This window comes from Triturus cristatus, chromosome 2_2 (assembly GCF_964204655.1).
Source record: "Triturus cristatus chromosome 2_2, aTriCri1.1, whole genome shotgun sequence".
NCBI classification, from domain to species: Eukaryota; Metazoa; Chordata; class Amphibia; order Caudata; family Salamandridae; genus Triturus; species Triturus cristatus.
This window is the reverse complement of record NC_140582.1, coordinates 1,119,806,446-1,119,878,534: the sequence shown is the minus strand read 5'-3', so window position 1 is coordinate 1,119,878,534 and position 72,089 is coordinate 1,119,806,446.

Here is a 72,089-nt window from a genome sequence, read left to right as displayed (position 1 = left end):
ATTTGCCTGTCCCTATCAACAAGGTAACGTGAGATTATCGCTGAGCTTCCAGCGATAATCTCACGTTAGCCTGTTAGCGTGAGGATTTTTATCGCTATTGAGATAAGCGTTGCTAATAGCACGCTATCTCAGCGATAAAAATTCACGCTAGCCGGCGATAATTATCCTAGCGCTAAGTGCGCTTAGAGATAATTATCGCCGGTTGTTGTTGATATGCCCCTTAATTCTCCTCCAAAGCACAAAGGGCAAACTGAGCTGTCACTGATTCTGCACCCAATTACAGCACAGCATTTCTTCAACCATGTAATAAGAATGGTAACTGTTGGATGATACTTGGCCATTTTTTTAAACTCTCCATACGATCACATAAGACTCTCACAGGATCGTAAACAACCTCTCACCGAAAGCTCTGTAATTTTCCATGCAGGTCTCTCGGTGTTTTGCCGGATCGAACGGGCCTTTTGCAGGTAAGCCTCATCCCCTGAAGCTTGCGATCTACTCTCGTTAGACTCTGATGGAATCAGAACACAATTGTAGGGAAAAAATAGTATTGGGAAGCACTAGCCTCTTCCCTAAAAACCCTGTGTTGGATAATGGGTGTGTATACTGGAGTATGAAGAGAGACTACCCTCTGCTTTTAAACCTCCAGCTCACATAAACACTATGAATGGCATGTGCAGGGACTGGCCTCTCCGCAGAGACCCTTATCTTGCATAACAGGTGTTCATAGTTGGGTGGCTGGCCTCTCCTTTTAGGTAACAGGTGTGAAAAATAACCAGTGGGGAGGGACTAGCCTCCGCTTTCATATCTTTCCCTCAGATGATGGGTGTGCATAGTAGGTTTGTGGATGGAGTAAACTCTCCTTTAAGACCTCTCTCTCAGATGATAGGTATGTGTAGCAGTGAGGGGGGAGGGACTGGCCTCTCCTTTGAAACCTCTCTCTCAAATTTTGGGTTTTTCATAGTGTGGTGAGGCTAGAGACTGGCCATTCCATTAAAACTTCTCTCTCAGAGATGACCGGTGTTCATAGTAGTGAATGGTGTGAGACTGGCCTCTCATTTCATCCCTCACTCTTTGATGATGTGTGTGCATAGGGTGTGTGGATGGGCTGGCCTCTGCTTTGGGACTTCTATTCCAGATTATGGGTATGCATTGTGGGATTTAGGGAGAGATTGGCCTATACCTTGAGACCTCTCTCTCAGATGATGGATAAGCGTAATAGTGCAAGGGTACAGTCTGGCCTCTCTTGCCAGACCTCTCTTTCAGATGATGGATGTGTATAGTAGGTTGTGGGGAAGGACTGGCCTCTCCTTTTAGACGTCTCTCTCAGATGACAGTTGTGCATGGTAAGGGGTGGGGAGGGAATGCCCTCTAATTTCTGACCACTCCCTCAGATGCTGGCTGTGTGTGGTAGTGGGTCTGGAGAGAGACTGGCCTCTCTACTGAAACCTCTCTCTCAGATGACGAGTGTGCATAGTCAAGTGTGTGGATGGACTGGCCTTAACTTTCAGCGCTCTGTCTCAGATGACAGGTGTGCGCAGTAGTATGTAGAGAATAAAAGGCCTGTCCTTTCACACCTTTCTTTCAGATGACTGTGTGCTTGGTAGGCTGCGTGTAGAAACACTGACCATTCTGCTGAGACCTTTCTCTCACATGACAAGTATGTGTAGTGGGGTGTGTACATGGGCTGACCTCACCCTTGAGACCTCTCTTTCAGGTGACAGATGTGTGTAGTAAGATGTATGCATAGAATGGCCTCTCCACTGAGACCTCTGTCTCAGATGAAGGGTGTGCATAGTAGGGTGTGTAAAGAGAGATCGGCCTCTCTGCTGAGACATCACTCATAGATAACAGGTGTGTGTAGTAGTGAGTGGAGAGAGACTGTCCTCCCTGCTAACTCCCCTCTCTCTGATAATAGAGGTGCATAGTATGGTGTGAGAAGAGGCTCTACTCTTCTTACAACTCCTGCCAAGACGATGGGCGTAAAAAGTACAACCCAATAAACACCCTTTTCCAGCAATACAGTGTATTCAAAGAGCAGCTACGCCTTTCTAAAATGCACGATCCCGTAGGAGTCTCACGGGTTTGTAACATTTTTTTATAATAAGAATTAACTATTTACTCATCACAGTACTTATCTTGTATGCACTTCCTCTCAAAACCAAGAACCACAATATGTATTCCTACTAACAGAGTGCATTGAGAACGCATCTACTCCTTTGTACTAGTCACGATCCCAAGAGAGACCTGTGAGACCATACAAATTAGTTGAAACGAATATACATTTTTCTTCATTGTAGTTATCCCTTAGACACCTCTTCTCTATCTAGGGGGACAGCATACTTTTCTGTTGCCATTTTTATAGTGTTCATACTCAATTTCCACAACATTTCCAATTTTTCACAGTAAATATGAATGGATACCATTTAATTTTTAACTTTCCAGCAGCAACCAATAAGAGCGCTCCCTGATTCACAAGAGTCTCTTGCTCCTGGGAGAGCGTGAAGGCTCACAGGTAAAACAGGCCTCTTGACCAATAACAGGGCTCCATTTTCAGTTTCATGCTTATGCGTGGCGCCCGCGGGACTCTCACGAGCCCACGTGTCAAAATATACAATTATATTTGAACCCTTGATATCGCAAAAATGACTAAATACCAAATCACAAAAAGCACAATCTCCGGACCAAGATTTAGCTTCCTTCCGAATTAGGTGTAATTCCGTTCAGCAATGTTTTTATAACTTGTCTTAGCCCTTTTGTTGCTGTAGTCTGGCCTGAGGCACATGACTGAGTGGAACTGACAGTTAAACCTTGCAAATTCCTCTCAGACAGTCATACAATAGATGGATTAGATTTGTCTGAATGGGCCATCTGCTGACAGAATGGGAGGCAGAGCTGAGCACAGCCTCACTTGCAACTGAATTGTCTGTGCTCTGCCTTCACTGAAAGGGCCTAATGACGCCACTCTGGCACTGCTGCCAGCTTGGAGCCAGGACTGGGGAGGCAGGGAAATCCATGCACTTCAAAGCCACTCTCTAGAAGATTCTCCTCCCTTCCAAAACAGGGCACCAGAGTTTGGATATTCAACTGTCTATAGACTTTCAGAGTGACTCCAAAGGACTAGCTTCATGTTCAGAGTCACAGGGACACAAAAGGCTTCTTCCATCTTGAACCTTCATCTGGGTTGGCCTTGCAAGTGGTGTCCCTCCAGTTCTAGAAATTTGTAAGTGTAGCTAATGCTGCCCAGTTAGCCAAAATATTGCGCTAAAATCTGTTCTGAGAACCAGGTGGATACCAGGACCAACCTGATTGCCTATCCGTCCAAGGTACATTGCCGGTCAGGTTGACTTCATGCTTTCTCCTGCAACATTCTTATCCACAGCAGCAAATTCTTTTCAGTGGTCTTTCACCAAAGGGGTATCCAGCATCATGGAACTAACTGTCTTTGACTACATCCCAAAACCTCCTACCTCTGGAGATTTTTGACTTAATTTTCAGAGGCATATACATCTTCACTGCGGCTTTGCCCCACAGCTGTTCGACAAGGATGCTCCCTCCATGGACACCTCCTGTAGCCTTGCTGCCTCAAAATGTACATTCCCAGAACATTTTTTGCAATATTTTTTTTAAAGTCCAAAGGTGGGTGATGTAAGGATCTTACCCGGTCAAAGTTCTGCAGGGACGTCAAGGAATACCAGCTGTAGATGTAGAGAAGTCCCAACCTTCTACCCCAACCTAGTGCCTCTATCAATCCCTAGAGCGCATAGGTAGTGGCGGAAAGAGGGGAAACAAAACAAGGATAGAGGGGAAAGAAACTCAGGAGCTGCTGTCCTCTTCCTTCTACTGCGTCTGTGGAACTGTGTCTGTGTCCGTGAAACAGTGTTTCTGCAAAAGGGTAAAAAAGAACACTATAAGTAGCCCTAGCACACCTACGATAACCCTAGTAGACCACCCCTGTGTAGCTTCTCTCCATTGGTTACCTAACTGCTAGAAGCCTGCAAATATCTATAGGGTTGCACAGGATAACTGAAGATGTCGGAAAGCGGAAGCTAGTAATCCCCCTTCCTTGCTGTAGTGTTCACGTATCGTCCCTATAACAGAAAAAGAAACAATAGCCTGAGTCTACCAAAGGAAACTCTTAAGAACCCCAATACCCCTTTATCACTTATCTTACAAGGGGAATCCGGAGGCCATCACAGTTAGAGGAATCTCACAAGATTGTGCAGAGGTGTCTTCAGCCAATTTCCAGACGAAGCAGCAGGGAAAGACGAAGAGTAGTTCAGGATGAAGGACGGGGAGAAAACTGGAGTGAGCTAGACAGGTCCTCACCTCCGGGATAACTGGTAGGTCAGCAGCTGAAATCCGGGTGGGAAGGAGACAGGGCAGAGACACCCGGCCGGCCCACGGGACAAAATCCGGCAAGGCGGGCGGAGTGCTCTGACCCTCGCGAACCAGGAAATCCTAAACCGGAAGAACCAAGTCCAGCCGTGCCTTACCGAGGGAACCAACAAAAAGCGGACTGAAGTACGGAAAAAGAAAACAGAGCTCTGTCAATGAGAGAAGCCTCTCATGGGTACGCCTAATAAAAGCACGTACTAACGACCACACACGACGTGATCTGGGAAGCGGGCAGTCCACAACTACGAAATGCGCAATCCAAGGAACACCGAAACGCGCACTCCAAGGGAAACAGGAAACAGGAAACAGGAAGTCCAACGAACAGCCTGCGGGGCAACACTAGAACATGAAGCCCGAGCCTACCGGACGTTAGGCTTTTCTACTGGCCGGACGCGGTGGGGGATTCGCTATCGGCGTCGTGCCTCTGTTCCCGGCAATCATGACAGTACACCCCCCCCAACACTCCCCCCACAGGTTTGGGCTTGTGAGGATGTCTTCTGTGGAACAAACGTATCAATCTGGGAGCATGTACCTGACTGGCTGGTTCCCATGTGCGTTCTTCTATTCCATACCCTTTCCACTGTATCAAATATTGTAACCGGCGTCTACTCCGTCGAGAGTCAATAATGGATTCCACTTCGTATTCTTCCTCTCCGTCTACCAACACCGGAGCAGGGTGAGTAGGAAGACGAGTGCCGGGTTCCACAGGTTTTATCAGTTATACATGAAAAACTGGGTGTACTTTGATAGTCTCAGGGAGTCTTAGTTCCATCGCCACCGGATTTATGACTCTAGAGATCGGGTAGGGTCCAAGGAACTTGGGTTTGAATTTACAAGACCCCCTCAATGGAATGTATTTGGCGGATAACCATACCCCCTCCTTATACTTTGGTTCTGTCTGTCTATGTCGATCTGCTCCCTTCTTGTAAGCTGCCTTTGCTTGGTCTAAATTGATCTGTGTCAGCTGATGTATGTGTTGGATATCGTGAATGAACTCACTAACTGCAGGTGCGTTGCAAGATGGTAGAATCGGAGAGAGAAAAGCCTTGGGATGGAAACCATACGAACAAAAGAAGGGTGTGTATTTCGTGGATGCATGTTGGCTGTTATTGTATGCGAATTCAGCTACCCACACCATCTTATCCCAATCGCTGTGTGAGTGTAAGGACTGACTTCGCACGTAGTGTTCAAAGCACTGATTTACCCTCTCGGTCTGCCCGTCTGTCTGTGGATGGTGACTAGATGACAGTCTCACATCAATTTGTAGTAAGGAGCATAGCTGTCGCCAAAATCGGGAAACAAACTGGCGCCTCTGTCCGAAATTACCACCGAGGGGAATCCGTGTAACCTAACCACATGCTGTAAGAAAACAGTGGCAAGTTCCGCTGCAGTGGGTAATCCCTTTAGGGGGATGAAGTGAGCAGTCTTCGTAAACAAGTCCACTACTACCAACAGCCTGTTATGGCCCCTGGAAGTAGGTGGGAGTTCTACAATGAAATCTAAAGACACAGTGTGCCAGGGAAGAGGAGGAGTGGGTAATGGTTGGAGCAACCCCGCGGGGTTTTGATGAGATACTTTGCTTTGGGCACATACATGACACGTCTTGACATATTGCTCAGCATCCTTTCCTAATGTTGACCACCAAAACCGGCGTCGTACATTATCTATGGTTTTCTTAATTCCGGGATGACCTGCCAAAGGATGAGTATGGCACCACTCTAAAGCTTGTTTCTGCAGGTCTAGGGTAGTAAGGACTATTCCTCCTTGCACATACGCAACACCATCCCTACTCTCATGTTCTGCTGCCTTAATCAGTTCCTGCCCCTTTTCACTTTGTTGTTCCTTCAATACTTCCAGGAGGAACTCTTCTTCAGATAACACTCCTATGATCTTGTCTGGCGGGATGATTAGGGGAGGGTCCACCCGCTCTTCTTGTACCTCGAACCCTAATCGAGACATGGCATCGGCCTTGCCGTTCTTTCGGCCCGCACGGTATTGTATAGTGAAGTCGTACTCACTAAAGAACTGGGCCCAACGGAGCTGTCTCATGAATTAGGCCTTAGCTGATTTTAAGAATTGCAGATTACGGTGATCCGTATACACAGTCACCGTATATTTGGTTCCCAGCAGGTATTGTCGCCATTCTTCAAAAGCCTTTTTAATGGCCAATAACTCCTTGTCTCCCACAGCATAATTCACTTCCGCTGGGTTTAATTTGTGTGAAAAAAAGGCTACTGGATGCAATTCTCCGGTGGTCTTATCTGCTTGTGATAGTACCCCACCTACTGTGACTTGAGAAGCGTCCGCTTCCAACACAAAGGGATAACTCGGGTCTGGGTGTTGGAGTAATGGGGCTTGGGTGAATGCCTCCTTTAAGGTTTGAAATGCTTTATCGGCTTCAGCTGACCACACGAACGGAATACCCTTCCTGAGCAACCGTGTGATAGGTGCCACTAATCCTGAAAAGCCATCGATAAAGCGCCGATAAAAATTGGCAAAACCTATGAAGCTTTGAATCTCTTTAACCTTTTGGGGAGCAGGCCACCGAGAAATGGCCTCCACCTTCTGTGGATCCATACGTAACCCCTGTGGAGAGATAATAAACCCCAAAAAGGGAACCGACTGTACATGAAACGTACACTTTTCCAATTTACAGTACAGCTGATTGTCCTGCAGGCGCTGCAAAACCTGTCTTACATGTGGTATGTGTTCTTGTAGTGACTGCGAGTATATCAACAAATCGTCGATATAGGCAATCACAAAGATGTCCAACATGTCCTTTAGCACTTCATTTATAAAGAACTGAAAAGCAGAGGGCGCATTGCAAAGCCCAAAGGGCATTACCAAATATTCAAAAAGTCCATACTTGGTACAAAAGCCGTCTTCCACTCATCTCCCTCAACTACCCGTACCAGATGATACGCCCCCCGTAAGTCCAATTTTGTGAACACACGGGCGTCCTTTACTCTATCTAGGAGAGAGGAGATGAGTGGAAGAGGGTACCTGTTCTTTATGGTTATTTTGTTTAAGGCCCTGTAATCTATGCAACAGCGTAGACCCCCTTCCCGCTTAGGGATAAAGAACAGAGATGAAGAAGCAGGGGATTTGGAGGGACGAATAAACCCTAACAATAGCATGTTGTCTAGATATTCACGTAGATAAAGGTTCTCTTTTTCTGTCAGGGAGTAGACTCGACTGAATGGTGTCTTGGCTCCTGCTTGGAGATCAATACGACAGTCGAAGGGTCTGTGAGGCGGTAAGGAAGTGGCCTCCTTAGGGTCAAAAATTGTGCTTAAGTCTTGATACACCTCAGGCAACACTTCTTCTTTCTCTGTAATCATAACATCTTTGTTTTGACTGACAGCTAGGGTATGTGCTTTGCAGCACTCTGGTCGAAACTGTAAAGTGGACTTATGCCAATCTATGAGGGGATTGTGCTTCCGTAACCAAGGTAGGCCTAGAAGAACAGGAAACTGTGGAGACTGGATTAGATCGAATTCAACCTGCTCAACATGATTAGGTTCTAGGAGTACCTTGACGGATTCGGTCTTCTGTGTGATGGGTCCTGATTTTAATACACTCCCGTCTATGTTGGTGACTGTCTCTCCGTACCCTTTGTCTTGAGTTTGAATGTGATGTTCCTGAGCCCATGTCTTATCCATAAAGTTCCCCGAAGCCCCTGAATCCAGCATAATTTGAGTTTTAGCCTTTCCCTGTTCCCAGAACAAGTCAGACAGGACAAAGAAATGACCAGAAGAAGTCGCTATGGGGTCGGAAGAAGAGACACTCAATCCAGAATAACCCGAAGTCCTTGTCTCACAGGTCTCCGGGCTTCCTAGTTTTCCGACTTCTTGGGTGGCACAGGCTTGGTAGGACAGGATCTCAAAAAATGTCCCGCCTTACCACAATATAGACACAACCTGTTTTCTCTCCGTCGGTGTCTCTCTTTTGGGGTCAGAGGTCCTCTCACAATACCAATCTGCATCGGCTCTGCTTCCTCTACTGTAGAGGGGAAGTCAGGTTTTTTTCTCCCTTATCGTCACCACCCGAACCTCTGTCTTTCCTCTCTCTTTCTTACGTTCCTGTAAACGATGGTCGATTTGAACTACGAGATCAATGAGGTCTTTACAGGAACGGGGAAGGTCCACTATGTGTGACAAGGCGTCCTTGATCTCATCTCTAAGACCTCTATAAAACAGAGTACCACGTTTTTCCTCGGGCCAACCTGCCTCAACTACTAACCGCTGAAAGGAAGTGATGTAGGTGGCAATCTCATTGGTCCCTTGCTTCAAGGAGAGCAAATCCGTATCTGCAGAGAGCGTATACGTATGCTTATCAAATAACTTCTTAAATTCGTCCTTGAAAGCCCCATAGTTCTGTAAAAGAGGGTCATCTCTTTCTATTAACGGAATTGCCCAATTGGCAGCAGACCCCCCTAAGTACGATATCAAGAAGGCTACCTTAGCCTGATCAGTGGGAAAACAGGGTGCTTTGCAAGTGAAATGCAATTGACACTGACTGATGAACGTGGCAAACTTGGAGGAATCGCCAGTAAACCTCTCAGGCGGGGCAAGAGGGATTGATGGAGGAGTAGTGACCTGTATTACTGGAGCGGAGTCCCTAGAACTGCCTTCCCCATATCTCTCCCTTTGTATAGAATTCACCCTTGATGCCAATGCCTGGGTTTCTGCCTGGAGATTCCCAATCATGTTGGCGAGATCCGCCAACGTCACCTGTTGTAGTTCCATGACGCCCGGGCAGAACACACCACGTAGGCTTCGCGTTCTGTAAGGATCTTACCCGGTCAAAGTTCTGCAGGGACGCCAAGGAATACCAGCTGTAGATATAGAGAAGTCCCAACCTTCTACCCCAACCTAGTGCCTCTATCAATCCCTAGAGCGCATAGGTAGTGGCGGAAAGAGGGGAAACAAAACAAGGATAGAGGGGAAAGAAACTCAGGAGCTGCTGTCCTCTTCCTTCTACTGCGTCTGTGGAACTGTGTCTGTGTCCGTGAAACAGTGTTTCTGCAAAAGGGTAAAAAAGAACACTATAAGTAGCCCTAGCACACCTACGATAACCCTAGTAGACCACCCCTGTGTAGCTTCTCTCCATTGGTTACCTAACTGCTAGAAGCCTGCAAATATCTATAGGGTTGCACAGGATAACTGAAGATGTCGGAAAGCGGAAGCTAGTAATTCCCCTTCCTTTCTGTAGTGTTCACGTATCGTCCCCATAACAGAAAAAGAAACAATAGCCTGAGTCTACCAAAGGAAACTCTTAAGAACCCCAATACCCCTTTACCACTTATCTTACAAGGGGAATCCGGAGGCCATCACAGTTAGAGGAATCTCACAAGATTGTGCAGAGGTGTCTTCAGCCAATTTCCAGACGAAGCAGCAGGGGAAGACGAAGAGTAGTTCAGGATGAAGGACGGGGAGAAAACTGGAGTGAGCTAGACAGGTCCCCACCTCCGGGATAACTGGTAGGTCAGCAGCTGAAATCCGAGTGGGAAGGAGACAGGGCAGAGACACCCGGCCGGCCCACGGGACAAAATCCGGCAAGGCGGGTGGAGCGCTCTGACCCTCGCGAACCAGGAAATCCTAAACCGGAAGAACCAAGTCCAGCCGTGCCTTACCGAGGGAACCAACAAAAAGCGGACTGAAGTACGGAAAAAGAAAACAGAGCTCTGTCAATGAGAGAAGCCTCTCATGGGTACGCCTAATAAAAGCACGTACTAACGACCACACACGACGTGATCTGGGCAGCGGGCAGTCCAACAACTACGAAATGCGCAATCCAAGGAACACCGAAACGCGCACTCCAAGGGAAACAGGAAACAGGAAGTCCAACGAACAGCCTGCGGGGCAACACTGGAACGCGAAGCCCCGAGCCTACCGGACGTTAGGCTTTTCTACTGGCCGGACGCTATCGCGCATGCACGATAGCTAGACGCGGTGGGGGATTCGCTATCGGCGTCGTGCCTCTGTTCCCGGCAATCATGACAGGTGATGACCATCACCAATCCACTTCTTGTTTCTGAACCACACTCCATTCCAATCTGCTATATTTTTTTTACTTTGACCTGGTCTTGTGCGACTAAATGTCCATGTTTGGCACTTTGATTTTTAGGCACCAGTTTTTACTAAAACCTTTAAAAAATCATACCTCCTATACTACTGATGAGATTTGTGTCACTTTGGAGGCAAATAATTTAGTACAATTTACTCTATTTTGCTAAATTGGTTTGGGATTTTTCTTGTGCTATGTTTTCACTTTGTTGCTGTTTGTGTGCTGCAGAAATACTCAATGGGCTTGTTTTTACTTTCACTGAATCAGTGCTCGGGGGATATCTCACCCCGAGGCATTGAATCTAATGGGACAGGTATCATTGGAAAGGGGATCAAAGTCACCCAGGCATGTCTATTAACCTTGGTTTGATCTGTTCCTGTCACGGGCACTGGGCCCAGCCACATAAGTGGGACAGTGTTTTTATCACACAGGTGGGGTAATGCAGTGTGAAAGAAAGAAGACATTTCGAAAAATACCCTCTAAATCATATGCTTCTACATGTACCTCCAAATTAAGAGATGTACAAATAACCATGACGCCTAAATTCCATATCTTGTGCCCATTTCAGAAATATATAGGTTACTTTGATACATATTTTGCACTCTACATAAATGTGAATTGGTCTATACGCAATGTAAAACCATTTTACGGTGCAGTTAGTTGGTGGCTCTGGGTACTTGTGAAACTGGAAGAACTTGAAGAACCTACAAACCCTATATATCCCCATAATCAAAACAGTCTTGCAAATGAAATAGTACATTGTTTTTGTAAATCGACCATCATGACAAAAACGTACAGATGACAACATTGTCTCATGTTTAGGTGTTTTCCTTCTCGTTTTAAAAATGTTATTATTTCAACGCTTGGCTTCTTTGGGAAAACCTTGAGGCATCTACACATATGACCCCTTTTTGAATTCAGAAATGTGTCTGCTTTTTAGAAATATATAGCTTTCCTAAGTCACCCATGGGCTTCACATTGGTTGAAAGCACAAACATAGGAAAAATGTGCTCCCTCTTTAAAAAATGCCAAACCAGTGCTAAAAAATTAGGTTTTTTGATTTTACACTGCATGTTCCTGAAAGCTGGGAAGATGGTGACTTTAGCACAGCAAACTATTTGTTGATGCAATGTATATGAGAAAAAAAATTATATACACTTTAATCCAGAGCATGTTTTGCCCCTTTTTCCCCAGAAAGCTCAAAATGTAGCTATATTTTAGCTACATTCTCCATCACCTCCTAGGGGAATCCACACACCCTAGATGCCTTGAAAATTCACAGGTTGTTGGAAAAAAGGACACAAATTTGTCGAGAATACGTTAGGTGAACAAAAGGTTCTGGAGGCCTACGCACAAACTACCCCAAATAGCCAAAAAAGGCTAAACACTGGAGGGGGGGGGGTTATTTTTTTATTTAATGCAATTTAATATAGCACAAACTTTACCCAAAGGTGCCAGAGCGCTTTACAAAAGACCAGTTACATTACATAAGACTTCGGCGTACATGAGTTACATAAAAGATATAAACAGAAAAACTCTAAATTTACAAAAGAATGGTAGTAAGTACATACATCTACTACAGATACTAGTGGTTAGAGTTTCATATATACAAGTTGAAAATTCACTCAAGGAAAAGATACAAACAGAAAAACTCTAAATTCACAAAAGAATGGTAGTAAGTACCTACGTGTACTACAGACACTTGTGGTTAGAGTTGCATATATACAAGTTGAAAATTCACTCAAGGAAAAGATACAAACAGAAAAACTCTAAATTCACATAAGAATGGTAGTAAGTACATAGTCTACTACAGATACTAGTGGTTAGAGTTACATATATACAAGTTGCAAATCACTCAAGATTACATTTTAAAAAGTGATTAGGTTTGGACAATTATATATTACATATTTACAGAGCATGACATTCTTGCCGTTGTTCAGCCAGGAGTTCAGGTGGTGTTGCACTTAGGGGCGGTGTTCTTGGTTCCGTAGGGATCCCCAAGGTGGAGGTGGAGATGGCCGTAGGGATAGAAGGCCGGGTGGTAGTAGACGGAAGAAGCATGTTGGATCCCCGGGCTGATGTTGGTGTCGATTGGTGCGTGGCTGAGGCCCCGCTCCTCTGCCGGACCCTGCACCGTGTACCTTCTGTCCCGGAGAAGATCCTCGACCCCAGAATCCTTCAAAGACACCGCACTTCTAGCTGGGGGCCTAGGCGTGCAAAAACAGAAACCCCATCGCACAGCTCTAGTTCAGTCGTGGGGTAGACAGTCCTCTTCGCAGGCCTTTCCAACTAGCCCAGCCCTCTGCATGGTGTCCTCGTTGGACCAGGGGTTCTTGTCACTTGTCAACCGCCGTACTCCGCTTCACAGGGCAGGGGGATCGGATGCTGCCTGTCCATCACTTCTTACACCTCCTTTGCTTGGGCACCGCTATATCGCCGATCGGGAGACTCTCTGAGCGGCCAGGACCTCACTCAAGCACCAGGGTTCTTCTTTACGTCCGGGCCTCAGTGTAGACGTCAGTCCGCCAGGATTTTAGTCTGTCTAAGATCGGGGTCTCGTCATAATTCCGGGCCTCACAGTTCAGGATACCAGTTCAGACACCCTCCGAGCACCGTAGGATATTCGAAAGGATATTTCAACCAAGTCGGGAGCTCTGGGCGGCACATCTAGCCATCCATCTTGCTTGGCCGGGAGTCAGATTACTACCCAGTGGCATAGCTTCCATGGAGCATGGAACACCCCATAATATATTTACGAGTCATATCACGGACCAGCTGGTCGGGTCAAAACATAGCCTCATTGGGTGTTCAGAGTGACAGATGGTGCTCACACCAGCAGGAGCGTTATGATGACAAGCAGAGTCACGAGGAGGAGAAGGAGTCTATGGAAAATGCATGGGGATTTTACGTTTTGGGGCAGCCCTTATTTGTTAACCTCCTGCTTGTCAGATCACCCCATAACATTTTAGGAAGGAGCTGGGGTAGATTAACTTTTTTTCTGAAAGCTTTCTGGTGATTTATCAAATGAGGTCAAAGTTAATAGCAAACCAAAAAATACTCCATCTATGGAAAAGAAGATCTAACTATAACTACCTGGTGGCAACCACTGACCAAGCTGCTTGAAACAGAACAAATATTATTATAATTTTTAGAAAACAGCAATATTACTCCTTGATGCCTAGCAGTTCAAGCAGGTCCTGTTCCCTATCAAAGATGTGCCCTCAACTGTGCATCAGCTGCTGCTGGGTACGTGCGTTTCAAGTGATACATCGCATACATCGCTGCCCTCAACCCCAGTGCATCAGACACTCCCGCAGGGCGCAATCCTTACCAGGCCTGCAGCCTGCTGACAACATGTTGGGGAGGTGGCTCTGCACCCAGAAGATGTTTGCGACTACCTCCGGTGTAGGAGGCCCTGCCTGCTTCTGGGGTTGCCATGGTTTGGGAATTGGAACGGGAGGACAGGTTAGTAAAGGAAAACAAAAATCAAAGCACAAATAAGTCACTAAGAACACACACAGAAATGTTAATACACAGGGACAGTCAGACAGTAATATAAATAAACAAATGAAAAGTAGGATTGGAAAGCTGTTAATCATATAGCAGTGGATTAGGTAAGAGCAGGCAGGAGACAAGTAGGTAGAAGCAGGTAAAACAAAATGGGCGCACGCTTGTGAAGCGAATGGTGTGGCTTGCACGGATTTTTCAGTGCAGAACGTGTGCCTGGCACTAAATCTCAGCATGAGCAGTACAGCGTGCGTTTTCCGCCTGTTCACAGAAGTCGCAGAACCTCACTGAGTTTGAGGTAACTCTGCAGACTTCTGCATAGTGACATTTTCCAAGTTCCATCCAGCGAGTTTGTAGCTGAGAAATGGGTCAACCATTTGATGGATCTGTATCATCGAGAGAATTCTTTACCAAACAGTGAACTCTTTTTCATTTCTGAGGAACCTATTAATAATCCTCTCTAATTGAGAGTCAATGACATATCTTACCAAAATTTTATTTGAGTGTGTCAGCGACACAACAGGAAGAATGTCAGTTTACAACCAATTAATAGCTTCGCATAATCTTTAATAGTGAGAGACTTGAACTCAGAAAGGATAATTGTTCCATTGAGCTTGTTAGAGCTGGGTTTGGTGAATCTCAATCTTTTAGTAAAATAATCAAACAGATGATTGTCAAACTGAAGAAAGGAAGTAATATCCGGAATAAATTTCAAGTACAGTGAAACTCGGGAAGAATGACAGAAAGGATATTGTCCAAAACATAAAGGTTTATAATAACAATTTAAAGCAAATTACAGATGAAATCCATCAGCAAAATTGAAGGAAATATATGGTAAAAACTTACATATTTTAATGATCATGCAGTCTGAAGTTACATATGACCAGCAAAAAGATACAAAATAGAATCACCTATCAACTAAGCGAGTTACATAAAAAACACTTCCCTATTCTAAATAAAGTATCGAAAGTGACAAGGGGAAAATCTATGAGGAAGGTGTCCATATCAGATGAACCCAGCTTGAGGTTGAGATAAGAATAAGTGCTTAGGCATGAAGCTCAATACCATGGACAGGGGCAATCAGCATATTTGTGAAGGTTTCTTTCAGTGAGGGCAGGAAAGAGTCTGCCCAACTGTCCCAAATATTACATAATTAAAGCATTAAAGAAGATTTTAGAAAACTTCTTCCTATCAGTTTCCACCAAATTAAAAAATCCGAAGGCAGAGTCCTCTGTGAGCAGGTAGACTGCCTAATTTCCCAGCAATCAATCAAAGGAGTAACCATCTAGGTGACCTTGAATGTAAAATCAGTCTGGTCTGCCTAGCATACAAGGTCTCTCCGATCATCTCATTCACCATAACCCAGGCCTTCTAAGATAAAGCTCAATAGTCAACTAGTCTAATACAATAAACAAGACACCTTATCTAATCTAACGAGGGCACATGATAAGACACATGCAAAGGAGATAAAAACAAGATACTTGCAAGACCTTTTATGAAAATGTAACGTGAAACTCGGCAATAGTTAGGCCAACATTAGATTTGGACTAGATTCTAAGCAAGAATATTTAGCATAGGTGAATATATTGAGTACATTTGAGAAGAGTATATATTACCTTTTATGATAAATCATCATCATCATCAAATCTTTATTTCGGCCACCAGGGCCATAAAAGATAACAAAGTAGAACATTACAATACAATACAATAGAAAACAATAACATTCCATGAACAGCAAATTTTTAAGAACATCAGGCAATTAGCTCGTTTACAAAGACTTGATGTAGCGCATGCGAGTAAACCACATGGAAGTTAAAAATGTTGCCACCGCAAATACTATTGGGGGGGAAAGGTCTGTTTTTAATATTCTGAAAGCGGGGGCATAATGTCTAAAACCCATGTTGCTGAGGAGGGGCCGGAGCCAGTAATTCCTTGCTCTGCGGTAGGTCGGACAGAAAAATATAATATGGAGATCCGTTTCCTCAGGGAGTAAACATATGGGGCAATGAGCAGTGTGGTTTGAATGTGCCCACCGGATTGTGTAGGCCCTTAATGGCAGTGTGTTATAGCGCCATTGCATAAAGAGTTTCCTCGTTAAGGGCGGGCCCATATTGTCATAAATAAGCTCTAGTTGGAAAAAGTCTTTAAAACCTAGGAAATATGCTATTTGAGAGCCCACTCGGGCACTTGTAGTGGCAACACTCAGATGGTACTCATAGTAATCCTTGGAGATAGACCTGCGGGAAACTTTGAGACAGGCCGTTGCCGGATCAGACCATAGCTCCGGTCTGCCGAGTGCCTCACAAATTCGTTTGATATAGCTGAGCCATGGAATTTGAGTATTTTTGCACAACCGTAAGATCTCCATCAGCTCAGCTCTGTATTTCAAGAGATCCTGAGACGACCAAAGTTTGCACCAGAAGGTCAAGGGTTTAAGACCGAGGACCTCTGAAATTGGTCTTAGACCCAAATCCAATCTAAGCAGCATGAGTGGGGTGCTAATCGGTAAAGCAGTCAGACGTCTGAGAAAGTCATTCTCCGTGGTTTGGAGTTTCTGGCCCATGGTATGACCCCATAACTCAGCTCCATATTTCACTGATGCTCTTGCTTGGGTTTTGTAAATTTGCACGCGAGGCGCAAACGGCCTGTACGTTAGTCCCTTCGCCATTCTTGGAATGCCCCCACAAGCTGGGAAAGTTTCATGTTCATCTTGGTTAAATGGGGGTCCCATGACATGGACTGATTTAATACCACCCCCAGGTATTCGAACGTATATACCCGTTCTAGCCTAACTGTCCCTATAAAGGGCGGTGCTCGGGTCCTGGGGGCTGGATTGAAGATCATGTATTTCGTTTTTGCGGCATTGATCTCCAATCCACGGTCCGCACAGAAACACAAAAAGCCATCTAGAACTCTCTGCAGACCCATGGGAGATTTAGAAAGCAGCAGGGTATCATCCGCAAACATAATTGCGGGAACCCTGCTGCCATCTAGCTTAGGGGCATCGGTGTTACTCAGCTCATTTAGGAAGCTTATAACCCCGTTGACAAAGAGGCAAAAGAGGGTAGGTGCGAGAACGCACCCCTGGCGTACCCCCGTCAACGGGGAAAGCCTCAGACAGGGAGCCATCCCTGCCACACCTTACCCTGGCAAAATTCCCCTGGTGCAGTCTCTTCAAAGTTGTTAATATGTCAGGCGGGACCCCTAGGTCCGCTAGGACTGCCCACAGTTTGTCTCTTGGGACCAAATCGAAGGCGGCCCGCAGATCCACGAAAATCGTGTATAGACTGCCACCTTCGAAAAGAACCGTTTTCCAGTAAATGAGGTGCAGGCGAAAAATTTGGTCAGTAGTCGAAATCCCCCTTTGGAACCCTGCCTGGTACGGGCTCATAATCTCGTTGTCTTCGATCCAATCCTGGAGGCGGTTTAACATGAGTCTACCAAAGATCTTTTGGGGGACATCAATAAGGCTAATGGGTCTGTAGTTGGCCGGGAGCAGAGGAGAGCCCTTCTTAAAGATTGGGACAATCTCTGCTCCCAGCCAACTACCAGGAACAGCCATGCCTTCAAGGATAGCGTTAAAAAGGATCGTGAGATAGGGCGATAAATACATTTAATATGATTCTGCAAAAATATGAAGGACTCATATCTAAATGAATACAAAGCCACTCACTACAATTGATTAATAAAATGCACACAGATGAATGCTGTTAAACACACATTTAATGTATAAGTTGTATATAAACGGAGGGGGCACTAGATAATGCTGCTCCTAGCTCAAGATATTCTCCTGCAACATTTCTGTTGTAATGTTTTGAAAATGTTAGAAAGACAGTCTGTGTGGTCATATATAGCACTAACATATTTAGGGGGAGATTTACAAAAACGTTGTGCAATGCAGCGCAGCCCCCCGTGAGTTTGCGCTGCGTTGCGCGACAGAAAGGGAGCAGGAGAACGCTATATCTTCAAAGATATGGCTATCTCCTCCCCTTTCCCTTGTGCCGGCGCTGATTACAGCTGCCATGCGGCATGCACACACCTTAGCACCTAAGCACTAGGGTTTGTGCATGAGTCCAGCATAGGTTTTGTTCACGAAGGGTACCCTTCCTGTACAAAATACCATGCTCGACAAAAGGGAAAGCTTTTCGAACTTTGTATGCATGCTGCACAGTGCAACATGCATGCAAAGTCGGAAAAGGAAGGAGAAATGAAAGCATTTCTCCTTCCTTGCCCCTAGTTGAAAAGGGCACAATTTTCTCATGCTAAACCCTATCTACTGTTTTTAGTAAATTGGGTTTAGCATGAGAAAGCTTGGGTGATTACATGGGAACGCCCATGCACCACCCTTGGTACACCCCCATGGCGCAAAGTAACGCGAAGCAGCGTAATACATTTCTTGGCATTACTTTTACGTTATTTCAAGGGCTAAACAAGTTTAGCGCTGGAAAGTAAATTACAGAAAAAAGATTTTGTGTCGTTTTGCGTCACTTTTGTGATGCAAACACTGCTCTAAAGCTTAGTAAATCTCCCCCTTAGTGGCCTCATTGGGATGGTGGACAGACTTATGTCCGACCGCCATCCATTTGGAAATGGGAGCACCCAACTACAAGTTGGCCGTCCCGCCAGCCCAATTAGTATGCGACCACCACCATGGCGGTTGCAATGTCTATCTTTTGTATTGTGGCGGGTGCTGCAGGCTGCAGCGCACACAGCAACATAAACCATGGACATCCTACATATCCCTGCACTACGTGGCAAGCACTATGTGGTGCCTGCCACATGGTGCAGGGATATGTAGGGGGCACCTAAGCTGAGCCCCCAGGGGTGAAGGGGGGCTCCCAAAGTCCCTTTCCACCAGCCATTTCATGGCGGGTTCACCGCCATGAATGGGCCAGTGGAAAGGAGCATTGTAATAGCTATGGCGGTGCCTGACAGGCACTGACACCATTGTAGGTATTACTGCTCCTCCAACAGGCTCATTGAGCCCGTTGGATCCATGGCAGTAGGTCGTTCGATCTCTCCGACCGCCATATTTATTTATTTAATGAAATTTTATTTAGCGCAGACTATACCCAAAGGTGTCAGAGCGCTTCACAATAGAACCACGCAAATACATGATGCCAATTTACATACTTACAAGTTACAGATACAAACGAGATACATGGAAAAGTAAAATAAAACAGTAGATGCCAGTCTCACAAAAATCAAAAACACCATAGGATTAGGACCGTACAGGCATAGATTACATATTTACAACATTGTAAGAACTTCCTTGATGGACATGAAGAGGGATGTATTAATTCTGGAAGTGTCTTTGGAAGAGAAGAGATTTGAGTTCAGGGTAGAGGTGGTGGTATGGAGTAGTGGAGGAAGCGAGTTCCAGATTCTGACCACATTGCCTGAGAAGGATTGAGCCATCGATCTTTCCCTTTTTCAAGGTGGGGGGCTCAAGCAGTAATTTTTCTGCATTACGTGAAGGTCAGGAGCCTCCAGAGGTTTTAAGTTTATTTGCCAGGTATCAAGGGGAGGAAGTGTGCAAGGCTTTGTAAGGGATACAGGAAGTCTTGTAGATTGATATTACTTCTATGGGAAGCCATTGAAGAGAAAACAGTATGGGTGTGATGTGGTCTCTTCTTTTGTCCCCAAAGACAAAACGAGCCGCTAAATAGAGTACGGACTTGGGAGATCTCAGAATCTTATGGAGCCCTATAAACTGCATCGCACTACATCCAAGTAAGTGCTGTGCCGTCCATGTCAATTTCTACAACCAGCATCGACTAGCTATTTATTAGTCTATCTCTAGTAGCTTTTATTGTCACCACATTTTCCCAAATATATTCATTCATCAACCTTCAAATAATTAGGACATACCTGTGTGCCTTTATTCCTCGGCTCTGGAAATTAAAGAAGTGACATTCAGTCATTATTTGGCATCTCTGCACTATCCTGTTTTCATCAAGTGTCACCCTACCCTTATTTTCACTTCTCATTTGACATACAGATATAAAAGCAATACGTTTATTCGGTTTCTCAATTATAGTTAAAAATCCGCAAAGTGTCCGCTTATTTATACATGTTTTATTATCCTTAGCAAATCTTTATGAAATATCAGAGGACTTATATATTTTATCAATGCACAAAATATTTACAGCATATTTCTATTCCTGACAATTGAGGTAATCATTAGTTAGAAATCTAGAACCACTGCCCATCAATTTTGAAAGGACATGTGAGCAATTACCAACATGCGTCTTTCATGCTCATTGTTTAGTTTATACATCAAGACCCGCATCGTCTCTAATGTTCGTTTGTCTTGACTGGTTTCCTAAACACCACCAACAGTAGGTATATTCCAGATCAACTATTTCTATCACCATAAGCTCAGCATGTGATTTTGGCACGCATAAGGGTCACCACTGTGTACATACAATAATTTCTTGGGTTCTTTTTCATCATTCACATTGGGTTCCCTTTTACTATTTTTACACATTGCCTTTACAAATCTAATCTCATTTTATAAACCTTACTATACACTACTGTAGTAATTCTTGTGCCATCTCTTCTCACTTTCAAAATTATGTTTCTTCCTTAATCTATTCAATGCAAATGTTTAATATTATTGTCCAGTGTATTCCAAAAAGAACCTCCCTTATTCATAAGACAATTTATATTTACAGATTCACAAATTGTTCCTACTGTGGCCCTCTTCCTGTCGAAGGTACCCCTGTAGTGCCTAGACGCGAGTAGAAATACCACCAATCTCTTGAATTTGTGCCACTCAGTTTCCAACTGAATCTGTTTTCCATATACTATGTTAATTTACCATTGTTGAACAAAATATCATCGTCCCAACAATGTTTTTAAAATTTGCATTCAGTGTGCATGTGATTTTGTATGATGGACATGAAGGGGAATGTATGATTATTATAATGTTTTCAATTGTTTAAAACCTAATAAATACTCATTTTCTATTTTTGATAAATAATTAGTTGTCTTTGGTTCATTCTGACCTCTATTGCTTAGTTATTAGTAATTTATTATTGTTTATTGAATGGTTGCCTTAAAACTGTACATTGTACGGACTCTGAAGGCCAGCAAGCAGAGAATTGCAATAGTCCAATCTAGAGGAAACCAGACATTGGACCAAGGTTTTTAGGTCTTGTTCCGGAAGGAAACGTCGAATTTCCCAGAGAAGGTGCAGTTGGTAATGTGCATTCTTTGCAGTGGAATTGATGTGGGAGTGTACATTGAGCCTTTTGTCAAGTATGACACCAAGCGATTTAGCACAATCGACAATGATAGGTTTGTTGTTCAGTAAATTCAGTTTATTCATCTAAGATTGAACAGGAGGAGGAGAGAGTGAGGTAGAGAGGGAGACGAATTCAGTTTTGGAAGGATTCAGAATGAGTTGATGAGCTAACATCCAGTTTTGAATAGAGTTGATCGTAGAGTTGAGGATAGAGATGTTGTGTGAGGAAGACACCTTAAGGTTGATGTGGGTGTCATCTGCATAGAGGTGGTAAAGTATCCCAGATTTCCTCAAGAAACCCAATAGTTTCAAATAAAGATTGAAACAAGTGGATGCGAGTATAGATCCTTGAGGGATGCCTTGACCTACTGCCATTGAAGAACAAAGGCTGTTTGCTATTTTAATCACTTGAAATCTATCCGAGAGGAATGAAGCAAACTATTTAAGCACTGTGCCTTCCAAGCCCATTCTCTCTTTTCAAGTGTTTTGGAGAATGACAGTGTCAAAGGCTGCAGAAAGGTCTAGAAGAGCTCCCCGAGTCAAGTAGACGCAGGGCATTGTCGATCGCTTGCAGCCGGGCTGTTTCAGCGCTGCAGTCTTGCATGAAAACATATTGGAATTCGCCAAGAAGCTTGTTATCCTTAATATGTAGTGCAAGTTGATACGCTACATCTTTCTGTGATTTTCACAGGAAAAGGAAGGTTGGTGATGGGGCGGAAGTCGTTGAGGTCGTTCACATCAGCGGAGGGTTTTTTTAAGAAGTGGGGTAACCTGTCCTGTTTTAAGGGCAACAGGAAGGGAGCCTTGGCTGAGGAGGAGGTTAACCATACTGGTCCAATAGAAAAGTGTGTGGGTGTAGAAGTCAATGGCGATGTCACTCAGGATGGGGTCGGAAGAATGGTTAGAGGGTTTTGTTTCAAGAATGCATTTGAGGAGGGCATCTTCAGAGATGACGTCAAAGTTCTGCCAAGTGACTAAGGATTTGCGATCCTCTTGGGAGGTAGAGTGAATGACCTGATGCACCTGTGATTTCACTTTTACATCAAAGAATATAGCGAATTCTGCTGCTTTCTTTGGAGGATCGTCAGGGTTGGAGGGAGAGACATTTGTATTTTTAATGAGGTCAAATCGTCTTTTGGGTCTGTTTTTGGCTGAGTCGAGGAGGGCACTGAAGTGTGATGCTTTTTCATGGAAGATGTGTTTGTGGTATTTTGATCTTGCTGAGCGCAGAATAGAGAGATTAGTGGTGGGTGGTGATTGTCTCCATTGTTTCTCCAGGAGTCTCAGGTTCTTCCTTCCTGCATAAATGTATTTATATAACCATGGAGCAGAAGGAATAGGCCTTTTCTATTTGCTTTGAAGTGGAGCAATTTTATCAATTTCAACTGCAAGGCTGGAGAGGCATTGGGAGGTAAGATCGTTGACATCCTAATTAGGGTACAATATTGGAAGTGATAGCATGGCAGAATCGCAAAGAATGTCAAGGTCAATGTTTTTGGTGTTACGGAACCAGGTAGAAGTCCTTTTAGGTAGGCCAATAGTTACAGAGTGAGATGGGTGAAGAGAGAAGGGGATGAGAAACCAGTCTACTGGAATAGGGACAGCAATAGTTAGCATATCTGCTTTGGATATTACAAGGTCAAGAATTGAGCCCTTTGAGTGTATTGGTTCTGTGCAGTGTTGGATAAGGTCATTAACTGAGAGAAAAGTGTCAAGCCTATAGGCAGCTGAGTCTTCCAAGGAGCCCCAGTGGAGATTAAAGTCTCCCAGAAAAATCTGTATGTTACTTTGAGAGTATTGGTCGCTGGCAAAGTCGGTGAGTTTCTCCTAGAAAGAGCAGGAGGTCAACAGGCGGGTGATAAATGGCATGAAATCTGAAAGGGGAGCAGTGTTGCACTTGAAGCTCCAGAGAAAGGCATTCAAATGTATGAAAGGAGCTGTTAGGAAAAACCTCGAATTGAAGGGAGTTTCTGAAGATGATTGCCATACCTCCCCCAACTTTATCTGTTCTAATGTTTCTAAAGACAGATTAGACGGTGGGTAGCAGAAGATAAAAAATAGTACGAGAGTTGTCGTTGAACCAGGTCTCAGTGAGGAAAAGAATGTCTAGATTGTGAAGAGTGATGGTGTCATAAATTTACAGCTTGTGTTTAATTGCAGATTTGCAGTTGTGGAGCAAGCAACGCAACTCTGAAAGGACTGTTTTGGTGAAGGGGGCGTTAGGGCTTATAGGGGTGATAGGGATAATGTCCCTGTATGAGGGTGCCAGGGTAGAATAAGGCTGAAGTTTAGTTCTGGTAGAGGAGGTGGTCAGGATAGTGCATGGAGTAGAAGTAATTGGAGAGGAGAGGGGACAGGGGATGGCGTTATAAGACTTGTAACTAGCCAGTGAATTAGTAATGTTTGCCGATGACAAAATATGTGTGGCTATTTTGGGGCATGGGAGCAAGGTATTCCTGAGGAGTTTAGGGAAGTCAGTGCTTTCCAGGGGAAATGGGTTTTAAGAAAAGGAGGACATTTTAGAACTTAGGAGTGAGATGGAGGCTTCAAGCTGGAAGATAGAGGAGATGAGGAAACATAGTTTGTTTTCAAAAGAGAGTAGGGCTGAACATGGAATGTTGGGAGGATCAAAGGGTTCCGGAGAGAGTGCAATTGGTGAGGGAGGGCGGTGAGGGGTGGGGGTAAGGAAGGAGTAATAGGGTACAAGGGTGAAAGGTGGAGATAGATGGTGGTTGAAAGAAATTGTCAGTGCATCTGAAGTGGAAAGAGTTATATTTGCAGCAGTTGAGCAGAGGAGAAGAATTGAGTTCAAATTTAGGAGGAGATGGGTTTGGAAAATAGAGGGAGGGCGGAATGCGGGTAGGGGAAAGAGGGGGTCAAGTAATGGCAGGAGGATAGGGGAAAAGAGAGGGGTAGAGGCTGGAGTGGTCCCGTGGGCTAGGAGAGGTGAGTGTAAGGGGGCTGGCACTAAATAGAGCACGGAGATTGACCTAGAGGGTAGTTGAAGGAAGAGTATGGTTCTGCTAGGCCCAGGGGAGGGAGAAGGAAGCGATTGACGGGGGGGATACAGGGTTGAGCAGCAATGATGGAGAGAAGGGAGGATGAGGGGAGAAGAAAGGTGCAGAATTCATGATACAAGGAAAAGGGGAAGCGGTAGGGTAGAGGAAAAGGGAGGGAATAATGGGGAAAGTACACAGAGTTAACTGGGAAATCGGGCTGTTGTAATCATGGATTTAAAAAGGGGGTGGTGGGCAGGGTTGGGGAGAGGTTACTACGAAGTTCAAGGATGGTGCAGAGGGGAAAAGGAGAGTGTTGGCCATAGGTAGGGCTGATGTGTCATATATCTGCCCACCATCATTATGAGGCCGGCGTGAATCCTCCTTCTGATGATGGTGGGACCGCCACTGACTGGCTGTAGGTTGCGGTCCCACCGTCATTGTAAGCAGGCTGAAAGTCTTTGCTCAGGGCAACAGGATTGAGGAATTATGTTTTAGTATTATTATGGAGTATTTTTCCTCTCTGATGTTGCACATGTTCTTGAGGCCATAACTCTACATGTATTTTATTGCCAATTGTTATACCAGATTTTCTCTTGATACAACTTATGTTTAAACCAGTTGTATTGTCTAAAGATCTATTTGTTTTTATAAATGGTAAGTCACCCAATGTAATAGTTGTAATTTGAGTAAAGCTATCAATTGAACCACTGAATCTATTTGTTTTTTTATTATCTCTATTCCTCAAAACTGTAGGATAATAATGGCACAGAAATATGTTTCAATGTATTTACCATCCATTAGGTTAGTTCATCTGCTATCCTGGCTGATATGGGGTGAAGCCCTGAAACCCCATAGGATGCTTGTTTCCGGTCCAGGGATGGCCTGGCTGGGTAGTTTGGGCTGGGCTATTTCCATGAAGCATAGGGTCAAGACTATTTTGCATATGACCAGGTATAAACTGGGGTGGCATGGTGAGCAAAAGAATTATGAATTTAATCCAGATCTCTTGATTGGGAGTGAATGTTTTTGTTGTTCTGCATTCCGTCCATCAATTGTGTGTCTTTTGATTTCTCGCCCTAAGTGTGGCAGGTATGCCCAGATGTGGGTCCTGTGCTCACTGTGCCACTGGATTCAAGCTATCCTGACTGATGAGGAGTGAGTTCCCCAAACCGGTCCAAGGATGCTTGTTTCCGGTCCAAAGATGACCTGGCTTGGCAGTTCGGGCTAGACTGTTCCCATGAGGCACAGGGTCAAGACTGATTTGCATATGGCCAGGTATCAACAGGGGTGGCATGGTGAGCAAATGAATGATGGATATAACCCAGATCTCTTGACTGGGGGTGAATGTTTTGATTTGTTCTGCGTACCGTCCATCAATTGTGTCGCTTTTGCTTTCTTGCCCTAAGTGCGTCGGGTATGCCCAGTGCTTACTGTGCCACTGGATTCAAGCTATCCTGGCTGATGAGGGGTGAAATCCCAAAACCGTTTTCTAGGATGCTTGTTTCCTATTCAGGGATGACCTGCTTTGGCAATTCGGGCTAGACTGTTCCCATGAGGCACAAGATCAAGACTGATTTGCATGTGGCCAGGTATAAACTGGGGTGGCATGGTGAGCAAAAGAATGATGGATTCAAGTCAGATCTCTTGACTGGGGGTGAATGTTTTGATTTGTTCTGCATTCCGTCCATCAATTTTGTATCTTTTGCTTTCTCACCCTAAGTACGCCGGATATGCCCAGAAGTGGGTCCGGTCCTCACTGTGCCACTAGATTCAAGCTATCCTGGCTGTTGAGGTGTGAAACCCTGAAACCGGTCCGTGGATGCTTGTTTCTGGTCCACAGATGACCTGGCTTGGCAGTTCAGGCTAAACTGTTCCTATGAGGCACAGGGTCAAGACTGATTTGCATATGGCCAGGTATAAACTGGGGTCGCATGGTGAGCAAAAGAATGATGGATTATACCCATATCTATTCACTGGGGGTAAATGTTTTCATTTGTTCTGCATCCCATCCATCAATTGTGTGTCTTTTGATTTCTCGCCCTTAGTGCACCGGGTATGCCCAGACATGGGTCCTGTGCTGACTGTGCCACTGGATTCAAGCTATCATGGCTGATGAGGGGTGAAACCCCGAAACTGGTCCTAGGATGCTTATTTGCTGTGCTCCTATGAGGCACAGGGTCAAGACTGATTTGCTTATGGCCGGGTATAAACTGGGTTGGCATGGTGAGCAAAAGAGTTATGGATTTAACCCAGATCTCTTGACTAGGGATAAATGTTTTGATTTGTTCTGCATTCTGTCCATCAATTGTGTGTCTTTTGCTTTCTCGCCTTAAGTGCACTGGGTTTGCCCAGACATGGGTCCCATGCTCACTGTGCCCCTGGATTCAAGCAATCCCTTCTGATGAGGGGTGAAACCCTGAAACCGGTCCTAGGTTGCTTGTTTCCGGTCCAGGGATGACCTGGTTTGGCAGTTCGGTCGGACTGTTCCCATGAGGCACAGAGTCAAGACTGATTTGCATATGGCCAGGTATAAACTGGGGCGGCATGGTGAGCAAAAGAATGATGGATATAAAACGGATCTCTTGACTCGGGTGAATGTTCTGATTTGTTCTGAATTCCATCCATCAATCATGTGTCTTTTGCTTTCTAGCCCTAAATCCACCGTGTATACCCAGAAGTGGGTCCTGTGCTCACTGTGCCACTGGATTCAAGCAATCTTGGCTGATGAGGGGTGAAATCCCTAAACTGGTCCCAGGATGCTTGTTTCTGGTCCAGGGATGACCTGGCTTGGCAGTTCGGGCTAGAATGTTCCCATGAGGCACAGGGTCAAGACTGATTTGCATATCGCTAGGTATTAACTGGGGTGGCATGGTGAGCAAAAGAATGATGGATTTACCCAGATATCTTGACTGGGGGTAAATGTTTCAATTTGTTCCACATTCCGTCCATCAATTGTGTGTCTTTTCCTTTTAGATGAGAAGCCTGTTTTGTAATTGCATGAAAAGGATAACACTAATAAGAACCAGGGACATTGAGACACAATGACAATTAGACAACTATAAAAAATAAATCAAATAAAATAAATCAAGCAGACTGGTTGTGATATGGGAGGTCGAATCTGTAGGCTTCTTTAGCAATACATGTTGGACACACCAATCAGAAAATGCATTTATAGGAAAAATACACACACAATTGACATGGACCAGAAACCCAAAAAATAGCCATAGAGCCATACACTTTCTTATACACCCATTTAAATTCTCTAAACTCTTGATGCTGCCCTGTGCCTCCTGAGATCAACTGACCTCTAGTATAAATTGGGGCAAACCAGCTGCAAACTGAGTCAGATTAAATAATTTACAACCTGTACATCACTGTAGATGAGCCATACTCACAAAGGAGTTGTAAAGGACACCTGAGTAATTGTATAGGGATAGACCCAACCCCAATGGGGACCTCACAAACCAGAAGTGGATGCTTTTCTTTAGGGCACATAAGAAGAGGCTATTTCAATAAAATTCTGAATGGCCATAACACAGTGGTGCTGAGACTCATCAAGACACAGTCCTCAATTACTCGTGCTCCACATTTCCATCTATTTATAAATGGCCTGTGATGTGCTGATAATAAATTAGGTCATAAATAATTTCTTACTAGTGGCAATATTTATCTAGACAAACAAATACAGCTGAGACACTGCCAACCTTCCTTCCTGTAAGAGAATGTCTTTTTTGTGTAGCCACCTCCCTATGTTTGCTGGATTTTTTGCTGGTGTACGGACTCTGAACATTGGGGCGCTGCATTCCAGCACCTAATGTATTAGTTCTAATCCCAAAAACCATGTATTTGGTACTATCAAAATTGCAAACTTATCCACATATACGTTCCTAGTGTATGGTACTATTTTCACCCAGGTCCAATAAGTTAAATGTAAATAAAGTGAAAAGACAAAACATGTCTTTAAGCCTAATGGTCAAGTCGGAATTTACATTCCTATTTTGAAAATGTCCCTTTTAAAAAGTAAAAAATGTCCTGTGGGAAGCCTCTCTAGCCGCCTAAGCCTAGAGTTAATCCCAAACTGTCACCTGGCAGGCTGTGGCCCCTTGTAAGGAAATAGGAATGGCTCCCAGGAAAGGGAACGAAAGGGCTCTGGCTTGGAGTGGCTGTGACCTCCTTTTGACAGGCCCCCCAAAATGCCGATGAATTCTTGATTAAGGGTTGTTCTTTTTAGAAACTCCCCTCGAAGGCAAGTTTATTCCATATTTTCTGATAGAATGGTATTTGATTAAGCGGTGCATGGTACCAAAGTTCCCTTCCACTCACTTTTTTCATCCTTTTAGACCATTTTAATTGTGTAGTAATGTTCGATGGGCCACCACTGCAAAAATAAAAATACATTGAGCACTCTCTTTTTCCAAATGCTGCGGTGTTGTGAGGCCCAATTGGGCTATAGAGAACACTGGTTTGACTTTTTGTTCTACCATTTTTCATAATCATCACATAAATCTGTTCCCAATAGTCAGTTACTGCCTCACCAGACTATGTAATATGTGTTCCCAATCCCCTAATTTATCACATTTGGAACATTTCTTGGTATCCGTCCACAACTTTCTTTGCAGTCTGGCGGGGTGTAATAAAGCATCCATCCATTAAAGAACCCCATTCTACGGAAATTCAACCCTCACAGAAGAGAAAACCAGAGGCTGGAATATCTCTGCCAGACACGCCTGTCTACATTATTGCTCGTACTGTGCCCCCCATTTTGCACCAGTGCCCTAAATAACTTGAGTATTATCATTGCAACACTTCTTGTGGCAAAAACCGGAGGAGTCATTAACCTTGTCTTCCGTGTGCACCTTCTTAAATTTTACCAACAAATTATTTATTTCTGCTGGGGTTAAGTTGTTGAAAATACAGGAAATCCGCATGCCTGAAAAGCTATAAAAGGCTGTCCTGGGAAGCAGTGGGGAATATTTCGCTCTAAGGTTTTAATCTGGTGCCATCAAAAAGGTCTCCTACCACATTGACCATAATGTGGCAACACCTGCTGATAGCACCGGCTGATAGACATGGAGATACATTTCTGCAGTTAGCAAGGGGTGTTTCTGTTTGTACAAGAGGAATCTTAAACTCCAAAAACAATTATCCATTTCATTAGTTTTTATTTCGATAACATTTCATCATAAAAGACATTTTACAGCCAAGAAGAAAATACAATTAAAAAAGTGTTTAAAAAAAACGTGATCAATAAAACACAAAAATGAAGATAACAATTGCAACATCACTCAGGTAATTAATTGGCTCCTATTTCTAATGATCCAGACCCAGCCTAGAAATTTGGCCACTGAGATTACAACGCTTTCACTAGTATCAAATCGCAAGATGTTGAGGGCAACAAAACCCTGTCGAGTTCCCATATTACGACATATAGGTTTAAGTCATTTGGCCCTAGGGGCAGCATATGCCGGGCAGGCGAAGAATATATGCCCAACTGAGTCAACACAATCAGAACACCAACTACAGGTGTCGCGAGACCCACCCTTCCATTTTTTTGTAAATGATTTGGTAGGTAGGGAACCGACCCTGAATTGGTGGTAGAGTTTCCTATCTCTTGGCCTAGTAATAATGTCCCAATAATCTTCTAAAACAGGGACTATTTTATGTTCAAAAAACCTGCCAGACAATGACTCAATGGGAACGGAGGAGATGTGTTTTTGGGATATCATTGACCAATAAAGATCTTTAAATGTTTTTTGGATGGAAAGGGGTTGTTGGCTGGGTCTGTCCAGAGTATTCCCAAACCCATGAATTCCAGTAGTAGTCTGACATGCTTGCACCAGGGGATATTACCGGCTCCCAGAATGCAGCGGACATCCAGAAATGCCTTAGCGTAGGGTCCTAGTTCCGGTACCGTCCATAATCTCCTCCAAAAGGCCAGTGGTTTGAACCTGGCAATGTCATCAAAGGAATGACATCCAAGATCTAACAAAAGCGGTTTCACTGGGGTGGAGCTGGGGAGGCCCGTAAGCTTTCTAAGAAATTTATATTGTGCTTTGACCAGGGGAGAAAGATCGGCGAAACCCCAGAGTTCAGCGCCATACAAGATCGCTGAAGTGATCCTTGCATCAGAGATTTTAATAGGAGGACCTATCATTTTCGTCTGAGATTGCTTTTGTTCCTTAATCAAGCAGCCCGAAAGTTGGGCGAATTTAAGAGAAAGTACGTCTATTTGTGGCCTCCAATTCAACTTATTTTCAAAAACAACCCCCAAATAGGTCATGACATTTGTTCGTTCCAGTATGTCGTTATTCATGGACACCTGGCCTTTCACAGGTTTCCCTTTGTTAAAAACCATGTATTTGGTTTTTGAGATATTTACTAGCAGGTCATAATCAGAGCAGAAATTGGAGAATACATTCAGAGCCGACTGCAGCCCGGACAAGGTTTGAGAAAGAAGTAGGGTGTCATCCGCAAACATGAGGAGGGGTATTTTGGAACCACCCAACATGGGGGCGTCCGTAGATGTATTAGAAAAATATTGCACTACTCTATTAATAAATAATAAGAATAGGGTAGGCGCAAGGACGCACCCTTGTCTGACACCTCTATTAACATTGAATCTTTCAGTGACCTGCCCTTGATTCCCCCAACGAACTTGAGCAAAATTATTTTCATGTAACCTAATGATGATATTTAAAAGATCTGAGGGCAACCCAAGTACCGCTAATTCACCCCAAAGTTTGGTCCTATTGACTAGGTCAAATGCAGACCGTAGATCTACAAAAGCTGCATAAATTGTACCACCACAGAGATTAACCGTTTTCCAGACAATTAGTTGGAATTTAAATGCCTGATCTATGGTACTAGTGCAAGATCTGAAACCTGCCTGTAATGGTGAAATGATATCATCCTGCTCGGCCCATGACTGGATTCTAGCCAGGATCATTCTTGCAACAATTTTTTGGACGGAGTCAATAAGACTAATTGGGCGATAGTTACCCGGGCAAGAGCGGTCACCTTTTTTGAAAATGGGCAGAATCTCGGCGCCCTTCCATGATTCTGGAATGGGAGACCTCTTAACTATGGCGTTTGCCAGAAAAACAATGTAGGGCACCCAATTACAAGGGTCAGATTTGAAAAGATCCGCGGGGACACAGTCAATTCCTGGTGCCTTACCACTAGGTACCTTCAATAATGCCATCTTAACCTCTTCGATATCGAATTCGAGGTTAGAGGGAATAGTCAAATCCTAACTTAATGAGGAAGTGAACGTAACAGCCGAGTTGGTATCTGAAAACTGGGATTCATAATGAGATACCCAGTTCTCCGGGGAAACGTTATTAGAGGGCACCTGCGTACTAGGTGTGTTACCCCACTTCAGGGTGTGCCAAAACAAGGTTAAGTTCCTTAGTTTACGTGCTGCCAAAAGATCACTCCAGTGGTTGTTGTCCCAATCACGTTTCGCCTGGACTTTGGCCATGGTATAAACTTTCCTCGCAGATCTAATAATAGCCTGATCCTTGGTGGCAATAGCTAATTTCAATTTGCTATAAGACTCCCGGCAATTTTTATTATACCATGAGCTTTGTTTGGGGATCGAAAATGTCGTGGCCCTACAAGGTTTAGAAAAGAGGGACTTAAGATCAGAAAATAAATTTAAATGTATGTTTGTGGATTCACCAACAACATCATTGTCGGACCGAAGGAACTGTAGGTCTTCCAACGCAGTGGAGACTTTGAGGCTGATCTCGGAGAGTGTTGCACTATCAAGAGCAACCTTTTCCCAGCGCACTCTCCGTTGGTTATTGGTTAGGAGGACTTTAGCAGTCATTATCTCAGATTGTGCGCTTCTGTAGTGAGGAGAGAGCAGAAGTGTCAAAACTAAAGGATTGTGATCACTCTCTGAGCGCTCACAGACCATCATATCGCTCAGGGTGGGCCAAAACTCCACTTTTATTAAAGCGTAATCAATTCTACTGCTACGACCTCGACCATCGGAGAATGTCGCCTTACCGGTCATATCAGAAGGAGTTCGTCCGTTGGCTGCCCTAAAACCACGTTCCATACAAAGACTCATCCACTGAACAGCGGATTCAGTCCATCCCTTGATGGGTGGAAGATCAAGGGGGGGAATATTCAGAATAGCATCAACTTCCAAGGTCAGAGAGTCACAGTCAGGGTACATCGGCTCAAAGCAACAGTTTAAATCACCTACTATTACAACATTGGTACTGGGGTCAACGGTGTCCAAAAACTCATCCAGTTGTAAGAAAGTATTTGTGCCACGACCTCCGGGAAGGCCACTGTTGTAAACATTTATTATCAGGGTTAGAGGTTCGTCATTGTGATGCAGAGAAATGATCAGTAGATCGGGATTATCATTGGCCATTTCTGTGAGACTATACTTCAAGGTTTGCCTAACCCAAATACAGAGACCGCCTGAAGGACGGCCCCTCAGACTACTAGTAGCCCCCTTATAAAAATTCACATACCCGGGGTAGTGGATAGGGTCAACAGCCCACGTTTCCTGAAAAGCCAGGATATCGTGGGAGATTACCCAGGCAGACCAGTCCTCGATGGTTAGTTTGCTTCGGAGACCAGCAATGTTCCACGAAGCCAGGGTAAGGACAGAGGAACAAGGGGAAGCCATGGACGATTGGGTACATAAAGGACTCAAAACAACTGAGTAAGATGCATTACTGCCAGGAGCCACACTCTCAATCGCAGGGGTACGGGGGGCAGTTGGTAAGGTGGGAGATATGACTATAGGCGGCGCACCATCATCGAGTACCAGCTCAGTGCTTGCAGGATTGGCATTGTTAGGTATAAGGGGCGAATGGGTGACAAAACTCACCGAAGCTGCTGGTGAGATGTAGGGTTTGTTAAGGTGGACAGTTTGCAAGGCACAAGAAAAACTAGGAAATGAAGGACCCGAATCCATGTGAGTTCTCCCGGACCCACCCCGAACAGTAGGTCTATGAAGAACAGAGCCAACGAAGGCCCAGGTCACACGGCCCACCAAACGGTGATTGGGGAGTGGTCAATCAACCCCATCTAAATTACTCAGGGGGGCGTATGGGTTAGATAGTGGGAGATGGAAATCTAAACCCTGCAAACGGCGGGAACCCCTATTAACGCTCTCCCAACCCGATGACATAGCATTAGATAAAGAGCTTGGATCAGGGGGGTAAAAGTATGACAAATCCATGGCGATTATTCCGGTAGCACTCAAAGTATTGGGATGAGAACATATGTAGCTCACCACCCTAGGGTCCCGAAAATTAATAATCACGCAATCACCCTCCACTCTCTTAACCCCATTTCCCAACCAACACACCCTGCGAACGGTCACAATTTCAGCACAGGATGAAGCCGGTAGTGGCCTGTTACGGTTTAACCAGTAAATGGCCTTATTCTTTAGCTCACTGTGGGACTCTGGCTTGGCCTGCGTGAGACTTGGGACGCCCCCCAAGATGACAGTGTATGGATGCGACTCTGGAGGGAGGTTAATGCGTGGAAGTTTTGAAAAAGAGCCATCACCCTCGACAATAGAGCGTCTAATTGTGGGATTACTCCTATTGGTGATTACATTGCTACCTGGGTCAGGGTGGGAGTCAGAACTAATTGGCGGGTGAGAGGTATTCACAGTATGGGCTTTGGGAACTGGCCGATCGGATGGAGCGCTAATCGTAGAAGTAGTGCCGTTGGGAATGACCCCCACCTCGATAGCTGTATCAGGGATTAATGAAGTCATGGAGGTAGATGGGGTAGCAAAGTGCTTCTCTAATAAGGCCATGTTGGTAAGCATCATACCCTCTAGTTTTTCGAGCGAGCAAGAGAGCCGGTTAACTCTCTCGTATAGAGGTAGAAAAAAGGACTTGAGTAACTATTCCAAAGGCTCGATATGGTCAGGAGGCAGGGGAGGTACGTTGGACGGGATAGCAGGGGAATGTAATGGCGCGGGAAAACAATTATCCCAAAGCTTTTGCAAAGACTCATACCTACACGTTGTTGGTACTTATGGTTGTCTTTTTGACCCAGTCAAGCTACTTATACTATATTTATTCAACCTATGCAACATTACAGAACTGTCAAATTTAGAGGCCTGCATCGAGAATCTGCATTTCTGTAATGCCACAGAGGCCCACTAGGACAAACTAGAGTTTGGAGCAGCAGGCCGTCCTCAAATTATTGTAATTGTAGAATTTGTAGGCAAGTGGGGGGGGGATTGGGGAGAGGGAGTCTTATTGTTCCATATAAACAAAGTGAGAATGCTATCTAGCTTAGTAAAAGACCAGAGTCCAGTTTACAGAAACATTTAAAAATAAAAATGAGCAGGATAGACATTTTAATAAGGTCAATTCCTATGACTAAATGGAAACAAGCATTGGCATAGCCAATTGGTCTCGCTTTTGGGACCTTTAATTATTTAGTTATGCAGCACTATATCCTTTGTGCAACAACATCAACTGTTGCATGGCTAAACACTTATAAGGTCCCAAAGGCGAGACCTATTGGCTATGCCAATGCTTGTTTTAAGTTTGCACTGCCTTATGGCAACTTTATTGAGAGACTTTGGCTTACGTACCGCAAATCACCAGCACTGTGCCGGTTGCTGACATCACTTCCGTGTCATGTTTCAGCATTAAAGATTCATCATAAGCGCATACTGAACACAGCGGCGGGTTGGCGTTACTTTGGGCCTTGGCTTGTTGAAGTTTGGAGGTGCGCATGATTGTACCGGTAAGAATTGTAGGAACCGGGCACTTTTTAAGTGTACCAGTATGTTTTACATATCGGGTTGTGTTACGCACAAGCGCTTATTTCGATTTCTTTGTGTCGAGGTCTCGTCATTTGATTACTTGTCAATTAGCTTCTCTTTGCTACCATTGATCAGGAGATACCGAGTCTCGTACCTTAACTGATGGGGAGTTTGTTTTCTGTTTTGTGAGACCTTCGCACTAGTCACATTCAAGTCCATACAAGCATTAATGTTGACATTTGTTCTTTTCCTCTCATAGTGTGGATGAGACACACTTTGTTCTACTTGAATTGCGTCAGAGCTTCAAGGTAATGGCGATTATTGGCATGACTCATTTTACCTACACCGCATGCTAATCCACACGTGTGGTGTTACTTGGCATTTTATTGATCTGCAACTGCACAGCCTATCTTTAGATACTTATCATTGAATATCACTAGATTTGCCTAGTTGTGTCATCATGTATCACGTTTTGTCAGACTCAGTGGTGGTTTTCTTTCCTGTTTTTTCATTTCTCCATACTTTATCTTAAGACCTGCGAGTTCTACATCTACAATTGGTTACTTTTTCCCACAATCCATTTGTTAATGGACCAGTGCTCTCTCTATGTTCGTACTGTTATAACCGTGTTGCATTATTTTAAAAAAATCTAGACTCTATGTTTATTTACTTGTAGAATACCACTGAAGAAGGGCAGATTTTCATGCCCGAAATGCATTGGGATTCCTTCATTATCTGCAAGAAGCTCGCAACTGATATGTTGTATCATTGAATGAAGTTCTCCCTAAGGAGACGTATTAAGTCTGCTCAATAAAAGACGAATCTTTTGAGCAACTAGCATTATATTTCTTGATATTCATTTTGGAAAATATTCTTTGTACGGGTTTCTGTTCAAAGTTTTACTTTATATGTACTTATTTGTTATATCTGATTACTATAGTATAATGTGATGTACTCCTTCGGAGTGTTTGAGTGTAGTGTACCTGGAGGCTATGACCATAGGCCTAGCGTATACACACTTTTGAGTATGGGGTGGGCTGTACCTCCTCTGCAGGTGCACACCAAATCTAATTAGCATTGACATTATTGTTGAATTCACAGTATCATTTGTAAAATTGAGTGCATACCAGGTGGTCATTGTTCACTTCGCCAAAGTGCGCATGGCGCACTAAAACTAAAAGAGCTGCTGCCATTTCTAAAGCAGCGTCCCCCGAGTGGTCTGTGCGGCCGCCATGGAAAAGATATACTCTCTAAAATAAATCTCGAGTGGGGTCCAATTTCGAAAGCTGCACAGGATGGAGCAATTTTAAGTAACAATCCAGGCAGACATATTATCACTTAGGGGCGCTCTGAGGGACAACGTGGTCTCGGTCACCTGTAGCTCAATGCAAAAGGCACGTTAAAATTACATATGATGGAGCCATCTCAAAACAAGGAGTGGAGGGCGAAACCATGCATTGTACATGATAAGCACGTGTGGAATTCAGACACCACAGCTTGAATGCAGACACTGGGTGACCTTTCCTAACTGTGCCTCAATCCTAGTAAAAACTAGGCAAAGAATTTTGCACATACACATTTCACAACTGTCCCAAGTAATACAGATTAGTTTACAAAATAAAGTAGATGAACAGAAATAGAGACTAATCAAACAAAACAAAAAAATCAAAGAATTTACATTCTTTGGCGGATGGCCCCGCCCCCAGGGCCTATCAGGAAGCTACAGCTTGGTTTGAATGGGTGGGTGAGAGCGCGTCACAATGGTAACGAGCCCCAGAAACAGGCTTTGCTGCTGGCACCTCACTTCACAGGGAAAAACATAAATTAGGGAAATCGCAGCTAAATAGACTGACACCCATGCCAAGCGGCAGTGGAGGAGATGCTGTGGCATGACCTTTAGAGCTGCCGACTTTGGACCTGGAGAAGCCGGTTCGAGTCTCGGCATGGTAAAATTGTGAATAAAAATTGTAAATAAATAAGAGGACGCGCGGCCTACATTATTTAATGTAAATTAAAAATAAAACAACGAGTTATGCGAGGCTGTGAAAATAAAGCTGCGGCCACCATGGTTTGTATTGCCCGTGTTATTTACATTAAAGCTTGCGCTGTGCTGAAAACTTAAGCACGGGGTCCTGGTCATGAGGAGCAAAGAGCTGATAAGCGGTCGCCTGCCTAATAAGAGAAAGTCAATTAAAACAAGCACGTCCATGACCCATAAGCTGGGAGACAACGGACACCGGGAGGGGGGCAGGAACATGATTAAACAAGCGTTTGCCGCGCGCGAGCGGCCGGAAACGCAAAATGTGGTGGGGGGGGAGTTGTGTGTGCGCGTGCGTCATTGCGATCGCTCTGAAAGCGAAAGTGATCGCGATGACGCACACGAGTTTTCAAAGTGCTGCTGGCGGCCGGCTGCGCGCGTGCACGATCGCGTGAACGCAAGCGTTAGGCCAGCCAGCAGCACTTTGAAAATCCCACATACAAAATGTCTCTTCGAGCCAGCGCAAGCGCTGGGGCTCAGCGAGACCTAAAAAAGGGAATGGGTGAAATTTAAACGAAAAGGATCCTCAACTTGGTCTGAATATTAAACTTCGAGGTACCTTTGTATGGCTCCCTTTATTGTTAGCCCTAGGATTAGGCAGTAGGATATCAGGAGTGGTGTTAAATAAAAGCAACTTGCTTTTATATTATTGATTTTGTAGCCCCCTCCTAATTTAGTGTAGCTCTTTCTGACTTGTAATGCCATTTCAATGTCGCGACTACCGTGAAGCAAATAAAAGAGCAATGTCATCCGCATATAGTTTAGGTTGTACCTCACCATCCGAAGGAGGGTGAATTCCCTCCTGGGGACAAATAGGTTGGGCTAAATCAAAAGTCTTCAAACTTTCTTAGTCTGAGCCCTTCCGGCTTTTAGGCATCAAGCCTAGGCCCTAGTTTTCAGTCTGCCTGTAGTAAGCGACGGGACGCCTCTTCGCTGAGGCAGCTGTTGCGCTATACAAGTTGGACTAACATAACATAACATAACAAGCTTCCTCCTCACTAGTATTAAGCATATTATTTAGTAAACTTTGGGCCATATTTATCAAAAATGTACTCAGCATAGCACAGCAAGCCACCTTACTGTGCTGTACTCTGTGAAAAGGAGAGGGCAGGAATGTGCTGTATTTGCCATTATATGGCGCATTCCTATCCTTTCCTAGTGCTGGCGTACCTTTGGCTTCCTAGTGCCAATGCAGGCTCCTTGTGCAGGCAGGATTCTTTTTGTGCAGGAGGTGACACCTTCCTGCAAAAGAACAATCCTCAGAGGCACTTTCCTCTTCTGAATGAGCTGCAGAATGACTTAGAAAGAGGAAACATGGATATTTCTTCTTGCTACACCTCTGGAGGGGAGTTGTACAATTCTGATGCATTCCCAGGTCTACCAATGTCGGTAAATCTGGGAATGTGTCAGAATCCATGTGTGGGAACACCCATGCCTTACCCATGGCATGCCTCCCTGCCGTAGAGTAACACAAAGAAGTGATTTGCGCTGCCTTGCTTACTCTAGATTTATCAAGCTACTCAGGGCCAAGCAAAATGGCTTTACGTGGCTTGATAAATCTCATTAAGGTTTTGCGTCAGCCTTGTGTCTCCTTGAACACAGGCATCACAAAATATCTACAAGGCTGACGCAAAACCTTAATGAGTACATATCATCTAACCACAAGTGCTCCAAAACCGAAGGGGGCATATTATATAGCCCTTTCGGTTTTGGAGCACTTGTGGTTAGATGATATGTACTCATTACACAGTGTAAATGAAAAGGCTGTAAGAAAACGTTTGAGCAAAAAAAAAAAAATCAATGGTGCTTTATTGTTCACATAAAACAACATTTGACATAGATTGATAAAATCACTTTAAAAACTAATTGGAGGGGTGTGCCTGTTTTTACCTGCAAAGATGGCCAATCTGTGGCTAGATTTTTGCTACTCACATTCTTATGTTGTGCATCACCTCCAGTATTGTGATGTACTAAGGTGCATATTATCAAGAATGGCGTTAAAATTATCACCGCTTTAGCGGCAGGAAACTGCCACTAAAGCAGCGATAATGGGCTTGATAATATGCCCTTGTGAATTCCAATAGAAGCCCATGTTCACACCAGAACATGGGCTTCTATTGGAATTCTCAAGGGCATACTATCAAGCCCATTATCACTGCTTTAGTGGTAGTTTCCTGCCGCTAAAGCGGCGATAATTTTAACACCATTCTTGATATTATGCCCCTTTGTCTTTAATACTGCAGGTGCTGAGAACCCAATTGCGGTATGCTGTGCTGAAATGCAAGAGAGTTTTGACAGCAATTTTCCTCAAAACTGAATGTTCTGCAGACATGTTCATCTAACACTCCCCAAACGAGAGTTTTCTAAATTGCATCTGCAGTGCGTGGTTACTCTGGAGATCAATTAGTTCTTCCTGCATGTGAATCGCGAGATGGATGCCTGCCTCTGCCAGAAATTACTGAAAGAGCCAGTCATTAATATGATTGTTTTCCTCAGGAAAATACTTTTGAAAACTGTCCCTGAGAGATGTTAGGTGATGTTGTATTAACTCAGCAACATTTGGAAATTCATATTCCATTTTCTCAACAGCATCTTCTTAACATGAAAATGTCTCAAACAGGCCAGTTTCAATTATTCTTCTCCCTAACTCCAGTGTCTTCTTGAAAGCAGATTTTTTTATACATGATAAAATAAGTAATTTCAGCTTCCTGCAAAGAAAGATTCAGGGGATGTAATTTTGCATAGATGTCAGCAAGTTATGCTAAAAGCGGAAGCCAGCAGGTATTACATAACTCTTCTGCTTTGCAGGGATCTAGATTCAGAGGAACCTACAGTGCTACATTCCTTAATTCAAAAATGAAATTCACTACCTTCTCCCTGGATCACCTTCAGACATCTGTGTGAATCGGCAAACCATTATGTTCAGCTACCATGTCTGCACATACAGTTGCAAACAGGTGAACTCTTGTGGGGTGGGTCTTTATGAAATTAACTATTTTTACGGCAAAATTCAGTACATTCTAAATTTCACCGTCCATGTTTCAGACAGCAAGGGTTTCTCAATGTATCATACAGTGGGTCCACAGAATATGCGGAGTCACTTCCAACACTTCAGATTTTTAGCTATCCCTAGCACAATACGTGGAAGGAGCACCATCCATGCTGTTTCCAACACAGCTTTCCCATCGTAAGCCACGGAGATCCGGGAAGTTGTTGATAATGTCAAACAAGTTGGATGCTGTTGCTCTCCCCTTGATTGGCTGCAGAATAAATAAATCTTTAAAATGACTGTTTCATAACAGTATTGGACATAAGAAATTACATGGGCTTCTTTTGAAAAGTCAGTTGATTCATCCAACTGCAAAGCAAACAAACTCAACTTCCACCAGGCAATGGACTGTTGTGGATATCTTCTGACATGTCAGAGATGCAGCAGCAAACTGTTGTGTCTGAGATGGGTATCGTTTTGAACTTCTCTGCTGCTTTTTTACCGAGCATTGTCCTGGTCACATTGAGAATTGCAAGAAGTAAAACATTTTCTCCTTCTGTAATTGGCTTTTTGTTTTTGGTGATGTGGTACACAACTTGGTATGATGCTTTCAATACATTCGTTGCAGAAGATTCCACATTTTTCACTGTTTACATCTTTTGAATCACCTCTTGCAACTTCCTGACTCTCTACTCTTTCTTGCTTTGGACTCATGCTTTGTTTCCAAGTGACACCTTAATTTTGTTGGTTTCAAGCTGTCATTAGCTAACGTCACACCACATCCCACACACTGTGGCTAATTTCTCCACTAACAACAATGCAGGTGAAACTAAAGTCCAAATAGGAGGCATTATACTTCCTTATTTTTCCCAATAGTCTGTCTCTATCTGTTTCTGTTTCAGCCTTTCGCTTGAGAACCCTACCATCTTTTAGCAGCAGGAAACAATCCATGTCAATTGTGTGCAATTGTGAGAATACAAAATTCCAAAGCTGCATGTTAATAAATAGCACATGGCAGCAATTTAACAGTAGTATGAGGTAGAGTAGGTTTTTAAACTTGCGCCTTCAAAAAAGTATTTGCAAAAATGTCTTCTCATATTTTATATGAAATATAATATCGATAAAAGAATAGTTCCATGGTAAATGGAGCAGTTCCTCCTGCCAGCTCCTCCTGAGAGAGGTCTCCTGTCCAGCATGCTCGCAGTCCACTACCATCAATCAATCAATCAATCAGGGTAATTGTAATGGTGCTACTCACCTGTGAGGGTCTAAAGGTGCTTGGGGGGGGGGGGGGGAGCAGCTCCGTTCAGGCAAAGAGCCAGGTCTTGAGCGTATTCCTGAAGATGTTAAGGGAGGAGGCGTGTCTGAGGTTGAGGGGGAGCTCATTCCAGGTCTTGGCTGCAATAGAAGAAGGTTCTTCCACCTGTTCTGGCTCTGCGGATGCGCGGGATTTCTGCGAGGGCATGGTCGGCGGATCGGAGATTTCTCTTGGGTACGTGGAGGGAGATTCTCTCGTTGAGGTATTGGGGTCCGGTGTTGAGGATGTAATTGTAGGCGTGGGTGAGTATCTTGAAAGTGACTCTCTTCTCTACGGGGAGACAGAGGAGGTTCCGTAGGTGTTGGGTATTGTGCTCCTGTCGAGGAATGTCGAGGATGAGTCTGGCTGTGGTGTTCTGTATGGTCTGGAGCTTGCGGATCAGAGACTTGTTGATTCCGGCGCAGAGGGCATTTCCGTAGTCCAGTCTGCTGGTGAAGAGCGCTTGGGTGACGGCCTTCCTTGATTCGTGGGGGATCCACTCGAAGGACTTTCATAGGATTGCTGCTTTGTTGCTTGCTGCCCTCTGTGCTTTCCCTGCTCATTTCCTGCCCTCTGTTTGTGCCTTCTCTGCTCATTTCTTGCCCTCTCTTAGACTTTCTACATGTTTCTTGTCCTCTGTTTTTCTTTTTTCTGCTTGTTTCTTGCCATCTGTTTGTGTCTTCTCCGCTCATTTCATGCCCCCTGTTTGTGCCTGTTGTGCTTGTTTCTTTGCCTCTTTTTGCCTTTTCTGCTCCTCCTTCCTCCTCCCAACACCCAGCGCCCCTCCAGGACACCCTCCCTGGAGGATCTCAGAAAGAAACTAAAGACCTGACTTTTCAACAGAGACCTTGCACCCCAGAATCCTGATACTCTTAGAAGTGACAGTTTTGCGCTCTACAAATGCTGATTGATTGATTGATTGATTGACATGGATAAACAGTAATTCCAGGTGGTCCAGGCTTTAAGTGGGTGCGCCCAAAGCTGCTGCAGTATTTATATGCATATACCACTAATGAGGCTCTGCAAGTTACTTTTGGTGAGGGAAGACTTCAGCACTGCCCCTTCCCCCATCACACAAAAACATATGCATACCTTCTCCCACGCACAATGCCCCTTCACCTATCACCCAAAAACAAATGCGTACCTTCTTGCAATGACTTAGGCTAATCATATGATGATTCTGCTGTTCAAATAGCACGTGTTAGTCAATGTGGGGTCTTCCCTTGCAATGAACACAAAAAAATTAAGAAACGTTACTTGCATGTTCTTGCATGAGGCATCGTAAAAGATCCCCCATGAGATCACAATGATTGTGATGGAAAAGGAAATAACATGCTGTGAAATTAGCTGCTGCCTGGTCCTAAGTTTGAAGTACTGAGTGCTGATAAGAGAAGTGAAGACTTTGGCCCTTATTCATGAGGGCTTGTGCCACCTGTGTGTCACTTTTTTTGTGATGCTGCAGTGGCGTAAACAATGGACCACACTGCGCTCTATTTACAAAATGATGCACCTTGGCTGATGCGTCACTTTGTAAAGCCCTTCGCTATATTATACCTGCGTCAGGTATAATGTATGTATGGTGGGCGTTCACGAGTGAAAAAGCCTCATAGAGTGGCGCCGTTAATTCTATGAGATTTCACTGCACCACTCCCATGACTTGACTCTGTCACAATCCTTACGCCTGCTTCAAGCATGCGTAAGGCGTGACGCAGGGCCTTTTACATGGGACTCACCCCATGTGTAATGACACATTGCTGGAGTTGTGTCAGTTTACCTACATACTCCAGCAATGCGTCATTACTACGCCGCCAGTTACTTCAGGATTCCTGACGTATCTGTGCAATTCTTTCAACATGGAGTGACGTAGTGTAAATATGGCACATCCACGGTGTTCCAAGGATGGCGCAATGAAAAGTGGTGCATCACTGTTTTTTCCCAGCAATGCAGCACTTTTCATAAATGAGGCCCTTTGTAATCTAGCATGGCATGGCCAGAATAGCCTTCCATTCTTCCAAGAGTGGCACATTGATACTCCTTGTTGCTCCTTCATTTCATTATCCCCCACACACACTTTTGTAAGCACAGTTTGCGTTACTCTTAACTTGTCAATATTTCAACAGCAGTGCATTTCCTTCACAAACTTTCACACAGAATCACAATTGATATGTGACAAGTGTATTGTCCGCTCTGCAAAGAGGCAAATGATTTAATGAGGATGTAATCAGAACAACTTAATGACCCACTGAAAGTCACTGTGAGAAACCTTCACTACATTTGAGTCCTAAATCCAGAGGTCTCAGCCTTTTCCATTATAGACACCTACCCTCAACTCCAACTCACACAGACAGCTACAGGTGGCTAAGTCCACAGTATGAAGGCAGCTCCATGCACAGCAGCAAAAATGATCACTGGAGTGTAGTGTTTGTAGCATATTCGCCAGCCCTTGCACATACCAACTAACCTCAAATGGAAGCTAGATGCATTTTCAAAATTGCAAACTAACTCACACAGTCGCACACCCTGGCTGCCCAAGTTATCTGCCTCAAAAGCCCCTCCCCTCAGAGTGCAGCTCTTCATTTGATGCAAAATGTCACTTGTTCTTTTTAGGGTAATGCACTGATTATATACCTATCAATGTCGCCCTCATTACGCAGAAACCCATCATATAAGACCTTACAAAATGGCTCTTAAATATCTGTTCTTCCAACGCTATTGGAAAGGAACAAACACCCTTAAACTAGAAAATACTGCATGTTCCCATGTTAATCTCAACTGTAATCTATGTCCTTCACTAACATCCGATTTATTCTCTGTTACCTACTTTATTGTGTGGGGGTCTATATGGCCATTCGATCCTGTATCCCCTATGCATCTGCTATTGGTTAAGTAAATTCTCAGTTTCTGAAATTCCCATGCATTTGCTGTTTTCATGTACATTTCTGCTTGTAAAGCTCTCTTATACATGAAATAAGAGCTGTACCAATATAAACATACGTAATAATTAAATAAATTATACACACATTTATATATATATATATATTACTATTCAAGGAGCACACCTGTGCGGAATAACAAAGGTTTACCACATTTCACTAGACCAACTGAAAACAGAACAAATAACAGTTCCAAAGTAAAACACGGGCAACTTTAGTTTGATGTGAACTAATCAAATTTACAGAAAACAAAAACAAGCAACCCGGGGCGAATATTAAATATGCGGTTCGGACAGCTCGAGGTGAAAATACACTGATCATTCTCTGCCTTTTGACAGTAAACCCTGTGAGTATTTTGTTAACAATGAAGACATGTTTGGCATAATTCATGAGATGCATATTAGCATTGGTCATGATGGCGGGAACAGAATGATGCATGAGCTAAGGCTGAAATGCAGAAATACTATTCTGAGAAATTGTCATGTTTTATTTAAATCTTATTTAAATTTTATTTTAATTAATGTGAACCAAGTCAGCAAAGAGCCCTCATAGCTGTGTAATGAATAGTGGTAAAGCCCATATTTCAGAGATGAATTCTTGTTAAGGTTTGTTTAAGCTGACAAGCAGGGCCTATAAGATAGGGGTTACAGACTCATTCTGGAATAACAGAAATCTCGGAATAATAATTAATTTTCTGAGAAACCAGATTTTGTAAAAACAGCAGCAAATAACTTCAGCTTTTATTAGAGCAACATTGGATGCCTTTAATTTGGCAATGTTATGATGAAAACTATTTTTGGAATACATATGAAGACGTGTTGCGTTATTTGAGAACGATTTTCTCTAACGGACCAGGTGGGATATAGGTTTTGCATTGTGGTTGCATTTTGTCAGTGGTTCACCCATGTGGTGCTGTCCCAGTGCTGAAGGAGGAACTATATTGGAATTTTATGTCTGTTTCTGATATACCTAATGGAATAACTCCGTCTGTAATACCTTTCAGTTAGGGGCTAGCACCAAAGCACTACAGCCACAGATAATTAATCATAATCTGAAATATGCTATGAAGCACTGCTGTTGCAAACAGTACCATATCAATCAATAAATCAATCATAATTTACAGGCGCTTGCAGGCCCCGGATGCTTATTCCAACAGCCAGCTCTTGAGGGCCATTTGGAATTCAAGAAAGTGAGGTGATGGTCCGGAGGCACGGGGGAGGCTGTTCCAGGTTTTCGCTGTAATGTGGGAAAAGGAGTGTCCTCCACTTTTGCTCGGGTAGATGCGGAGAGTATGGGCAAGTGACAGGGAGGTAGAGGTAGTCTTCTCGATAGTTGGTGTAAGTTAAGGCAGTGGTATATGTAGGCAGGTTGTGTAGAGACTTGTGTGCCTGGGGCAGCAGCTTGAATCGCCATCTCTTCTGTACAGGGAGCCAATGGAGTTTCCTGAGGTGGGGTGCGATGTTGGTTCGTCGAGGAAGGCTGAGGACGAGTCTGGCTGCGGCATTCTGTATGGTCTAAAGTCTCTGTAGAAGGTATGCGGCGATTCCTAAGTAAAGGGGATTGCCGTAGTCCAGTTGTCTGGTGATAAGGGCTTGTGTAACGTGTGTCTCGTGTGTAGGGGAAGCCACTAGAAGATCTTACATAGCTTGCACAGAGTAAGGAAGAAAGCGGAGAGATGGCGTACCATAAATAGCATAGAAAACATTTAAACACAAAGATAGTCTCAAAGAGAATGCACAGATGTGCTGGTCACAACAGAACTACAAATGAAGGAAAAGGTGTTGAGATTATGGAAATAAGAGAATCAGTGGAAAAATCAGAATATTTGCATACAGGGTGAATGCCTGAAACTGGCACAATTTGTTGACAATAATGTAAGACATGAGTGATTTGAATTAATGTATGTGTTTAGATCATCACCTGCTTGGCGATTTGATGGTTTTAGAGATGTCAAATTGGATCAACAGCCTTGAATTTGCAAAAGGCATGTCACACGTGAAACAAAATGCAGAATCAAGACCTTTGACCTAAGTTTTTCACCAACTTATTTCCATCTTTTTATGCATTTTTCAAAGCATCATGGAGGGCTGTAGGCCTTATTTAGAGGTTACTGGATGGGATACTCTGTCACAAAACGTGGCTGGTGGATGTCCCGGCTGCCATATTCCAAAACTGCTGTTCAAGGTCACATATTCTGGAACATGGCTGGTAGAAATGTCATTCACCCTGGTCGCAGAGACTCCTTACTCACACCCCTTATGGGCATCCTAACACCCCAGCACAACTCATCCAGGGCTTGAAGAAATATGATCTTCTTTGGTACACCTTTGGCTTTCCTTGCAGGCACACCATCTTCAAAACCAGATGCATCACTTATAAAGCCTTTCATGACCAGCACCCCTAATATTCTTGCAGCAAGCTCACCATCTGGTGCTTTTTGGCAAACTCACAGCCGGAGTACCATTTGACTGCAGATTAAGATGTGTAAAAAAGTAAAACACGTGACAGCAGGCCTTTTCCATCTAAGGACCAAGGGTCTGGAATAACATTTTCTTGTCAGTACAACCTTAAACCTGGTCCAATTAAGGAAAAAGTTGAAGATGCACTGCTTTAAGTAACACTGCAGCACCATGTATTAATAGTTTGAAAAACTGCAGCCTCTCCTGTCACCCACTGGCTTTATGCCTTGTACACTCTGTAATATCACAGAAATATAGCTGGCTAACTGTGAGTAATAGGGACTTTATTCATAGAGCGGTTCTGAGACTCATCAAACGGACAAGGAGAGCGAAGCTCGAGTTGTATGTGATATACTCAGAACCTCGACTTGAACACAGGGGTAGAGAAGTAATGGAGAAACCATGTATGACATGTTTAAAAAACGTATAAAAAATGTTGCCTTCTGGTAAACAAGCCCACCAACTGCTGAATACCCCCACCCCACACTAATTGTAACTCTTTTGCTGCTAGGCCTTTTACCTCTAGAATGCAAAGCCTTTTTTGGCTATAAGGTGTCCTCACAAAATGTTTGTCCTTTTTTTCTAATATCCTGGGGATTCAAAAGGTACCCAGGGTTTGTGGATGCCCCTCAAGTGGACTATAAATGTAGCCCAAAAATAGCCAAATTTTGCATTTTGGAGAAAACTAGGAAAAAAGTGCTCCACAAAAAAGCTTCAGTTTTTTATTTAAAAATGGCATCAGTGTAAGGATTGCTGTGTTAAAATCATCATTCTCCCAGCAGGGAACACAGGATGATAGGAAAGTTGTAGATTCCTGCTGGTTCTAGAATTTTACGTCACAGAAATGCAAAGGAAATGTGCACTTGTATGCAAAGTTTGCAGGGCAATCTGGGTAAGAAAATGTTGTGGGTTCCACTTTAGGTACAGCACCCTGAACTCCGCTGGATGTCTAGTTTTCAGTAATATCTGGGTTAAATAGTGTTCCCTGTTTAGTCGCTGAGCCCAGGTCCAAATGCTTTAGCTACCCCTATCAGTGATTTCTGCACAATGTGGTTTGGGGCCTTTTGTATCATGGACGCTTGGACCAGCCACACAAGTGGGGTAACATTTTTATTGGAGCAAGTTGGGGAAGGCAGGGTGGTTCAAATATGGTGGATCTTTAAGGATTCTGGAAGAACACGTCACAGAAATGCGAGGAAAGTGTGCAATTTTAGTCAAAGTTTGAGATCTGCAGGGCATTGAGTGTAGGAAACTGTCATGGGAAGGCACACTGTCTTGAACTGCTCCGGGTGCTTAGTTTTCAGGAACGCCTGGATTTAGTAGGATCCCCAGGTGGCAGCTGACCTGACCCTGTAAAGTACAGCCATTCAGCACAGAAGTAGGATGATATTGGGACGTAGCCCAACATTGCTGCCCATATGTAAAATGAAAGAAAACATCCAAAATCAAAATTTGCCTTCTTGCCAAACAGATGGGGATGCTTTAGTCCTCATGGGGGCAGAAAGACTGTTGGGGTAATATTGGAGATGAAGGCTATGTCTGATGTATGGGCTGGTGGGCAGACCACCCAGAAACCTTGTAGCAATAAATAAACCTCCCTGGTATCTAGTGGGCTTTCTGGCCCTTCCACAAATTGGAGTTAAATATCACTAGGGCAGAAAGATTGTTGTGGGTCATTTGAGGGGTGGGGTAGGCCAAATGCCAAGGCGGGCTGCTCCCACCCATTTCTCCACAGAAAGAAAATCCCTAGTGTCTAGTGGGTTTTCTGCCCCTGGGGGCATACTTTAGGGAACAGAAAGATTTTTGGGCTTGGGGGAAGGGAGGGAGAGCTTCATCCCAATGCCATGGGGACAGCTCCCCCTCCAAATACCCTGCCTGGTGCTCTGGTGGGTTTTCTGCCCCCTGCCAGGGGACAAATTGGAGGAAAACTCCCCCTATCTGCTCCCGATGGGGGGCCGAAAAAACTGCTGTTTTTTTATTGTGGGTATGGGATAGGGCCGATGCCTGGGAGGGCCACTCCCACCCATTTTGCCACAAGAAAAGAAAACAGTGTCTAAGGAGCCTTCTGCCCACCATCTCCCGGAGGAAGCCTAAAAGTAAGAACCTCTTATCTGCCCCTGCAGAGACAAAAAGACTTTTGGGCCTAGGGAAGGGAGGAGTACTAGCCCATTGCTGGGGGGGTGCTCCCCACCTCCAAATACAATGGCTGGTGGTTTATTGGGCTTTCTGCCACAGCTGGGGGAAGATTGGAAGAAAACAACTCCTATTTGCTCCCAGCAGGGGGCAAAAAGATGGCTGGGGGTTATTTGGGTGGATAGGGGCTTGGCCGATGCCTGTGAGGGCCGCCCGCTCTATTTTGCCTTACAAAATAATTCCCTGGTGTCCAGTTGACTTTCTGCTCCCCCAGGGGGCAGATTTGTGGTAAGAACCTACAATCTACCCTAGGGAGGCGGGGGGCAGAACATCGTTTGAGGCTTTGGGGAGTTGGCGCTAGCCCATTGCAAGGGGCAGCCCACCTCAAATAAATAGACCCTGGTGTCTAGTGGGTAGATACCTGATTGGGGATCGCTCTCCTTCTGAGATCCCCAAGCAGGGATCCACTAGGGAAATGTATAATTTTCAGCGATACCTCTCCCGTCTGTGTCTGCGATCGGGGTTGAGATATGCCTTTGAGCACTGATGCAATGAAAGTGAAAAGAGCAGAACTGCTCTAGGGTGCCTGGGACACTGCAAGGGTAGGGAAAAATAGACCTGAATACATGTTGGTTGAGAGCAAATAAAGAAGACCTGTAACTATTCCTAGGCTTAAGGGAATACACTGCCCCTTTAAACAAATCAGGTTTCAGAGACTAAAAATGTGCCGCATTAGCTGTCAAAATAGAGAGGATTATTAGTGCCTAGTGAAATGGCATATGCCAAGATTTTTTCAAGCAGGTACAGAAGTGCATACATGTAGTATCAATGTGCACTCTTGGGGTTAGCGCCTAGAGTTTGAAAGGGATGAGTGCAATCCCCATGGTACTGTGCATCTTTGAGATGAATCTCCGGGCGTTTTTAATTGTAAGTACATTGAAACAATGCTTTGATTATTACAAGCACGCACGTCAATCATTAGTAAATAGCCCCTAACTGTAGTTGCAAGCTCTGAGAATATTAGGAGAGCTGTGCCCTAGAAAAAATGAGGCAACAATTGCACATCCTTCATATGCACCAGGCAGCCAGGGGTGTGTTATTCTGTGATTTAGTGGAGGACACTACAATTCTTGCTAGTTTTCAATTATTTTAGAAAAATTCTGTGGCAAATAATTTATATTATGTTATTCATCATTAACTGCTGGTGTAATTGCAAATTACATCCTACTGTACGCAAACTGGATAACGCTAATACAAGTTAATGCATTGCAGTGTTGCATTTAGTAAACAACAAGGGGGGCTTTAGCTACCCCTATCAGTGATTTCTGCACAATGTGGTTTGGGGCCTTTTGTGGGGCAATGAGGGCTTGATAAAGGTCCACCGTACTTGCCCTGGGTAGAACTAGAAGACCTCTTTTGTGTTCTAGTGTTGCATTTAGCACACCCGCTACAACGATCTCAATTTATGTTGTTTTATGTGTTAGTAATTAGAGCAGTTTTCGCTGTGGTATTTAGAGTGATGCTGAGTATTCTCTTTTTTTCACCTATGAGTAATGAGTAAGTAAGTGAGTAAGTGAGCTACTTTTATTACGTAATCTAACAACAAGCAATCACAATGCTAGGATGGGATTTTCACATGGGTATTAAATTGCTACTAGAGAAAGCCACTATTACTCATAGAGATGATCGAATAAGTGCCTGCCATTCACAAAAGAATCTAAGGCAAACCCTCACCCACCAACCTCGATGGCATGCGTCATCATTGGGCTGCCTTATTTGTCAGAAATAATTACAGTGATTCCTTTTTTTGTGTAGAATCCAATAGACACAACTGTCTAAAAATCCCAGTGGTGCTGCCTTACACTCACTTTAATCTTGGGAGGGCTGGGGAAAGGTGGGGAGGGGAAGGTGGTGGAAAAACGAAGTTGTGATGCCAAGGTAGAATTATTACTCCTGCATCACGTGGGTCAACAGAATCCAACCACTGATCAGCTCCATGCTGGGGCGAAGGATTTCATCAGGATCTGAATCCCTAAAACATTCTTGGGTCACTCCCACAGCTTAATGCAAACCTGCGACATATAAACCACGCGCTACGCGCTGAATATACTCGCTAATTAGTCCTGTAAGTCATAGACATATTAGGAACAAATGTACAAGACAAGGTCAAAAAAGAAGAAGCAAAATTGTTGCCTATTTATAATGCCACTGCAAAGGTATTGTGCTAAAGGACACTGCAAATATTAAACAAATGGGGGCATGCCTAGCATTTATGGTGAAAGAAACGCCCATATGAACCGACAGTTCTGCTTAGACATGGGTGACCACAAAGTCAGTGCGTAGTACGTCATCGTGCGACTTAGAAAATCATCCTGTGCCCCAGGGGACCATGGAAAATGTAGTCAGTGGCTAGTGGAACCTACTAAACGCATGGCCTTGCTTAAAAAGCAAAGTTAGAACCCAAGTTTGAGAAGCTAGTGGTCAAGTGAGTGGACCAGACTACCTGAGCTCAATGACTTGTAAAATGCCAAATACATAGTGGGCTGCAAACATTACAAGTGATGTACGTGCGAAGGAATCACCGTCTTGAATTGAAAGGGGCCTTGACTTGTATAGTCTCATGACTAATTTGGTGAATCCTTGTATGTTCTCATTACTGAGTGGGTGCAGGGTGTGGTCCTAAAGGAAAAATGCAACAGGTAGAGGTTTGTGACTGTGATCACATTCTTGCATTAAAAGCTGCCCTGACCTGTATGGTCTCATGACTGATTAGCCCAGAGAATGGATGGGAAAAAAGGGGGAGAAATGCTGTTGTGTATCAACGGATGCTAATTTGTAGCCAAGGAATGGTATTGTTGAGTCCCACTATGTGTGTTTTTAGACCGTGGGTCAAAAAGGTTGGTCCTCTTAATTAATTACATTATTTACGGTTCACCATTTACTCAAATTATTTTATTATAATTTTAACCCACATAAATTGTTCGAAATTGTATGTATAACTTTTTTTGTTTGATTTGTTTATTAAGAGTTTTGTACACAAAATAGAACATTTGACAATCATAGGAATTATCTTATGGAACCAGTAGGCAATCTGCCAGGAAAAATATGTAAAACAGCAGCAAGAAGACATCCCTGTCATCGGTTTTACGTGGTTAACAACAAATGGCATACCCCATCTATCACTTAACATTAAACCTCCTTCAGCGTTGCTGTTTAACCATGTTATGATACAGTATAACTCCACTATGCGTGTACATGTTCATTCCAGATATACAGCTCACATGGCTTCACTCCGCTATGTTGCATCAGTCTGCTTATTCAATCAAACAATCTTATTGATAACGTCTAATGCAGTAACACAATCAGAAGGGGGGGTAGGAAGTGGAGCAAGAGCCTTATTGAGGTAGGTAAAACATGGGGGCATATTATCAAGCCAGGCGATAAAATTATCGCTGCTTTAGCGGCAGAAAACTGCCGCTAAAATGGCGATAGTGGGCTTGATAATATGCCGCAGAGAATTCCAATTGAAGCCCATATTAGATGTCCTTCACATTTAACATGGGCTTCAATTGGAATTCCATAGAGCATATTATCAAGTCCATTATCGCCGTTTTAGCGGCAGTTTTCTGCTGCTAAAGCGGCGATCATTTTATCGCCTGGCTTGATAATATGCCCCATGGACCTCCATCAGTATGAGAAAGTACAGTGTCTACAATCATACAGTTGCATATCGTGACTATTTGGAAATTATGCATAACAGTTTGGGGTATATGGAATGCTCTTTACTATCCAGCATACAGATCAGGCCATATTTCATCACATGTATGTCACAATATTAATCAGTAATAGGAATATCCGGAGGGTAATCCGGTGCCAGCAGCCCCTGAAGCGTGCACAACATTGCATTCCATGCTGTGGAAATGGGGAATATGTGAAGACCCAGTGTATCTTCACGTAGCAAGGGGACCGCCTCTGCCTTACTCCAGTTCAACATTGAGTGAAACCATGCTTTTATCGGCAGGGGTTCTTTTTTTTTTTTACGGAGTTTTATATAGCACAAACTTAACCCCAAGGTATCGGGTATCAGAGTGCTTTACATACCACCAGTTGCGTTACATGAGGACACATTCATTTTTATTAGGCATGGGGAGATTAAGTAATTAGCCCAGAATCACAGGATATTCAGCGTCATTGCTGAGACTCAAACCCGGTTCCCCAGATTCAAGGTCGACCGCGCTAGCCGTTAGGCCAAGTCCTCTCCACCAGCATGTAACAAGCCATTTGGCCACGACTAGGCCGAAATCCAAAAACCTGTGATAGTGAGGAACGGCCATAATGCGCCCACTCCATAAAAGTCCCCCAGGGTAGTTAAACCTGCTCCGACACAGCCGGTAAGGTCCGTACTTTCGACTCGTCCTCTCGCTGTCGGCATGCCCGGCAAGGGCACAACTGGTGCATACGGTGTGACATGCCTAGTAAGGCGCAGTGCCCTGCAGAAACATTTACATGCAATCTGAATCAATAATGTAAGCAATTTGTGTGATCTATTACAAGGATGGAATAAGGAGAGGATCCTGTCCAGGGAGTACGGAGGGTCACATTCCGCCGAGTCTGACAAGTGTAGTTCCTCCACCCATTTTGCGACCCACAGTATTTGAGAAGCCAGGAAGTAGTGCTCTAAGTTAGGTAAAGCCAGCCCTCCCCGTGACCGTGGTAGGTACAACTTCGTCAGACCTACCCTGCACCGCATGTTATTCCAAATAAAATCCCTAAAAACTCCCTCCAGGGAACAAAAGAAGGACATGGGTAGGTAAAGCGGGAGGTTAAAAAAATAACAAAGAAGACGTGGCAGCATGACCATTTTTATTAACTCCACCCTGCCTATAACCAAGAGGTTAAGCATCTTCCCGAATTCAATTTGTGATTTGAGCGCTGTAACTGCCCTGGTGATGTTGCCTTCCATAAGATCCCGATCGTTATGATAAATGCGTATGCCCAGGTATCTGAACGCCACCGGTTGCCAATGCACTACTGTCCCACCCACCTCCCAACAAGGATCCTCCATTTCAGGGGCAAAGGGGTATAAACAAGATTCACCCCAGTGCACAACCAGCCCAGACAAAGACGCAAAGGACCTCAGCGCCTAGAGATCCTTGACATACAGTAGAGTTATCCGCATAAAGCGAGACTGCGTGGAAGCCGTCTCCAAGGCGTATCCCCCATTCCGGGGCCAAGCTCTGCAGCACCATTGCTATTGGTTCTATCACCACTGCAAAGATCAATGGGGAGAGGGGCACCCCTGGTGAGTTCCCCTTTCTATCAATATAGGGACATAAAAGAGAGTCCCCAGCTGCACCCGGACCGTAGGAGCCACATATAGTAATTTAATATGGCTTAAGATGTATGGCCCAAACCCAAAGCAATGGAGTACTGTGAACATAATGGGCCACTCAACCGTGTCGAACACCTTCTCCAGGTCCAACACAACACAACCGGCTGTGGGCCAATCCACTGCAGCGCAGCACATCATTCGGAACAGCCGTCGTATGGTAAGCGATGTATTATGGGGTGGCACAAATCTGTTTTGGTCGTGGTGGACCAATTGCGGGATCCTGTTTGCCAGGATGCACGCTAGGATCTTATAATTGCCATTCAGTAGCACCAAGGGACGGTAGGCACCTGTGGAAGTAGGGTCCCTATCTGGCTTGGGAAGTGTGATCAGAGTAGCTTCAGTCATTGAGGTTGGAAGGGAGAGGTTTTCGAGCGCTTCTGTGTATATTTTAAGTAATTTCGGGCCCAAGGGGTCAGCATATGACTTGTAATATTCATGAGGAAATCCGTCGGGGCCTGGTATCTTCCCAGATGGCAGGGCCCTCATCGTACCCCTATCTAGTGTGAGCGGGACATCCAGCTACATCCGCTGCTCTAGCGTCAGGCCGGAGAAGGAAGTCTGTCTAAAAACTCTTGTATCGCCCCCTCAGGGACCTTTCGAGCAGACCTATAAAGTCGCATAAAATGTGTGGACAGCTCACCATGTATTTCTAGTTGTGTGTTTGAGTCTCCCATCCGAAGATTGGAGCTCAGTAATGGGCCCAACCGACTGCTCCTGTTTGATTAACCAGGCGAGAAGAGGCCCGTGACCAGTCCGCCTTGGCATGCGCGGATGCTGAATGCGCCGCAAAGTTGAGACAGCATTGCCGCTCTACAGTCTTGCATGCTTCTTGCGTGCTTCTGCCAAGGAGGTCATTTCCTCAACGTTTTCAACCGCTCTGGACTCCAACGTCAGCAGCCGTCTTTATATACCGAGCAGGTCTGATGCCACCTGCTTTCGTAGCCCATAGCCCAGTCCCAGGCACTTCCCTTGCAGGGTGACTTTCATGGCTGCCCATTCCACTAATGAAGAGGAGGTTGTCTCCATGTTGAGTGCAAAGTATTACCCTATAGCCTCTCCAACTTCTTCCCGGAACACTGAGTTCTCAAGCATCGCCGGCTTCAGCCTCCAGGTAGGCACCCTAGGAATGCCACCCTCTCAGGCCAGTATGACACAGTGGGGGTTGTGGTCGGAGTGGGTAGGTCCCCAACACTCCGAGTTTGAAGCGTATGGAAGTAGGGAGGGGGATCCAAAAATCCTGTTGAGTCGGACATGCAGGTTATCGAGTACTGAAAAGAAAGAGTATACCCTCTCCCCAGGATTACAATGTCTCCATATGTCAAATAGACCCCATCCATCTGCCCAACCATTCAACAACGTAGAGTTAGTCATGGCGGCTGTGCCCCGAAGTGGGGGGAAGGATCTATCTATCCTCACATCTAGGACCCTAATAAAGTCCCCGCTCAGGAACCATGGGAGCGCACACCATTTCCTCATTGCAAGGGACAGCTGACTAAAGAACTGACCCTGATCCACATTTGGGGCATGCACATTTCCCAACAATATGTGCTGTCCATCTGACCTAACTTTTATGAGTACATATCTGCCCTCCCTATCAGCAAGGACCTCATCCATTGCGAAAGGCGTCCCAGGACGTATCCAAATGAGGGCACCCCTAGCAAACTGAGAGTAATTAGTGGCGTATATTTTACCCCTCCATCTGTGTTGCAACCTGGCAATCTCTACCGCATTTAAGTGCGTCTCCTGTAAGAGTGCTATATGCATGTTATTACAAATAAGATAGGAGTATACAGCAAACCTGCGGGAAGGCGTTCGGAGACCCTGCACATTCAGGTAAGTATCACATGACCCATCTTATAGCTAAGGTAAGTAAACAAAAAATGATGATGTCCCAACCCTCCCAGACCCCATAAAGTAGCAGTTTTATAAACACAGCAACATCTCCTATACCCCCGAGAGACTCCAGCAGGAAAGGGGAAGCGGGATGAACCACTAAAGGGAAGAAAAAACAGTATTATAAGAGCAACCCTCACAACATTGAGGTGTTGCCCAAACATGAAATACAGCAGCACTACCACGTGTTCTACTGGTCCCCAGTAGAAGGGAAAAACAGAGGGTTGTGTAACCATGCAGGGTGTACCATCATGAATTCCCAAGAGTCATCAAATGACACATCCCCATAACGTATATCTTAGAACAACCCCCCAGGACGCAGAGGCATTCCCAACACACCAGCCCATTCCCAGCCTAACCATATGCAATTAAGAACTAGCAATGCTTAGTAATGAATGTCAGGCTCAGCCTTTTTCATACAATACCATCCGCCGTCTGAGGTGTAATGTCTGGCATTCTCCGTGAAATTTTGTCTGATGAGTCTTCTACCAAGGAGACCCCATCCCAGAGGAATGAAAAGAAATGTAAACATTGCCTTCCGGCACTGCTGTGACTGCCATCTGTTCTGCAATGGGGACCACCACCTATTGCTCCCTTTGAATCTGGTCCGGGCCAGGTGCCGCTGATGACCCAAGAATTCGTCTCCATGACCGCCATCATTGAGACCCCTTTCCACTCATCTCCCCAGTCCATGCCTCAGCTGTGCCCTTAGGCAGTGGTCCAGAGTACTGCCCCAACGTCTCCAGTCAGTCCCCAGCATCCTGAAGTGTGTTGAAAAACCTTGACTTCCCATCAAAGACTAAATGGAGTCTAGCCGGGACCAGCAGTGAAAAAGAGATATTTATCTGCTGGAGCTGACGCTTGACAGGCAGGAAGGACCCTCGCTGGTGTTGGACTTTCATTGTGTAGTCCGGAAAAAACAACACCTTGGCGTTCTCAAATTGGACTTCGTCCAGTTTCCTCGTCTCGCAGAGGATCACATCACGATCCCTGAAGTGTAACATTTTGAAGATGAGCAGTCTCTCTCTGTCACCCGGGGCTGGCTTCCTGCCCAGGACGCGATGTGCCCTTTCTTTGGTGAAGAATGGGGAGAACTCCTTATTTGGCAAGATAGTCCTGAGCCATTGCTCCAGGAAGGTGACCGCTTCTTGTTCTTCTGCTCCTTCCTGCAACCCGATATGCCGGACATTGTTCACCGGGAGCGGCCTTCCGGGTCCCCCACCTGCTCCTCGAAGTATCTGATCCAGACCTCGTTGGCATTCTGTTGCTTTTCTTGAAATTTTGTAGCCGGCTTCAGTTCAGCTACCTCCTGTCCACAGCAGTGACCAGCACTCAATTGCATTCAGGATAGCGTCCAGGCGGTCATCCGGGGGCTTCAGCTCCACCACCTGTTGCGGAGGATCCGCTTCACTGGCGGCTGCAGCTTGCGAGGAGTCCCTCTACCCAGCGCCTCTGGTGCGCCCCATTCTTCTCCTAACACCCGGCCTCGCCCAGAGTACCACCAGGGCCTCGAATCAGGAAAAGGAACGGGTGGGTGCACTGCCTCGAATGTTTGAATCAACTCGGGCATGCAATGTGTGGGGGCACTCTGATGCTATCCCGACCGTCGCTCAGTCACAGGCCTACAGATGCACGTCTAGTGTCTTACATATGGTGCTGGTTCCTCATATCGTAGGTTAGCCACGTGCATGGGCTAAACACCTCAGTGGTAAGCTGGTGTGCCCGGGCCTCACATATGTAGTCCCTTGGCCTCCAGACTCTGCTGGTCATGCATCGTAATTCCTCTGCTGCCCACGGGGTGAGCGTTGATAGGATCCTGCATCGAGGGGCCCCCGCACAGCTCTCCGGGCCTCCCAGCCCACCACAGCAGCACTCCTCACCATGCCTCACATATGTGCCTGCCTTACGCTGTCCCTTGACAAAACACTACCTGAGTGGCCGCCAACGGTAACCTCACTCTTCCCCACAATCGTAGGGGGCACCAGGGCACTACACCACTCCACCGGCCCTGCATGAGTCACTCCTGCACTCCGACACAGTAGGCTTGCACCTGGCAGTACCCTCCTCAGCAACCACACCCCACTGCAGCCCGTTTCATGTCTTCACCCAGGGTGAGCGCCAATGCTCCTTGCCTCTCACTGCCGCCGGCTGGGTGTACCAGAGCGGCCCGTACCTGCATCGCCAGGCGTCACTCTCCAAACCGGTCTCCGGTCGTATTCCACAGCATGTCACTCCCAAGCTCCGTTGTCTCTCTCCCAGCCTATGGTAGGCCCGCGGGACTCTCCCACCTCACTTTCGGCCTACGTTTGTCCAGCGAGCGCCCCCTCACTGCTGTTGCTGCTCCTCGTGCTGCGGAACCGGGCCCGTCCCGGTCACAACACATATCGCGCAATAACTACACTCCACGCTGTTACTTGAAGCATAAAAGGCCATTTTATTAGGACAAGGTTGCAACCATTTAAACTTTATTAAACAGTACATAAATGCAACAAATATACTTTCCCATCCCATACTGACTCATTCTCCATTCATCCTTCTCAAAACCATCTCACCTGTTTGACCCTTCCCCATTCACTCGGTGACCTCCTTCCTCCCCCCATTCTCACCTTCACTTGCCCTCCAAGCATCCTCTGTTGAATCTCCTTCATTGCTTCCACACCCCGCTATCAGTCACCCGTGTACCGCTCTCCCCCCGAGGGGTGGATCCGCCCGTATGTGACTCACGACCCCTCCAAAGTACTGTAACGTCACTACCCTGCAACCTGCCCTAAACTGGGACGCTAAGACCGACCTAGTATCATGCCCTCCACCTAAAACCTTTAGGGCTTTAGGGTGGGTGGTTGCACAAACTTTTATCTCTAAAATCTCCAGTGGTGATAAGGTATCAGGAAGAGGCCGGATCCTCCTCTCCTGACACCTTATATACATTCTTAAACTCCTGCCCCTTTCCCAATACTCTAAATCCCTCCCCCACCTTGTCCTTCCGGGCTTGCGCAAATAGCCCCAACTCACCTCCCCTCCAAAGTACCGCCAACCAGGGAGCCCCCGTAGGGCGATTGCCTGCCCCACCCCCCCAGTTCCTAGGCACCTTTTGCCTCCCATCAGCTGACCCCCCCGGCACCTGGTGAATGACCATTCCACCACCTAAACTTGTGTCCCGTATAAAATTAGTATAGTTGTGACAGTCTTTGGTCGCGAAAGATGCCAAACCTACACAGTACCGCTTGCTCTTCCAGTTCCTGTGCACCTAAAGTTTCCCCATACTGCGGTTGCCGGTGGACGACCATCCACCACTGCAACGTGCATCCTGTGTAACCATTAACATTTCCGAGCCAAACCTTGTCCATACAAGGAGCCCCCCCCCATCGTGGTGAACGACCATCCACCACCTGGGCCTGCGTCATGCGTAAACCAGTAACACGTTTGGGCTAATCCTTGTCCATGAAAGGTGCCACCACCATGGTGAACAACCATCCACAGCCTGTACCCGCATCTCGTGTAACAAGTAACCTGGTCAGACCAATCCTTGTCCGTGAAAAAAGGGGGGAGCCCCCAATCGCGGTGAACGACCATCCACCACCTAAAGTTGCGGCCCATGTAATGAAGAACATCCGGGCCAACCCTCGACCATAAAAGGTGTCTCCTGTGAAACAAAATCTTATGTTTCCCTTCGATGCAGTCTCATCACTAGCGGTCCTTTACCTGTGTATACAGTTCGATAGCATCCCGCTCCCCACCTCTGCAAGGCACAATCATGCACATAACCAAAATTACCCCACCTTCCATTTCAGTCAACCATATCCCCTTCCATGTCCAAATAGTGCAAAGCCAAACCAGAATACTCCTTTCACCCACATTTAGCCCCATATCCTCTTGTTTCTCGTGACACCATGTCAGCCATACCGGCCACAACTCCCACCCACCCATTTTCATTCCACTGTTTCCCCCATCGTCTCACAGCCCGACGACTGTGTTCCACGCCTGGCGACGGCTGTGCGCCTGCTAGTTCGCCTCCTTTGCTGTCCAATGCCTAGGAGAATTGCCACCCAACCAGGCGACAGCACTGGGGCCCGATCTACTCCCATTTCCTGTAGCAGAAAAAGAATGATTAGTCCTGCAAGCATTATGTCCCTTTTCCTTTAGACCTTTATTTGCTACCCTGCTTGCTATGACCCTTCAACACTACACCCGTCCACTGCGTCCAAAAGAACTCAACCACCCCAAAAATCGCCCTTGTCCCAGGCACAAATCCCCGTCCTCACAAACACTTCAACTGTGCCGACACTGGTCTGCCCTGCCTAATAAACCTGGCCCCTAGACCAACTCTAAACACACCAGCTGCCCCAAGCAACCCTCTCATCCCAGCCCATGACTCTTTGCTTATGCCTCGTCCCTACCATATTGTCCAGTCCCCAAGGACCACTCCCCAAAACGCCCCAGTCCCAACCTAACCTCCGGAAAATACCACTGCCCTGTTCTTTGAATCGCCCGCCACGTGCAGCACCTCCCCCCAACCTTTCCAAACCATCCTCGCCCATTGGCTGCTCTACAGGTACCTATTGCTTAAAACCACGTCGCTGTTGACGAACCACCATCCTCCCTTACCGGATTCCAGGCCCCCTTGCAATCTGTCTCACAGTCCCCAGCCCAGACCTGGTCTCCCCGGTCCAAACCCCCCAACTGCCTAAATAAAACCTGGGAAAAAAGAAATCCGAGAGCACCAACTCCCTCCTCATCCCCCCGAAACTGAAAATGAGAAAACAACCCAATGCCGATTCTCCTTTGGTAAAGTTCCCCATGCTGCGAAACGCACTCCCCACTGACCTCAGATACAACCCATCCTTCACTCGCTTCAACAAGGACCTGAAATCTTGCTCCTCACCACTACACTACCGACCAAGTCAACCTACCTAGGCATTCCAACCCAATGGACTCCCTTCTCACTTTGGCCCACAGGATGATGGTAAACTGACAGTCAACCCATTGCATACTGCTCCACTTCACAGCATACCTAGGTTTGAAATCTGCCCATATATCGTTATGCATCCCCACATCCTGTGATTGAAGGCAATTGATCTTACGAAAAGGTCTCTGATACCCCTGGGAATCACTAGTGCTCTATAAAACTCCACGAGGAAAACCAACGACTGTGGCGCCCCCCAAAACCCCCACCCCGGATTATATAACCCAGTGTCTGACAGAGTCCCCCGCCCCATCCTGGTCGAGGCAGACGTACCTCTCCCCCACCCTACTGTATGATGCTTGCCCAGCAAGTGTGTAAAAACACGTCCGTCAAGAGCCCCATACCTGCCCAGCCTCCAGGCATGTCCCCTAGCCCCTTGTCGATGAATTTGACCAAGTTCACCCCTATGGTGGCCAATCCACTGGACCACCAACCCTGCCGTTGCCTTGAACCCCATAGTCTGCCATCCCTCGTCATAGTCCACCTGTTGCAAAGTGCCTGCCTCTCTCGCCCCTCGCGAATCCGTCACCACCCCCAACCCACACCTAAGAAGCCCCACCTTCTGAAAAAGACGGGCACCATAAGCCGCTGGCCTCTAGGAACTGTGTACAGACCCCTTATCCCGGACCCCCCCCAATCCATCCCTCTTGTTAAATAAATTACTATTGCCTACACCTTTTATTGAAGAAACAGATACATTGAAACACCAGGAATCGAAATCTCAACCTTGCGAATAGAAGTCTAAGACCTTAACCATTAGGCCACTGTGACTCTCGCACGTTCTCCTTGTGATCCCCAAGAGTGGCCCCCATTTACCCCCCTATGAAAGGGGGTGCCTCTCAAGTCCCCAGCCCCTGGTTAAGTGATCCGCTGATGACACAAGTATACCCTCGCTGTGCGGAGAGGCTAGGCAACAAATAGATGCCCCTTCTGGTTTAGACAAGTCAGGGCGAATCTTAGCCCTCCTCTCCCCATGCTCTGTCATGCGAAACCCCCCAGCCCTCCTGCTGCGCAGCTGCCATCATGGTGAATCCTCAGAGCAACTGCCCCGTCCCCCGACCATAATATGGGGGCCCAGTGGAGACTGATGTCCTCCTTCAATAACTGCCACCCCTGGCCCATTTGACACCCCCGTCCAGCGTGGCCGGCAACAATCTGTGATCCATTGGTTGACCCTTCATTGCGTGTGGTGCCACATTGTCCATCTGGACCGATCCCCACTAAATAGCCAGGCTCCCATTACTCCAGCAGGATGTCGCCGCTGCACCTGCCACTGTGCCAAATCCCTCACATTCCCCACACACCCCAGCCGACCAGCTGAAGTCCCCTCTCACCCGTGCTCCCTGTGACCCCTGCCCCGCTTCATTCCGTTACCTGAGAGTCTGTCCAGGACCTCCACATCCCGTCAGGCGCTGCTGCATCCTGTCGCTCCACGTCCATAGGTCTGTCCGAGGCCATAGTCACCTCATGCAAAACTAAAACAGGCTGATTACCGCAACTCTCCCCACCCCCGGAAAAAACCCCATTCAGCCGCAATCGACCCCGCACTTACGTCCTCTGTCAACACCCCCATCCCATCATCACGTCACCCCCCAGCACTTCTCATCGCACCACACAAAATGACCCCCGATCCCCTCCCTGAAAACCCCACTCAGCCACAGCTATCCTCCCATGTCTTCTATCATCCAACACTCCAAACCGGTCATACCATGTCATTCTCCCAGTACTTATCCTCTCACCATACAAACTCATTCCTCACCGATTGTAAAATCACATTGTAGAATGCACTGCATGATCCCTCGTTGGAGGGGCAGGCCGCCGCGGACCCCCCTACTGCTTCAAGCCAGCGCCCCGGGGGTGTTGTGCGCCTCACTGGCAATGCCCCGTTATTGCCACTATCAATCACCCGGTCCTGGTTCCCACCCTCCAGGCTGCTCCAACCTGGAGGGTCCCAAGCACCACCGGGCCTCACGCCATGCTGGCAGTCCCTCACCCCTACCACAGTAACTCCATGACACCCAACAAACCCCCCGACCCACTCCCTCCTACCCCGAGCACCCGTGGCCCGCTGCAAGCCCAGCCACCCCCTCCCCCTGCAGAAAAATTCCTAACCTGGGCCAACCTCACCCAGCCCCGCCCGGCCCTCCGGACGAGGACCACCCCTGCTACCAAAAAGAACCATGGCGCCTGGCCTGGGCTTGCCGCGCCTCTTGGCAGTGTAACCCACTTCGCGTCCTCCCGCAGGGGCACACTAAGCTACAGGGCCCGCAGGCACCACCCCCTGCACGCCGGCTCCCGTGGACCACTCGGTGCTGGCACATCTTTCACCCGACACTGCCCGCCGTGCTCCTGCCCCCCCCCTTGGAAACAGGCTCAGGGGCTCTCCAACTCAACGGCAACCCCCCCTCCCTCCCTACGCACATCGCAGCTCCCCATGCACTCATGGCCGGTTGCATGCTAGCAGGGCCCTGGCCAGCCTTCAGCTCCCGCCTAAGCTCCATGTCCAAATCTCCATGTCCCACAAGTGAGCCGGCCGGCACGGGAGGTTCCGGCCTCCTCCAACAATGACATTGCTACCTCCGCTGGCCGCCACGGAAATGTGTCTCCCGCCCCGAAGTGGGCCGCGGCCTACCCTTTCCACCTTAACCCTCAAGCGCCATAGTTCCGTCGGTTGCATAGCTCCCCCACGGTGTCCTACATCCAGCCCGGGTGACTCTCGGCCACTCCACAAAACAGGCCCAACCGTAAGAAATACCACGCGCCAGGCCCATTCCCAGACACTGGCCAACTGGTGACATCCACCCCGTCCCCGCGGCACCAAACGACTCGCAAGTGCACCTCCCCCGCCATCGGAATTTAAGCAGCAATGCCGGCTAAGCTCCCATGTGCCCAAAGGCCGGTACCCAGACCCCCGTTCCCGAGGACATGAACAGCCTCAGCTCCCGGCCCAGCTGGGTGCCCCCCAAGTGTTGCAGTAAGCCCATAGTGAATACCCTTGACCTCAGCCCCCGAATTGCACCTCGCGAACCCGCCCACCAGCCCCACTAACCTGCGAAAACATTTATCTCTAAACCCCCAGGTGGTGCTAAGGAGTCAGGAAGAGGCAGGATCCTCCTCTCCTGACACCTTCCCCAATACTCTAAATCCCTCCCCCACCTTGTCCTTCTGGCCTTGCGCGAATAGCCCCGGGGGAAGACTGGTCTGCGACCTTCACTTCCCCCGGGGGCCGTCACAGCGTCCTCCAGAACCTCATAGTCAGCACTGCTTGCCGCCTCTGGCGTCCCAGGGATCAGCTCCCCTGCTTTTCAACTCGTGAAACACTATCCCGCTGGAATACAGCTTTCACGGAGGTCAGAGCCCGGGAGCCAGGGCCCAGTTGCAGGCGCCTCGCCTGATCGATTACGGCCATGGCCCTCCGGCCGCTCTATGGCGCTCCACTACAAAGGCCGCAAACTCGCTGTCGAGGCACAATTTCGAAATCCGCAGCCCCCGGGGGTGTCACACGGACATCAGGTACAGCCCTGTGACAGCGAATTGTGGTGATGCTGGATAAATGTGCCGGATTAAGGGGATGGATGGCACAGCTATGCTAAAATGCTTTCGCATGCCCCTCGATATTGTATGTATCAGGGTAGTTTGTTCCACCCTTTTACGATTTTTAAGAAAATCGTATAAAAGTATATATTCAGGTGTTTTGCTTCGTCAAAATATAGCTGGTCATTTTCCTGGAATTTCGCCTACATCTCATGTGGCTTTGATGCTCTTCTTTAAGCATGCACACCTTAATGTCATCACGCTGTGTCTTAAATTTAAATTATAGGAACAGGTAATCATGCAATTAGGTTTCCACTATTGCAGTTCATGTCTGTTCTAATTTCCTGTGTTTTAATAGTGTCAATATTGATGATCTTAGTGGTACTCGTACATGGGCAGGCTAACATATCCCGCAGGGGTAGTAATTGATAACTGCAGGAAGGACCCAATGGGTACCAGTCACTGCTGGAGTAGGGTGTGTTGTCTGTTTATTGTAAACCAACATATCCCTAATGCAATTTTCAATGGTTGTCACTACAGTTTATTATTCTCCATTATTTTGTTAAGATTTATCTTAATTTTTTTAACTTCGTTGGGGATGGATGAGAATGTGGCAACACAAGTGTGTTGATCAGAGTTAGGTTTAGAGTGGGTCTCTGGGTCTGTCTCTCTGTTACTGATAGAGCCCCCTTTTGGTGGTGGGAGAGTTTCTGCAATAGTTCAGAAGCCTGTTCGTCATAAGTAATTATATTGAAACACTTGTGTATTGTCACATAAACTAACTCTTTGTAAAACAAACATGAAATGTGTTGAAAAAATGGAATTCCAATCTAAACAAATGCTCTCCTGATTTCATATCTCTAATATTAGAGGAACTATCAAAGGCCTTGAGTAACCTAGAAGAGGATACTGCGGTGCTCCCATATCGGTATTCCAAAGAAATTATTGACAGAAAATTCAAATTTTCCACAGCTAGGGTGGGTAGAAAATCATGATTTTATTAAAGACACGGAGGCAGATATTATGCATATCTCTTTAATTGCAACCCACAGCAGCAACACAAAACAATGTAAAGAATTAAGAACATTCATTTAACATTCCAAAAGTTCATAAAATCCTCTGAAAGGCAGCCATATTCCTTCTTTAATGCTGCGAACAAGTCCATATATTCGATCCAAATCATGCAATTTTAATGCAAAGGATAAACTCAAAAAATACTCCGACGCTTCTCCATGATGGCTCATTTCCTAACGTCTCCTAAAAGAATCAAACAAAAAAATATTAAAGAGGGTGGGAAATACAGGGAGGGATAATATCTGCCTCTGTGTCTTTAATAAAATCTACCCACCCTAGCTGTGGAAAATCTGAATTTTATGGCAAGGCACGGAGGCCAATATTATGCATGTTCAAAGCCTTGCCATAATATTCTCTACTGCACAATCCACAGGTTTAAAGTAAAAATTCTTAAATACAGAGTCCGAAGACCAATCTGACGTGGCTAAAATAGCTGTCAAACCACCACCCAGAATAAATGCCTTAGAAGCCATAGCTCCTCTTGCAGAATGTGCACCAAACTTTTTTAAGTCAATTCCTGCTCTAAACATTACCTCCCTAACCCATCGAGCTAAGGTAGGTGCAGAGACAGCTTTATCCGGAGGTTTGAAGGAAATAATCATCTGAGTTTGACTTTCCCTTAATAATTCAGTCCTCCTTTCATATTCACGTATACATCTTACCACACAAAGTTTCCTACATACATTCAAACTCGGATAGAAAATCGTACTTGATAAGGTTTTTGTTCTTTTTGAAATAGAAAAACAAACACCTTCCGGTATAAAACGACGCCCTGTAACTTATAATGCTCTAACATCTGAAACCCTTCTGAAGGATATAAGACACAACAGCATAACCAACTTGAGCGAAAGATCTTTAAGACTTAGAAATTCATTTTCATTCCAACTTATCAAAACCTTCAAGACAATGTCCACATCCCACAAAGAAGAATACTTAGCCCCAGGAGGAGCCTTAATTATTACACTCGTCAAAGGTCTCCTAACTACATCATGTTGTTCAACAGTGATACTATCCAGTAAATCATGGCCTGAGGAGATAGCCTACCTTGCTATATTAACAGTACTATAAGATTTCCCATTGTGGAAAACTTCCGACAAATAATTAACCACTTCAACTAAAGGTGCTGATACTGGATCCAAACCCCTCGCAGTACTCCAACGAACCCATCTCCCCCATGCCAATCTGTATGCCTTTGCTGTCCCTGGTGCCCATGATTCTTTGATGAGCTTTGAAGCTTCCGAAGATAAGCCCTGCATTTGCCAGGCTCTCCCGAAATAAACCAAGCTATGAGCTTTAACTGACCCTGAATAACCATCTCGTGATAATCTCCTGAAGCGCTGGTTAGCAGATCCGGTACAACCGGAAGAAGTACCGGGTCGGCTATCAACATCTCCAATACATCTGGATACCAGACCTGAGTCATCCAGAAAGGCGTTATGAGCATTAACTCTGCCCTGTCTTTCCTCACCTTCAACAGAACCCTTTGGATGAGAGCGAAAGGGGGAAAAGCATAGCTCCGAGGCCCGTCCCAAATTTGCATTAATGCATCTACCGCTTCTGTAAAAGAGCCTCTATTGGTACCAAATCCTCTGCCGGGAAAACGGCCCCGTAATCTCCCGGCCGTGCCAAAACTCTCCTAATATCTTTCTGTGCTTTTTGAATAGAATTAAAAGTCCCTGCGTACCTTGCCATTTCCTTAACAAACTCCTCACCAAATATTAAACTATTTGCCGTATGTCCTGATTCTCTACCCGCCAGATCCGCCAATTTAGGATCAATTTTAAACAAAAGGCTCTTTCTCCTCTCAATACAGAGTGAAGCGTTGGCGTTTCCCAACAAACATACTGCCCTTTGCACCCATTGGCGCAACTCAATTGTATCTACGACATTCTCTTTAGCGTATGCCTCTTCACAAATATTGAATATTTTTGTCAAAGGACCAAAAACATCCAGTAGACGATCCTGACACCCCTTAAGTCCTTTCTCAAGTCCCTTTCTAGGGTCTCTGCCCATCTTATTTAGGAAGGTAATCATTTTGGCATCCAACTCAGGAGTATGCGCCACTTTATTTGCAAGAGATGGTCTTGGACACTCAGATCTCAAACGTGTCCTCACCTCCTTTGGCATTTCTTTTCTTATCCAAAATTCAACATACTGTGCCACGTGTTTTGCTGGCACCCATTGAGGAGAAAGTGGGTGTTGAATGGTATTCGGGTCAAACATTTGCTCCCCAAAGGGGTCTTTCAACTGATCCAAAATACCACTTTCCGAATCAATTTTACTCTTTTTATTCGGAACTTCTTCCTCTTTTGAAGAACCAAAATCACTAGAGCATGAAATGACTACATCCCCACTACTTGAGGACTCATCGCAGACAATCGTCCTACGATACCCCTCTTAGGCCTTTATAGCCTCTTTGTCTGACTCCAAAAGAGTCTTTTCCTTATTGCCTTTCTTTAAAAAGCTCTCCTTCTTTTTTCCTTCCTTTTCTGAAATCAAATGTTTTCTTTTCCTTGTAACTTTACTCCCCGATCCACTTGGAATCGGATCCTCCTCAACAGACCAAAACTGTTCTTCTGATGTAACTACCTTAGAAAACTTCTTCTCCATCTTACTCATACAGTCATCCAATTTTTTCCCAAACTGACAAGCCAGTGCAGACATAGCTTTATCTACACACTCCTTAACCTTCCCTTCCAAAACATCTCCATTCTCATTATTTATATCCATAATTTCTCCTGGTTCAATAAAATTCTATATATTAATCTGAAATGAAACAGATCTACACTTCCCAGTATCTAAATATTATCAGCCAACAAACTTTACCACAGAAAAAACATCTTTTGAATACACCTGACAGCTCTGAAAATTCTGACTGAATGAACTAACCGATTACTGGCTCTTTTGCTTGTCCAAAAAATGGCTGCCAGTGTTATATTCCCTTCTAACATAATCATCCCACTTCAAAATGGCCTCCAATACGGTGGCCACAAAGGTTCAAATATCACTAAAACACACTTCACTAGAAATATAACAACTGCCTGCTGATCGCTATGGTAGGAAACATCTCCTTCTTTATTTATATCAACACCCGTGACTCGCGCTTCCAAGTTAAATGCGTTCGCTATTTTCATAAATATTTATAATATGCTCCGACAGCGCTCGCGTGTCTATCATAGAGACGTGCTTTTTGCGCTCGCAGGTCAAACACTGACACGCGTCTGTTGAGCTCGCGCGTCTAGCACAGAGACGTGTCGGTTGAGTTTGCGTGTCTCCTTACAAATATTCAAACCAACTTCTTTGCTTTTGTCAACTAAAATAATTCCTAAATACAAATGTCACCGATTCTACCTAAGAATTTGCCGATCGTCACTAAAATACTTTCTCAAGTCCTCCGTTAAAAAATAACCCCTCTATTCTTACCTGACTCACACGAGTCACATCTGAGTTCATACCTAATCCTTCACAAAAGAAACGCGTTCACTCGCTAAATATATTTCTTTGTCATCCAAAAGTCACACGCCACATTTTCCTGAATATTCATCATCCTGTTAAATTAAATATTTTTAAAACGATTATATATTGTATTATTAAATCTGGAGATTTTTTTAAATTATCTTTATACACATAATTCATTCCAAATTCATCATTCATACATTAAATCCACGTTTTTTAAAAAATTTCCTCTAAATACAGCTATCTTACAAGTTAGATCATAGAGCGAACTTATCTGGGCTGTGAGCAGCAACAAAAGAAGGAATATGGCTGCCTTTCAGAGGATTTTATGAACTTTTGGAATGTTAAAGGAATGTTCTTAATTCTTTACATTGTTTTGTGTTGCTGCTGTGGGTTGCAATTAAAGAGATATGCATATTATTGGCCTCCGTGCCTTGCCATAAAATCCAGGAAGTTTAAACGTGTTACATTGATTGTAAGCTCGATGAAGTGTACTCTTGGGCGGTGATTTATGCACCGAGGGTAAGTTAAAAAAGATCATCCCTGCTGACCGCGGATTAAAGCAGCACATCTCACAGAGAAACACCAATAAACAAAAGTAAACCTACCATCAGTGACAGACAACGCTACAAGTTCCACATAGAATCCAGTGGCGGCTGGTGACATTTGAAAGTGGCGAGGGGTAAAATTAACGGTGGAGTGCAGCGTGGCGAGCGAGCGTAGCAAGCGAGGCCGAACGACCTAAGGGGGTTCGTTGAAAAATGAGTGGGCAAATGGTGCATTTTCAAGACTTTCGAAAGCCACTGTGCTAAACAGAAACAGGCCACTGCCTCCCCTCAAACTATCATCAGTTCCAAGGCCTCATGAATGAACCATTCTAAATTGCAATAAACCACAATTAATTGTAATAATGTTGCATAAATAGGTTGGATCTGTGTACAGTGCCTACATAAGATAAAGTGGCATTCAAGATGGCCTGTCGCACCCACCACCAGCTTGTATATTTGCACCAATCGTTTTAAAATTAATTATCCAGAGAAACACATTAGTATGTAAGATTTGTGCAGTTTTTGTTCGTACCCCTGCCCTGTCAATGTTTACTCCCTACAGCATGAGAAGAAAAAACAGGAAAGCAACACCAACCAATGCTGCATAAAAGGGAGGGAAAATACAATTCACTGGACACAACACAAATAAAATTAAAGTGATAGAACAGCTCCTCGCTAACGTATTTGGCCATGCTCGCTTTACCCGTTTGTGGGGAAAACTGAGCCCGACACTCTCCCCTGGTAATGCAATGCTTCCTTGCTTTTAGAATGCAAATAAACTGTATTAAATAGAGAAGGTCATTAAAACATAAAACGTCCTATTAAAGATACAAGCCACTCGCACTCGCAGCATTATTCCTGCCAGCAGCACCACCACTCAGGAGTACTAATGTCTATTAGCGCTGGCGAGTGAGTCCCTACATATTCGAAAAGTGGAGAGTTGCTGTCAGGGCAAGTGGGTGAAATTCACCGGCAAGCAGGTATTTGCACTGACGAGCGTGTCTTGTTGCAGCAAACAAAGTGGAGTACTGTCTACAGAGCAAGTCTAAGTGCTCGTGCCTCAGTGAGCGCATGCAGGTCGCAGCATTTGAGGCGCATCAAGGGAAGCAGAGTGCCGGCAGCCGGACTGGAGGCGCAGTGTGGGGAGTGACGTGTCCTTTGACCCTGTCCAGGGCTTTAAGTGGGATGAAAAAACTGGGGGGGTCTCTAAAAAGGATGTGGCAAACCTGTTAATTGTGCGTGGCCAACACAATTAGGGGCATGGCCGAAATCATGAGGCACAAGCTTGCTATTCAATATATTTTACCTGGTTTGCTTGTCTAGATAACCGGCACAAAATTAATTGAAGAAAAAAAAACGTGTCTAATATCGCCAGCAACCGAACAGAGCCCTGGGTTAATTATTTAGTTAGTACTTTAATCCCGGCAAGTGGTTTCTCTCCATAAGACACCTGAGCCTGCTTGCCCTGTTTATAACAAGATAGCAGCAACTCCTTCAATGTAATTGTAGCGCCTTTTCAATCAGGTGCCATTTATTTGTTCTGTGCATTTAACTGCACTTTCCAGCTTTGCATAGTACTGCAATCAACTACAAGCAGCGAACTACAATCAACTACAATCGACGCATAGCCATGAAATCATCCATTGCTCCTCTGCCGGCAGGCGGGCGGCAGGACCTAAAAACGGGATGGCATCATGTCGGACGAAATCGATGCACCGAAACACTGAAAAAACAAGGCCCAACCCCATGCCCTTCACAAGGCAGCCGAGCCAAGCCAGTACACAGTCACACTATTGTCCTAAATCAATTTTTACCCCTCTCCCATCAGTGTTGCACCCCAGATATGTTCGCGCCATATAAATCCGAATTTGGCGTGCATGTTGCAGGCGCACATACAGGTGTACAGTACAGCACACATAAATTCACACATGCGTACACCTACAGACATCCATGCACACACACAGGCCGAGTGCAGCACACAGACACCCTCTCCTTTTCCCGTTACACTCATACTAGCACACCCTTGAGAGCGCAGAGTTTGCAGGATGTAACAGTGTATGTGAAAATCCATCGATCACAACCAGGAAAAGTGCATCGCGTTTCAGCGTTCCAGGCATACAGGCAGCACTTTTCATGCTGGAGTGCGTTTACATCACGAACAAGAACAGAGCGATAATGTACTGAATCCCCACTCCCATGGGTGAACATTCCCAGCCCAGCAGCACTTTATACAAGACAATCTGGGTCACACTTATAACCAGTGGGGGTGGGGGCCGGGGAATGAAATATTAAACAGAAAACTTACCTCACAGCCGGTCCGCGCCACCTCTGCTCTCCTTGGCGCCTTCACGAACGGCACTGGAGGGGACTGGCAACCCCTCTCAGCCAATCCTGGC